The sequence below is a fragment of the Palaemon carinicauda genome, chromosome 28, assembly GCF_036898095.1.
Source record: "Palaemon carinicauda isolate YSFRI2023 chromosome 28, ASM3689809v2, whole genome shotgun sequence".
NCBI classification, from domain to species: Eukaryota; Metazoa; Arthropoda; class Malacostraca; order Decapoda; family Palaemonidae; genus Palaemon; species Palaemon carinicauda.
The window spans coordinates 44,055,756-44,116,703 of NC_090752.1; the positions used below are offsets into that span (position 1 = coordinate 44,055,756).

The 60,948-nt window shown below is 39.5% G+C and overlaps 2 protein-coding genes across 2 annotated transcripts in view; both read left to right on the forward strand.

Moving 5' to 3' along the window:
• The window catches only part of LOC137621539 (uncharacterized), a 162,059-nt gene extending 148,940 nt beyond the window's left edge, over positions 1–13,119 (forward strand). Inside the window, exons 3-9 of the mRNA XM_068351914.1 lie at positions 1–149; positions 1,419–1,577; positions 3,070–3,407; positions 4,541–4,649; positions 8,663–8,801; positions 9,473–9,630; positions 10,970–13,119. The exon at positions 1–149 is cut by the window's left edge and continues 43 nt beyond it. Of these exons, the coding sequence (XP_068208015.1) occupies positions 1–149; positions 1,419–1,577; positions 3,070–3,407; positions 4,541–4,649; positions 8,663–8,801; positions 9,473–9,630; positions 10,970–11,070 (1,153 nt within the window). The 3' untranslated portion in view covers positions 11,071–13,119. The remainder of the gene's footprint in view (positions 150–1,418; positions 1,578–3,069; positions 3,408–4,540; positions 4,650–8,662; positions 8,802–9,472; positions 9,631–10,969) is intronic.
• Positions 13,120–21,479: 8,360 nt separating this feature from the next.
• wal (electron transfer flavoprotein subunit alpha wal) lies at positions 21,480–60,253 on the forward strand. The gene is made up of 8 exons (XM_068351916.1): positions 21,480–21,679; positions 46,933–47,079; positions 48,030–48,171; positions 55,055–55,218; positions 55,382–55,540; positions 56,693–56,830; positions 58,146–58,286; positions 59,961–60,253. The coding sequence occupies exons 1-8, from the start codon at positions 21,641–21,643 to the stop codon at positions 60,024–60,026; spliced, it is 996 nt and encodes a 331-aa protein (XP_068208017.1). The 5' UTR covers positions 21,480–21,640; the 3' UTR covers positions 60,027–60,253.
• Positions 60,254–60,948: the final 695 nt, after the last annotated feature.

Genomic DNA, 60,948 nt, shown 5'->3' on the forward strand with positions numbered 1-60,948 from the left:
GGGCGAGTATATTGAGATGGGCACGGGCGCGCAGTACGTCTTGAGCTGCTCGTACCACGCAGGGTACGACGAGACCGTCACATCTGTCTCCTGGAATCTGTACGGCAGACAGGTGTACGAATGGAATGCCGTCGCCGATGAAATATCCGGTACGTGACGACATTAAGTGGTTGGTTGCTTGTTGTGCCCTCACCAGTGCCTTCTATCAAAGGCATCCTCTTCCATCAAACCTCTTCTCTCCATATCATCCTTCACTATATCTCGCCATCTAATTCTCTGCCTCCCTTTCGATATTCCTTACATAACAGGTTCCTTCCAATCCCTCCTAACTTCTCCCCACCATCCATCCTCAACATGTGCCCACGCCATCTCACCCGTGACATTCTTATCATATCTGTATTCTTTACTAGCCTACCATTCTTCTTATTTCATCATTCTCCAATCTTTCGAGTAGTGATATTCCCATAATCCACCTCGACATTCTTGTCTCTGTTCTCTCTCTGTTTGTCTTAGAGCCAACGTTTCCGATCCATACATTAGCACTATGCTATAGATCTTGACTTTTAGCTTGATTGGCATTTTCTTATCACATACCACTTCTCCTACCTCTCTTTGCTTCCCCCAAGCTGTTTTTATCCTATTGTCAACTTCAGCCTAACATCCTCCCTCCTGACTTATATTAGATTACAAGTATTTTAATGGTTCCACCTGTTTTATAACTGAACCTCTACCATCATGTATGGCTATCTTGCCCCTACCTTCATTACTGCTCCCCATAGCTTCCACCTTAGCAACATTGAATTTTACTCTCAAGCTACCCCTCTCCAACGTCTCTTGCCACTGTTGAATCCAGTATTCTGCCACTGGGTCCGCTTGTTGAATGTCAGCTAAGCGGATGTGGATATCGGGTTTCAATTCATTGAAGAATATTTTTTAATATGAATGTGATGATGTCGTGGTTACCACAGAGATGATGTTTATATTAATAAATGTAGCATGTTAATGTTAGAATATTTTTATCGTTACAAGTTGAGGCTCAGACAAAAAAAAAAAAATAGTCATTGCCGTATTCATCCATGAACAAATGAGTTTAATATCCATATAGGTTACACCAATACAGAGAGCGTATAAGCATTTCATTAAAACCCCTTCCTTTTATTATTATTATTATTATTATTATTATTATTATTATTATTATTATTATTATTATTATTATTATTATTATTATTATTATTATTATTATCAGCTATGATACAGCCCTATAGTTGGAAAAGTAGGATGCTATAAGCCAAAAGGTCTAACAGGAAAAAATATTATTATTAATTTTATCGTAATTAATGTTGTAGTTGCTATGAATAAAAACCATTATTAAGATTTAGGTCATGAATATTATAGTAATTAGAATAATGTTTCCGCAGTGTTTGGCATTCTCCTTGGCCGAGTTGACCCATCGCCCGACGATGAGCCCGGAAGCCTCCACTTCAGCAACCTGGACTACCTTCTGGCAGGAAACTACACCTGCCAAGTCACTTCTTCCCTCGGATCGGATCAGCAATTCTACTTTTTACACGTCGTGGGTAGGTGGAACTCACAGAGGATTTAGCTAGGATTCTTCTTTAAATATGTAACTAAATATAAGAATAAAAGCAATTGAGCTCCAACAACCATACGAAGAAGATAGTGCACAAACCGTTGGAAAATTCCTTTTTTTTGTGAAGAAAATATTGAAAATAAGAAAAGAGTACTACAACAAATGTGTATGAAAAGAGAAAAACTAGTGAAAATAAGGAACACACAAAACTAAAAGACACAGAGGCGCCGTTGCAAAGGCAAAGCCTCAACCTGAATCTGATCTGATCTGACTAAAGCATTTATATAGGAATCTCATTGATATGTTAATTAATTTCCTAAGTGGTACTGTATCCAAGCGAGATCTTTAACGATCCACACTGATATAATTCTCTAAATTCTTAATTTATCTCTACAATTAAAGTCTCATGGCTTTAAACATAGTCTATTTCTCTGTTGCCTTTCGAGAATCATCGATGACTCATGGTCGATTGCCACAGACTACTCGACTTAGTTCCTAGTTTAATTAACACTTGACATTTTACAAGCGAAGGTTCACATTTATGTATTTGCCTATCTATCACTTCAAATATTCATCTATCAATTTATTCATTATTTGATTTATTATTCGTTTGATTATTTACCTCAATTCACACGGGTTCATTCTTTAAATAAACAAGAAAAGATGAGTTCATCGCAAAAACGCATGTGGGGAGATATTGACCATTAAACTTTTCAGTCGTCATTAAAGTCCCGCTGAGTAATTCACGAAGAGATCGTGTGTAAATAGCTTTGCAGCACCTGCAGTAAGTGTGATATATGTCTCTCTACACCTGTTAGATTTCAGTGGGATCTCAAAAATAGATAAAACTTGTTCCTTTTATGCTGTCATAATTTGATATTAGATACAATTTGCGTCTATTTTAATATCTTTTTTTTTTTCAAAAATGCTCTTGGAGTTATGAATGACGCTTAGACAGAAAACTAGTATCGGTAATTTCCTTATCTTGTTTATGAAATGATAATTATAATATATTAAAATGAGGTGATTAACGAGCCCAATGAGTCAAGCTCGACTCTTACAGAGCTAGCCTATGAAATGGTAAATCCATTCTCCTGTTGGAGTAATGGAGATCCTGGATATCAAATGACGCATCATTATAAAGCGCTGAATAATGACAGCTGTTAACGTCACAGTTTTATGGGATTTTTGGCAAATTAACTAATAGAATTTTGAGTAATGTTTCTTTTTAGGTTGCTGCCATCAACTAGCCCTCACTTTTTTGGTAATATCCCTCTTTGTTGTCTAAGACATTAATTACTTGACTCTTACTTTTAAGGAATATTATTCCTGTATTCATTACTAACATCATCCACTTAATTCATTAAAACTTCCTCTTTCAAGTTATCGCAATTTCCAATAACCATCTCCATGCCAGTAATGCCTCTCAACCTGATCTTGATCCTCCGAGTAATGCTTCTCACTTATCTCCACCGCAGACGTGTCCCCACTTCCTTACGAGACCAGTGTCCAGATCCTGAAGGACGTGGAGGAGGCAGCGATGGCAGCGGCCGGCAACGGGGACAACAAGTACATCGCCTACGACATCGACTCGCTTCCGCCGACGGAGATGCCCCACGAAGTGTCGTTCGAAGACAGCCAATGCACCTTGGTCTGGAGCTTCAAAAGTCCGGCCATCTTCCCCAAGCCGAATGTGACCTGCGGTTACTATTCGTTTAACCACGATGAAGTGGTCGATTACCTCCCCGCCGGGCTCACCATGCACAAGTTCATGAACGGGTCGTGGCAAGCCTATTTTCAGGCCACCAAAGTCCAGGTGATTGTTCAAAAAGTTTCCTTTTTTAAAACTCAAAATACCTTGTTGATCGTGAATGTGGAATGGTTAAGTTTTCTATCTCTTAAAAACAGATAAGTATTTTTAACTCATGATTCCTTGCTGATCGTGAATATGGAATAGTTAAATTTTTATGACAAAGATGAGTAAGTATTTTTTTTTAAACTCAAGATCCTTGTTGGTCATGAATATGGAATAATTTTCTTTCTGTTAAAGATAAATAAGTATTTTAACTCAAGATTCCTTACAATCGTGAATATGAAAAAGTTAAGTTTTCTTTCTGTTAAAGACAAATGAGTATTTTCATTTACAAAAAAAAAAAATAACCTTAAGGTTAACAACATTCTTGCTAATCATGATTTTAAAAACCACCATTTTGTTTCCATCATTTAAAGCAAGTCTTTTTCATTCCTCAAAATTTTTGCAGTCATGGATAGACAAATACTTTTTCAAAACCTCAAGAACATTTAAATCATTTGATTAAAAATGCATTTATCATTAGACGGTCCAAATGATAAATATTAAGTGAAATTAAAAGAAATTACTTAAAGAAATCTGCTTGGTTCTCTTCGGGATTTTAGTTAGCATTTTAAACTTCTTCAGTTTTTAATAATGCCCACTAATTATGAGGCCCGGAAAGTTATTATTTGTTAAAAGTGTGCCAAAAGTATATATTTTAACTCCGCTTACCTTTTAAACTCAAGAATAACTAGCCGTCATAGAGAATATGGATCCATAGAATTGCGTGTATGAAGTCTCCGTAAATCCATGACACATTTCACTGCAAATCATATGAAAATTTATAATGGAAGAGTTCTCTATTACAAATTAACTTCAGTTGTTTTTTAGAAAAGAATTTTAGGTGATAACACTTAGAGTAAGTTGCAACCTTAAACAATTTTAAGAGTTTTGACTGATCAGACTACTACTACTACTACTACTACTACTACTACTACTACTACTACTACTACTACTACTACTGCTGCTACTACTACTACTACTATTGTAAATCAGGATGTACACACAAGTTAGCCATCATAAAGAATATGTCTAAAAATCATCTTATATAATGACTGCATTATAAATCCAGTAAGAAGGACATCTCCATCCCTTAGGTAACCAACATCCCAGTAGACCACCGCCTGGGCTGCAGCATCAAGATCCCTGGGACGTCTTACAGGGAGATCATTATGTCCGAGGACGACTTCAGCGTGGACCATCTCAGTAAGCAAAATCACCATTTTCTGTTGTAGAAGAAGCCCTTTTTTCGGAGACCCACAAATTGCATTAAAATTAATGCTTTTTCTTCCACACTGTTATCCATACATTAAGGGGTTGGTTGCTTGATGCGCCCTCTCCAAGGCCTTCGCCAAAAGGCATCCTCTTCCACCAAGCCTCTTTTCATGCATTAGAATAAAAAGGGTGTATTCTCTGTACTCGAACAAGTAGCCTGCTCTAGAGCGAGTATTTCGCATTAAAATTAGTAGAACAAGCTATAGCGTGTAATTCAAGAGACTTGGATGATGATGAATATTAGAATTAATATTTTAATGGATTTTTAACCCGGAGAGAGATGCCGATGGTGTCCATCTTAGTTGTGCCCTTGATGTTAAAGAGCAAATAACTTTTATGAGACTTGTTGGAATCCCATCAGAAGAATCATACTCAACAAGAAAGCCTTATGAACCATACGATCATTTCTAATGTCTTTAGATAATATTTTAATAGAACTATTAAGTCTGGATACAACTTTAGTCAGTTGCCGAAAACAAAATCAGTAATCATACTTTACTAAAGAAACTAAGGCAATAATTGTTCAATCTCTAAGTACCAGTGTTAAAGAACTCACATTGAATGTTTGTATTGACATTTTGTACATTATCCGATTAAACGGTTATTCGTGTAATATACTTGAGCAAAAAATCTTAGGAAAAGTTAACCTTGGCTGTGATTGGATGATTGGATAGTGCACCAAAAACCTTTGCTGGTTATGATAATCTTTAAAGGGCACCTATATCAGGTAATGACTTAAAGGTTGTACATAATAACTACTTTTTCATGATAACATTTTAAAGAAAAATGTCGATTACATTTGATACCTTTAATCAATTAATTGTTTGGGCTTTTACCCTAAGTGGTCTTAAGTCAAAATAAATTGACAGATCTAGATACTCTAAATTTAAATGTCGTAGAGTCATTCTATTATTAGAATTCAACTTCAAAAACTCCTAACTTAGACAAACTAGAGGAAACCTGTGAATGATGGAATGCTTTAAGATAAATTGATAAACATTATGCAAAACTGTAAGCATTTTGCTTAAAGATGAATTAAGATAGTGACGGTCCTAACGTCAAAAAAAAAAAGTAAACATCAATGCTAAAGCAAATCACAGAAAGAAAGACACTAGATTGCGTGAAATATTTAATCCCGTAAAAGTTCTCCCTTGATTAGTTGTCCGACTAATGAGAAAAATAATCTATAAATGTGTTTCACCTGTGCCTCAATTTCCTGTCTTATGCAAGCGATTATAAACAGAAAACAACTGTTAAAATCATTTTTTTTTTCGAGTTTTGCTATAGAGAACTTATAATGTCAGCAAAAGTTAATCCACGTGTTTATATCTGTTATTGATTAACGTTTTATTTATTTGATTTTCATTTTCATTTAATGTACTTCTCTCTGGGATTTTTTTGTATTGCGTTGCAATAGTTATTTTATTTTTTTAAACTTTACATAGTAGGCGTAGTTAATTGTTTTTAATTTCAAGCCTTACAATAGACTGGTTGATGACAATAATAATAATAATAATAATAATAATAATAATAATAATAATAATAATAATAATAATAATAATAATAATAATAATAATGATAATAATAATAATAATAATCACTGAAGTGTTTCATAAAATATTTTTGTACTTTTACGCTAATAATATTCAATAGATATGAGTACTTGAGTAATTTCTTTAGATAAGAAATAACTACAAGAAAAAAAAATGACGAGCAGGTGCCGGTGCTAAGAAAAGTAAATAAATCCACAAGAAAATGTGTTAACGATAATTTTAACACTTGTCACAAGAAAATGTCATCGATAGCTATTGCATGTCTGTATAATGAAGTTTAAAAGAATAGTAAAATGAGAAGTGCCGGTATCAGTAAACCTAGATTTCAGCAAAAAATCAGGGTTCATTTTCTGAAATGATTACCAAGATTTTCGGCCAAATAGTTTTTTTTTCTATTATTAGATATTTTCTTTACTGTAATCCTGAATTTCGACGAAAAATTACGGTTCACCTTCTGAAAAGATTACCAAAATTGTCGGCCAAATAGGTTCTCTCTCTCTCTCTCTCTCTCTCTCTCTCTCTCTCTCTCTCTCTCTCTCTCTCTCTCTCTCTCTCTCTCTCTCTCTCTCTCTCTCTCTCTCTCTCTCTGTTGTAAACATAAATTGGCACACAAAGTTAGGGTTCGTTTTCTGAAAAGATAACCAAGATTATAGGCCAAATGGTTCATTTTTCCATTGCCAAATTTTGTCTGCTGCTGGTCTGATATTGGTTCCGTTATACTATAGTAATTAGGTTAATTTCTTCAGGGAATGAAGGCAATGATATGTTTTCTTAGACTAATCAAGTGAAAGTAAAGATTGAAGGGACAGAGCTTTAAAGAGAAGATTAAGAAGGTTGAGATATTAGTAAAATTAGTTAAACAGAAGTAAACTACCGATCGTCTTCCACCGTCCCCGTACTGACGCCAATAATGGAGACTATAATTATAGCAGATGTTTCTCCATGAGAATCGTCATGCCAGATTGCAGATTAGTCATACAAAATTAAACCAGGACTTTTTTTAATGAGCACGCCTCACGAAACTGTCCACAAGTGCAGGGAGTGTGGCACTATTTTAACCATCCAACATATACTCTATGAATTTACTGTTTAAAAGTTTTTTTTTTTCTTTTTTTTTTTTTTGTCTGAAAACTTTATCTCTCATTTTACAAATTCTTGGTATTTTTCTTTTACTAAGATTTTAATGTTTTAAAGAAGGACATGTTTAAAAGAGTAAAATCTAAATTATCTATTTATCATAAGTTTTAACTTCTAACTTATTTTTCATCAATAAGATTAAATATATATATATATATATATATATATATATATATATATATATATATATATATATATATATACACTATATGTAATTTCCTGAATTTATTTGACCAGCTCTGCAGGAGTCTAGTTCGACTCATTGATCTAATAAATCTCCATCCCTTTAATAATGATAACGTGAAAAAAATGGCTAAAATGAACAATATATATTTTTTTTTATTTTCTCTTTGAATGAAATCTAAGAATGATTGCAACCTTGCGAAAAGGTATCATGCTCTAGTAATAGTTCAGTTCATCCGTGAGTGGGTTATAACTTCCTTGTTTGAATATTTATCCGGTTTAAGAAACCTCTTTGGGTTTAAAGTTAATAAGAAGCTTCGCACTTCTAAAAGCTGGTGTTGTCATTGTAGCATATAATCAGTGTTCTCTTTATTGGAAAAGCTGTATCGGTTGATTTTGAAAACTTGCCTCTAAGAATCTTGGGAAAAAATTACTTTCTGCGTACAAAGTTTAGCTTCAGATGTTAGAAAGTTTCAGTACAGTAATTTGATCTGGCTCATTGCGGCCAGGGGAGAGGCCGTAATTCTACCCGTAATTCTAGGCAGGCAGTTAATTCTAATAGCCAGGCCTTCTCCATCATGAGGCTCAATACTACGCAGTACTCTAGAAGTTTTATTCCAGCTGTTACCAAGTTGTGGAATGATCTTCCTAATCGGGTTGTTGAATCAGTAGAACTTCAAAAGTTCAAAGTTGGAGCAAATGCTTTTTTTGTTGACCAGGCTGACATGAGTCTTTTTATAGTTTATTTATGACATATTTGTTTTTGATGTTGTTAATAGTTTATATGTGACATGTCTGTTTTGACGTTGTTACTTTTTTTAGAATGATTTATTGTTAATTTGCTCTCTTCATTTGTTTATTTCCTTATTTCCTTTCCTCACTGGGCTATTTTTCCCTGTTGGAGCCCCTGGGCTTATAGCATCTTGCTTTTCCAACTAGGGTTGTAGCTTGGATAGTAATAATAATAATAATAACTGCCTGGAAGGGCCAGACAATTAAAAAGATGAAAATACTGTACTCAAATATGATTTCTCTAAAAGGGAATCTTGGTGATTTGCATTGTCTTTCTAGTTGATTCAGGCGGCTGCCCCAGTTTAGAGGACATGACGCTACAGAAGGGACTAATGATGGAGAACAGAGCCTCGACCATCAACTGCAGAGGAAACCTTTTACCTGATAACAGGGAAGCTCCTGCCATCGTTAAACTCAGGTTAGTTCAGTTCTCATTAGTTCCACATATTTTTTATGCACTTTGCGATTTAATCTAGAATTTACGTAATTTATTGGCACTGTTGAATACCAGAAAAGATCATTAGGACCAAGTGTTTAGTTAATGTCTAAAAAATTTTGATTTAGTTCACCTTGAAGGAATGCTAACAGTCACCGAATTGTCTTTCAACCTCAAAAATATGAGCTCATTAGGGATTATCGGAAATTAGTAAACTCTCCCATAGTGAAAAATATAATGAAATCCTTTCAGTGTTTCTTAAGTATTTGAAATGTATTCATGGCCATTGTGTTTACAATCAATGGTCTTTAAAATTTCACTAAAACTGAACACATAAAACTGTAAAATTTTATCGTGGGGTTAATCAGTGTAATCACCCAAACTGTACCTTGAGTAATTTACTGTAAGCTGTTCGATTGGTTCTTTGGAACTTCTACATTTGTTTCATTCTTTCGTTTCCTTTCAACTTTAATTTTGTCATGTTCTAGTCAAGGCCTTGGTGTTAGTTGGTTTTAGTATACATATTTCATTGGACAATAAACACTTCTTGCTAGCTCTATAAGAATTCGGAAATGGATCTTAGTATTCTTGTAAAACTAATAATGATTAATAATAACCTTTACCACTATCTAAGCAACTCGTCTCTCCAACAGCTGCCCTCGCAATCACAACGCCATATTCAAGGATGGGACGATCGAGTCGAATTGGTGGACCGAACTCTCCTGCTATGAATACGACCAACTCTGGCGGAGTTACAAGGAGGCGGGCACCGAAGGGGAACTCGTTAATGTCGACGAACTTCCCGAATGTGGTAAGAAGACGTCGATCGAGTAATACATAGTAATATGTTACTTTTTTCTCTACTATGACGTATTTCATGCAGAGTTGATCTACTGCTACAGTGATACGAAACTGATTATGTAGATGACATGGGGTTCAATTTGGCAACATCTTATAATTATTTTAGCCTCAATATCTGCATAGCATATAAAAAGCGTGAGAGAGAGAGAGAGAGAGAGAGAGAGAGAGAGAGAGAGAGAGAGAGAGAGAGAGAGAGAGAGAGAGTTGTAACGAATACAACAAGAAGACGTCATAGATTAGGGAGAAAGGGGGTATCTATCGAGTTATACACATTGATACGAAACTATTTATCTAGATAAAAAGGGTTTCAATTTGGCAATATCTGATAATCATTTTTATCTGCAGTATCTGCATATCATAATCAATGAATCATAAAAGACCTAAGAGAGAGGCGGTTGTAAGAATCCTTGAGGACAAACGTCTTTTTCAGAGTTTGTTTACAAAGGGATAGCTGTACCAAACCGAAAAAAAATGCAGGATGCAGGTGTCCCAAGATTAAATGTGGGATGCGGTGCCCTAGCAGGTGTTACAAATACAAGTCCACCTGAGAAGAAAATTGGCCTTAAAGCATATGTTAGAGAAGCTGTTTAGTCTTCTTTTTAAAGAGTTGCATTTTATATTCAACCCAGCAAAACAACTAATTTTAACTTCTTAAGATTGTAATTACCTCCTCTATGTTTACACATCACGAAGAATGTGGAAGCCGTTTAAAGAAACAGGAAACAGTTAATCCTGTGTCATTCAAATTAATAACAACAATTAAAATTAACCAACCGTGTGTATTTCATCATATCGAATTAATTATCCATCGTTCACATGCTTCATTAATAAAGATCTTGTGTCGGTCATTACGATGCCAATATTTATACTGATAACTTCGTCAATCATTTAATCTTTTACGAGCACACCAGAAGTGGGACTCTTTATCTCCACTAGGCATATTATTAGATAGTATTACAACACAAATAGTATTAAACAAGTGTTATTTTTTCACTTTTGCTGTTAGTGTCACTTGTAAAATATGATGTATAATAAATTTAATACCACCAGGTATTTTACGTTAAGAATCTTGTATATTATGTGTTTTTAAATGTAGTGATGATAATATTAAATATTATCGAGATCATTATGAATACACTGAAATAACTAAAATGAAATACAATGTTTATCCTGAAGGGGTGAAATATTGTAAAATGTTACATTTCTACTAATTGCAAAGAGATTTAAATAATATGATATATAGTTCACAGTTTACGATCAGCTTTTATTAAACACTGCTTTTTTTCCAGATCGAAGCCAAGGCGCCTCCAGTAGCAATAAAAGCAGCAATCTGCTGTTGATATTTCTAGCGCTGCTGCTCTTTGTGACTCGCCCGCTGCTAGGTCACTGACCAAAATTCTTCGATGTAGTTTTGTAGATAAAAGATTACCTTTCCTACTTTCAGTGTGAATGGACACTAAAACAGGGGAACGTGTTAAATGTTGATTTTGATGCCATACACTAATGCAACTAATTGAGTGAAATTGCTGTTTCCATTCGAAGTTTTGAGCCAAAGAAAATGGTTGGAACTGTTTCAGCTCGGCGTCAGAGTCTCTTAAGAATGCATCAGTTCTGTGCCCGAGACCCTTCTTAGTAATTTACAACAACAAATGTGGCCGTTTCTAGTCCACTGCAGGACAAAGGCCTCAGACATGTCAATTCATGTTTGGGGGTTTGGCCAGTTTTCAGCTCCACGCTGGCCTACTGCAGAATGGTGATGGGGAGAGACTTTAGTCTGATCGCTCACAGGAAACCAAACTAGTATGGGTGGCCCTGACTATTACAGCTAGTCATGGCGATATGCAAACCCTTTCACTACTCAAAAAGGGAATAATTTACAGTCTGCATTAAAATCTCCCATACTTTATCAGGATCCTGTCAAAAGACACAGTACCGCATCAGGTCACCGTCAGAATGTCCCCTTTATTAATAGATCAAGTCGGTGGCAAAAGTTCGGTCAGCTTGATAATTTCACAACCTGTATGAGGTCAGCGTTAAAAAAAATATAGCATTAACACCATCTCAGGTCAGTCGGTTTCACCATATCAGATCATCATAAGCATTTCGCCTCAACAGTTCAACTTCAGAGCCTCACTTGGCATTAATTATCTAGATGGATCGATGGATAGATTTATTTTGTAAGTAAATCTGGCGTGACAATAGCCAAAGTCGTCAATGGTTTCATTCCATAAGACAGTCTCACTGCATCACTTTGAAATTGAGCACTAATCATAAAGCATAAATATCATGTCTTTTTAGAATTTCTTTTCACAATCTAGGAATATTTTGTGCTGAAAATACTTCAGAATATTGAGATGTTATCTTATGAATGGAACCTTGAAAACGCCACTACGCAGATATTTTTATGTAATGGAAGGACAAAGCCAAAATGGGCGAACATGCTGAGAAAATAAGTAACTGGTTTTTTCTCTAGATTTCTTATCTGTAGTGTTAATTGAAAGTCCACTTCTCCCAAAATGTGCGTGCTGTTATTTTATTTCTTTGTTTCCTCTATAAATGTTAAGATAATTTCTCTTCCAGTGACTATTCCCTTCCCTCAACTATGTCTTTGGATCACTGTCATTTCGTTGCGATTAAGCCTGCGTCCTTTCCCTTATTCTACTTTTCGTTGATTTGTTCGTTTTAAAGATTAGGTAAGGTCATTGAGTGTCCCATCCCGAGGCTCATAGGTTAAACATGCCCCTAATTTAATTTGTTTAATTTAGATTGGATTGACCAAATCTGCCATACTAATTCTATATTCTTGATTGAAGAATCCTTCGCCTCTTCAGGTTTCTTGAATGCATCATAAATATAATGCAATAATATTGATCACCAAGAGATCACAAAGAAATTATTATTATTTTTTTTTAACATTTTGTCGCCATATAACTGGAGATTTATCCATGCGTGCTTGTATCTGTATTTCAAAAAAATAGTCTGTAAGAAGCTAAAAAAAAGTGCTATAATCCTTTCGTTTCATATCTGGTGTGGTCAGTCACAAGTACAATAAGTCATTAATTAATAAGTGGCCTCAGATTTTCTCTATAATTACCCTTCGACTCCATATCACGTTTTTTATCACCCTCTCACGAACATCAAACGCTGTTGCTCTTCTCTGATCTCCTGTTTTCTGTTTCTTATTTTTATAATAGCTGAATAATTAATATGTAAATACCTCTGAATTACCCATGCATTTCATTTTTTTTTCTTTGTTAGGTTTTAACCATGTTTGTTTGTGATTGAATGAATTTTCTGTAACTAAAAGAAAGCCATAAGATGATTTGTGTATCTTGTAGCATAGATAATAGATATGATGTAATTTTATCACAGACGCATTTAAAAGCATTATAATGACGCTTTTAACTGGTATTGAATTTTGTATATTAATTCTTGTAAGATGTTTCAATAAAGTAATGACTTCACAATCTTTCAGTCTTGTCAACCCTTTTGTGTAGATTTCATTGCGATGAACAATTTTGTTAAAAGATTTATCGCCTAGAAGACGTCTTTGCACAATTATTGAAATTGGTAACGTCTCTGCCTGGTGTTTCCCAGTCGCGGGTTCGAGTCCCGCTCAGACTCGTTAGTGCCATTAGTGTCTGCAATCTTACCCTCCTTGTGAGTTAAGGTTGGGAGGTTTGGGGGAGCCTATAGGTCTATCTGCTGAGTCATCAGCAGCCACTGCCTGGCCCTCCCTGGTCCTAGCTTGGGTGGAGAGGAGGCTTGATCACTGATCATATAATATATGGTCAGTCTCTAGGGCATTGTCCTGATTGCTAGGGCAATGTCACTGTCCCTTGCTCTGCCATTCATGAGCGACCTTTAAACCTTTAAACAGGAGTGTGATGGGAACTCTCAACCAACTGAACTAAAGATGGTGCGCTTTGATAACCTTTCAAGGGAAGGATTAACCAAGCAGTTGTATATATTTTAAGACTAAGTGAATTTAAGTAGCCCATGGCACAGTGACCAAATAAGATCAAAATGATTCCTACTATTTCAAATGAGAAATGACCAATGAATTTATTTTTGGGTCCAACATAAATTCAATCTTCCACATATACTGTGTCTGACTTGAAAATGTATAGGACTGATCTTCATTTATGTCTAGGATTTATTTTCAACGTATAAGAAATCTTTCTTTACTGTCGATTCTTGATTATATTTTTACGTTTAGCGTGGCAGTAGAAATGGCTTTGGAGTTTACGGTGATTACAGAGACCTTTGAAGTTGACATTCAATTCATCAATGGAATTCTAAAATGCAAAACCGAGGCCTGAAATAACAATCATCAGCTTAGCTAAACTGGATTAGACCCCATCCTGTCGATCGAATTATCACCATGTTTACATGTCTCCTGTATTTTTCATAAATACCCTCAGGACGACATCTTTTTTTTTCTTTCAATGCTCTAGAAAAATATAAAATCTGTAACTGTTCCTACCAAAAAGAAAATAAAAAAAAAACATTCTTGCTTGTTATGTGGGGTGGGGGGGGGGAAATAATGATAGGTATATGTTATTAGAAGAGAAAATGAAACGTATTTGGACAAGGAGCTGATGTCCATATCCAAAACTATGCAGGTGAACAGACTTAGCTTAAAACAAAATCAAGAACCTGGGCAGTGTTTAAATTGACCGATGTGAGACGAGAACCAATTTCCCCCGAAAGCTCTTCTGTCATCTACGAACTGATCTGTACTAGGTTATCCAAGTGAATGTAAAAGATAAACGTGGGATTGAGCAATGAAGTGCTCAGTTATGAACTGAGAAACCGCAATAAGTCACATTAAGCAACAGAGTAAGTTTTATGCAATAGCCAGAACTGGCTGGAAAACATCACTGTCTATTTGTGAGTTGCCTCATTCCTTGTAAAATTCTCAACGATCATTTATATTAGAAAACCCCTCTTGATGTTTTTTTTCCCACTGTGGTATAATTATATGTCTAGCCACCACATCATAGATATGCATAAAGACTTTAATTCAAATAAACAATGCCGAAGCTGGTCATATGCTAATATGTACCGGAAGAGCTAGCAATGCGTTCATGAGAATGACATTTAGTTCAGTGATGCGACTGAACGGAGTAATTTTATGATTTGTAATAATCAATAATAATTGTTTTATATATATATATATATATATATATATATATATATATATATATATATATATATATATATATATATATATATATATATGCAGTATATATATACAGTATATATATACAGTATATATATATATATATATATATATATATATATATATATATATATATATATATATATATACTGTATATATATATATATATATATATATATATATATATATATATATATATACTGTATATATATATATATATATATATATATATATATATATATATATATATATATATATATGTATATATATATATATATATACATATATATATATATATATATATGTGTGTGTGTGTGTGAGTATGTATGTATGCGTGTATACATATTATATTATACATATATCATCATCGTATATATTTATATGATAAGAATAATTTAAAGTTGTCTTCAAACGGCATTAACCTAAAAGCATAATTGAAACCATCTGTCTAAATATTATGAGTATTAATAATACAGATGATTTCAAGGAAAGCAAAAATTACTTCCGTAATGTGGAAAGACTGATAAAGACTTTAATACTAATTGCGATAAAACGAATTATAATTAATAGTAAACCATGTGCACTTCTGACCCTTGATTCTGCCCGTGTAGAAAGTCTTCTAAAACTGGATTTTAAGTAATGCAATTGATAATAACAGATTAAACTAATAACTCTTTGGACAGAAGTGTTATCTATATGGCACTATACAGTAGATTCGATTCTATAGGGTATTTATTATCATTATTATTATTATTATTATTATTATTATTATTATTATTATTATTAGCCAAGCTACAACCCTAGTTGGAAAAGCAAGATACTATAAGCCCAAGGGCTCCAATAGGGAAAAATATCCCAGTGAGAAAAGTAAATAAGGAAATAAATAAATGATGAGAACAAGTTAACAATAAATCATTCTAAAACAGTGAAAACGTTAAAAACAGATATGTCATATATAAACTATAAAAAGACTCATGTCAGCCTGGTCAACATAAAAACATTTGCTCCAACTTTGAACTTATGAAGTTCTACTGATTCAACTACCCGATTAGGAAGATCATTCCACAACTTGGTAACAGCTGGAATAAAACTTCTAGAATACTGTGTAGTATTGAGCCTCATGGTGGAGAAGGCCTGGCTATTAGAATTAACTGCCAGCCTAGTATTACGAACAGGATAGAATTGTCCAGGGAGATCTGAATGTAAAGGATGGTCAGAGTTATGAAAAATCTTATGCATCATTCATAATGAACTAATTGAACAACGGTGACAAAGATCAATATCTATATCAGGAATAAGAAATTTAATAGACCGATAATAGACTGATATGGAGATAATAGTAGAGTTTTATGTAAAGTAAGGCTTTGTTTTCATTTTGATGCATGGATGTAATAAATCATTGTTGTTTTTTATGCAATTTGCTAATAAAATCCACTTGATAGTAATTTCTGTAATCAATTGAAAATAAAATTCAATTCTAACCTGTGTTTGGATTTTTTTACAATACAGTATTGGAGCATCATATTTCAGATTACTAAGTTGCATTAAAGGAATACGTTTATGAAGAAATTTCCCACCTAATGTTGTGGTTGTAAGTCTCAACTCCACAAGGCCATTAGAACCAGACTTTAAGAACTGTAAATAATTGTTCTCAGTCATCTCCCTTATATGATAAAGAACAAGTATCTGGCTATATATATATATATATATATATATATATATATATATATATATATATATATATATATATATATATATATATTGTATATATATATACTGTATATATAAATATATATATATATATATATATATATATATATATATATATATATATATATATATATATATATATATATAATTATATATATACAGTACATATATATATATATATATATATATATATATATATATATATATATATATATATATATATATATATATATATATATCTTTCCGGCCGCGCTGAACAGCATTGTGAGATGTATAACACGGTCTCTCCCCGTCCCTCAAGTAGGGAAGAGGGAGTAGTCATACCCTTGTAAAAGGGTGTACCCTGAGAGGTACATTCGGAAACCACAACTGCCGTGTTGTAGTTTGAGAAATGGGAAGGGCTGAAACTGTGTGCACATATCTATCTATTGGTGGCTTTATAATAATTACAGAAGAAAGAGCTTTTTTATGGCATCTATAATACCTGGGTTATAATAATATTACTTTTGAGAAAAAATAATAGAAACCCAGTAACACTGAACGCAACGTTATTTGATTGTTTATGTAATTAATTTTTGTTGTGATACAAAATATGATCAAGACATAAACAAGAATAGGCCTACGCATTTCCATGAAATTAGTTTGGGTATCGAACTAACGTTTTGATATGCTTAATATTTTTTCCCACATATATGGCAGTTATTATCAAATAAGCCCAGTTTGGAACGCAAATACTATGTTATACCTTCACATAGATTTTATCACTTATTTCCTTAATGCATAGTCTTTGGATACATGTTTTTTTTTTTTCTTATACCTTTTTTCCTCCATATAATAATAATGATTCTAATCCTGTTCCACAAACCCCCTTCAACCGCCATAGTAATTTTAAAAACACTAAATAAATATCCAATATATGTATATTTTTTAATAATATATGCCTCTCCCTGCACTCACTTGTTAGTTCTTTTTTTTACTCAACCTTTATTTCCACTTCCTTCCTTCCATCTTGCTGTCCAACCTATTTTAATTCTTACTTCATAGTGCCATTGTTTTTTTTTTTCTGATATCCCTTCCCGGTACCAGTATCCGTATATATATATATATATATATATATATATATATATATATATATATATATATATATATATATATATATATATATATATATATAATCATATTATTAATTAATTCGATGTAGCCTACCTGTACTGCATTTTTTTATAGAAAGTATAGAATATAAATTCCCTAGTACTTTCACAATATCATAATGAACATGAAAATTGGAAGAACAAAATTAAAGTTATGGTAAGGTTGCCGTTTGAAAGATAATTTCTGTTCATATTTTTATTTTCAAATAAGTAAAATTTAACATTTCTGGAATGGCCAATGAAATATTCCTCACGTGATATTATTTTTTTTTTCTAATAAGATCGGACATTATAAACAGTTCAATACCATCACGGCGTCCTCTTTTCTATGTGTAGTCTTGCTCACACTGCTATTGTTATCATTTTGTAAATCTATTTTAGATTTGATTCTTTATTTCATATATCTTACATATTGTGCGGCTTGCCATATCTGAACATTGGAGCATATAGCATATTCATTACCAACTAGGATTGCAGCTTGTAATGAAAATTACACCAGTGTATGGTTACTCTTAGTAAAATTATAAAATGGTTATAGCCAAGTCCTAATATCATAAAAAAAAAAAAAAAAATCATTTTTAGTTGGGAAACACGAACGTTTTTTTTTTTTTTTCTCTCTTTTTTTTTTACCATTTATGATACATTTTATCGACCAGAATAAAACAAATTCTAAAATAGTCCATTTCTTTTAGCGAGTCATATTTGCACAGACTCGCAGCGGTGCCCTTTTTGCTCGGAAAAGTTTCCTGATCGCTGATTGGTTGGACAAGATGGTTCTAACCAATCGCCGACCAGGAAACTTTTCCGAGCTAAAAGGGCACCGCTGCGAGTCGGTGCAAATATGACTCGCTAAAAGAAATGGACTATAGATAGGGTAGTCCAAGTCCAATAGAATTTATTCTATTGGCCTTGGGGTAGTCTAGCCTGTTCTTACTATTATAGTTAAGACTGTCATGAGTAGGCCTAAAATCAACCACAGGCCAAGGAATGTTATATGGAAAACTCGTGGTATAAAGATTTAATTGTAGTATCTTCAATATGAACTGTACCCAAATGAATGTTTTAATTTATGATAAAAAACATTTTGTTGTTGTCGAAGTGGACAGAACGTGCTCTTTAATCTTTTTCTCTGTTGTTCCAATTTTGCTTGATCAACGTTCTACATTTTCTTAAGCAAAAACACAGACTGTAATATGATATTCATCTCTATTTTTTTTATACGAAATCACTTGAAAATCTCAGCCGCCGACTTTATAAAACGGATATTACTGAAAACTTTCTAGACGAATTGACTGTTATGGCCATGGAAACCTATTCGAATATTTTGAAATATGGTACAAATGAATAGATAATCTAAATTAGAAATTCTTCATTTACACCATCATATTGACGCAAAGGGCATCAGTTAGATTTCGCCAGTCGTCTCTATATTGAGCTTTTAAATCAATGCTTCTCCATTCATCATCTAGTTCACGCTTCATAGTCTTCAGCCATGTAGACCTGGGTCTTCCAACTCTTCTATATAAGTATTTTGTGGAATCCAGTTAAAAGTTTGGTGAACTACTCTCTCCTGGGGAGTGCGAAGATCATGGCCAAACCATCTCCATCTACCCCCTCACCATGATCTCATCCACATATGGCACCTGAGTAATCTCTCTTATAGTTTCATATCTAATTCTGTCCTGCCATTTAACTCCCAATATTCTTCGGGGGCTTTTGTTCTCAAATCTACAAAATCTGTTGTATAAAATGTCATTGTCACACCACGACTCATGTCCATACAGTAACACTGATCTCACTGAATTGATATATATATATATATATATATATATATATATATATATATATATATATATATATATATATATATATATATATAGCCTAATTTCATATGTAATTTCAGGCGATTTGATTTCCAAATTTTACTTAACCTTGCCATTGTCTGATTTTTTTTTTTCAATCTTTCATTAAACTCCAACGTCATTTACATAAAGTTAAATGCTTTTCTGTTAATTGGAACGACCATTGAATTATTTTTTTCCCAGCTAATAAAAAAAAATTAGGCGGGATGGTGGAATATTATGTCCATATAATTCATATAGTTATACCAAAACTTTATACTACAATGCTATTTTCTTTTACATCAGTGTTTCGGTCTATAGTAAACGTATGGTAGACTATCAATTTTATATAGCAACTCCTAAATCTCATATTACTCAATTACTTTTACTTTGATGGATGCTTTTCCGGTCCCATACAGCAGGGGAACCCCACTCTCTACAGGACCTCCACTGTCGTTTTACCTTGATCGTTAACAGCATTTAACGTTTCATATTCAATCATTCGAATGTTTCGTGGGAGCTTATTATATAGTCTCGGGCCGCATATTTAAAGGCCCTGGAGCCTACAGTAGACGTAATCTAGGTTCCAACAGTTTCAAGCCATCTATAACTATTCTCGTGTCGACACGATTTATTGGCTGCGCAATATGTAGCAGTTCTCTTAAGTATTTTGGACGCCCGGTTCTGATAACTTGGTGGGTTATTGTACTTATTTTAAATTCAATTCTCGCTTTAATAGGCAACCAGTATAAATCGATTAGTATAGGGGTGATCCTTTCTCTAGGTGGGACACCTTTTATAAGTCTTGCTCCTCTGTTTCTTATGTTTTGTAATTTCTTAAGTTGCACTTTTGGTAAACTGTAATAGACAGAGTTGCAGTAGTCGGTCCTGGTAATAACACAGTTTATCACAAGTTTCTTTACAGAATTTTCATCCAGGTACTTTTTTATAAACGCAATATTTCTTAGATGATAACCAGCAGTTTTTGTCACATTATTTATTACACAATTTAGTAGGGATAATGGTTGGTGAAATCTCTCTCTCTCTCTCTCTCTCTCTCTCTCTCTCTCTCTCTCTCTCTCTCTCTCTCTCTCTCTCTCATTTTTATATAATGATTGAGGATCAAACCTTCTCTTTAATTTAATTAATTAGAATTTGGAAATCAAATCGCCTAAAATTTTACATGAAAATCAGACTATCTATCAGTTTAGTGAGATCTTTGTTACTCTATGGACATGAGTTATGGTATGACAATGAAACAATCTCCAATAGATTTAGTAGATTTGAGAATAAAGCCCTCAAAAGGATATTGGGAGTTAAATGGCAGGACAGGATTAGAAATGAAACTAGAAGAGAGATTACTCGAGTACCATATGTGGATGAGATCATGATGAGGGGTAGATGGGGATGGTTTGGGCATGCTCTTCGCACTCCCCAAGAGAGATTAGTTCACCAAATGCTTAACTGGGTTCCACGGGGCACTAGAAGAATAGGAAGACCCAGGCCTACATGGCTTAGGATTATAAAGCGAGAAGTAGGAGATGATGAATGGAGAAGTATTGAATTAAAAGCTCAATACAAAGACGACTGTCAAAATCTATCCGAGGCCTTTTGCGTCAATAGGCGTAGGTGATGATGACGATTGAGGAACAGGGATTAATGAAGCTGTAAAAAATATTGCAAATGACGACAAGTAGGCCTATAGATGTTAATGTCCCTTTCTGGCAAAGTATTTTTTAGCTTAGCATTTTTTTCTAAAAAAAAATAAAAAATCCTTTACATAAATAATAGGAGATAGTTTTAAAGTGGATTTCATGATCTATTTATTATATTCTAAATTATTTCTAAGCATTTTATCTCTTATTATGCCGCATTATGCAAGGAAATTGCAAATGACGTCGCGGAAGAAGTAGAGTTGTTGTTGTGCTGTCGCCAAGAGACCCTGATGTAAGAGCTCAGCTGAGAGAGTTACCTAAAACCGGGTCACACTCTCTATCCTTATCTAACCAACTGAGTGTAGGGTACGGAATTGCTACTTCGTATATTCTAGTTTCGTCGCCTGTAGCTCACACAATGTTTGCAGTCGCCAAAAATTCTGTTCGCTTTTGCCAGGTAAGTGTATTTGAGACGTAATTGGTTAAAGTTGTCGCTTGTAGGAATTTTCTAGGCCTACAATAGTGGTACGAGTTACCGGTGACTTGTCATAGGTAAGCTGTACGCTAAGGCCAACATACTAGGTTATTACTTTAGCGTTCATTGGCCTACCTTAATTCTACCAAGGAACTTTTGTAGATCTAGACTACGGTACCTTAGGCCTAGTTTCACAAAAGTTGTTGAAAAGTAACCTAGCTTAAATGTAATGTAAATAGCCCAAGCCTGTTCTTTATTCTGTGAGTATGATTTTAATTCCTGGCTAGATAAATGAACCATGCAATTTTTCCATTGTGATTTATCCATATCTGACCATGAATAATGGAGAAAACCACACGTTTATGGGTTTGCTACCTCCTCCCTCCTATATGATAATTTTGGGGGTCCAAGTAGGAAACCAAGGGTAAAATTATAGTTATGGATGGAACAACATTTTGAACAGAAAAACCAAAGTTTTTTTCTGTAGTTAATAATGTTCTTTCATTGAATTTGACCTTCATTTCAACAGCAAATAAACCAAAACCTGTTAGACCATCTACGAATGAGGATATTTTAAAAAAATATAATAGTTTTTGTTCCGCCGTGCGCTTACTTCGCTCCTGGAAAAAGGAAAACATCAAGCTCCTATGTACTGGCAAGCGGTGCATGCTGAGCGGCGCACGTTAACCCCATTGATTATTATTTCTTAGATGATTAAGTTTTTGGTATTTGTTTACAAGAGCACGCTCTCCATTTACTTCAAAATTATGCTCTTCTTTTTGGACAGTAATTAGTAGGTTCTATAAATGCTGGGAAAGCAAAAAATAGGAAGATAGATTGTGGGAGGGGTTGGTGGCGGAGGTACTAAAGCGACCTGGAACCGACGTCGTCAGCATGGTCAATCAAAGCGAAGTTTTGACGTCAGCGGACATTTGATATACATTCAAAATATATACAGTACTAGATTAAAAATGGAGTAATTACTCAAAAGTGTCACTATTTGTGAAATGTATATTTTATATTTGCTAAATATTTGATATAAATCATATTAGTGTTTTTTTTAAAGAAACTCTCTTGAGAATGGCTAGTTTTCCCAGACAACCTTTTGGTACACTAACGCCATCTATTGACCACTGACTAAGGATGCCTGCCAATTTCCCGCTAATAAGAACAGTCATACGCTGCAAAAATAGTCATTCTCGTAAAAAGTTTCTTTAAAAAAACAAAAAATATTTATTGTCAAGTATTACCAAATAGAGTATACTATTCACAAATAGTGATACTTTTGAGTAATTGATCCATTTTTAATTTGAATATATACCAAATGTACACTGTCGTCACGAACTTCTCTTTGATTGACTATGTTGATGATGTCGGTTCCAGGTCGCTTAGTACCTCCTCCACCAACCCCTCCCCCTCCCCCCTCCCGCAACATATCTTGCTATTTTTTGCTCTCCCAGCATTTAAAGAACCTCCTAATTACTGTACAAGAAGAGGAGAGCTGCAGGAATGTATAATTTTGGAGTAAATGGAGAGCGTGCTCTTGTAAACAAATACCAAGTTTTTATTAGTAGTGAATATGTGTCACTTTGAAAGAAAACACACATCTTTCTATAGGAAACACCTGTTTTTTAGTAAAAAAGCTTTTTCCGTCAGTTACTGTAAGAAAACCAAACTAGGGTTCTGTGTGGGAAAGACCATAATCTACTGTTTTCCAGCTACAGCAATGGTCAAGTAAGTTTAATAAACAAGATAGACAGTTGGAAAAATATATGGATTTAGAAAGTGGTGTGAAATTAATGCATCATAATTACTTATTTTTCAATATTAAACTTACCCGATAATCATGTAGCTGTCAACTCCGTTGCCCGACAGAATTCTACGGGAGGGATACGCCAGCTATCACAATACTAGAAGGGGGTGTACTCACCAGCGCCACCTGTGGCCAGGTACTACAGTACTTCTTGTTGACACCTCCTCAATTTTTCCTCTGTCGTGCTTCCGGCAAGACGTTCTGGGATACGCTTATGATCTTGGAGTATTTTCACGGCTTTTGGTGAAGTATTTCTCTCAGATTTCGGCTGTCGCTTTACTGGAAAACTTCTATATTAGCTTAGATAGCTATTATTTAGTTCTGATTAATGGTTAACGATCTTTTTGCTTGATTTGGAATCCCCACTTGGCTAACTCTTTGATTCAAGATGTCTGACATTTCACAAGCCCCACCCCATAGACGATGTAGGTCTTGTAATAGGCGTATTCCGAAGGCCTCGGTAGATCCTCACACCGCTTGTTCTGACTGTAGGGAAAGACCCTGTCAGTTGGAAGATCGATGTGAGGAATGCGCCGGACTTTCGGAACTTGATTTTGTCCGATTTCTTAAGTATTCAACCAAGTTAGAGAGAGAGAGAGTTAGGAGGAGTTCTTCTCGCTCTTCACTTTTTTCCTCACCTCATGATCCCCTACCTTTTCCTCCCCCTGTAGTGGCTACCCCCGAACCTACTATTTGCCCTCAACCTGATATGTCTGTTGTTTTGCGTGCCATTCAGGCTTTAGGTGACAAAGTGGAGTCGGTGGTTAGTGATCATAAGTCTCTTATGGCCGAAGTCAAGGAACTTAAGGTCAAGAGTGCAGTGGGTGGTAATAGTGCCAGTGCTGTGACGAGTGCTAGTGTCAGTGCAGTGCCAAGTGCTAGTGTCAGTGTCAGTGTGGTGCGTGAGGGTACTTCTGTGCGTGCCAGTCGTCCTCCCAGTCCGGGACCTCTTGCAAGCTCCCAAGCCCAGGGGAGAAGCAATGTCGAAGGGCAAAAGGGTTCGGCAGGCCTTGATCGGCGCACAGAAGTATCCTCGGTGGTTGCGGGCGTGTCTTCCAGAGACCGTCACTCCCACCCGCAGACGATTGAGCCCGTCTTTTACTCGTCTGCTGAAGAATTGTCAGGGAGGAAACGTTGGACTCAGGTCTCAAGACCTCTCAAACGCAGAGTCCAGACCTCAAGAGCTCTACAACCTGGCTGCAGTCATTGGATCAGCTCTGACTCGCCGCAGTCATCAGTTGAATGCACTCCTCCTAAGAGGAGTAAGGTGCTGCCGCAACAGATCTCTTCTGTTAAGGCTTTGCCTCAGCAGACCTTAGTGTCTGCCGACCCCAAGTTGACTCTACTGCAGTCCATGCAGTTACAACTTGCGGTCTTGATGCGTGAGTGTCAGGCTGAGAAGGTTACACCTCCTCCTGCGATCGCTCCGCCTAACCGCAGTCCTGCCTGCCAGGCGTACGATGTTGAGGCTCCTCAGGATACCTTACCACGTACTGAGTTGACAGTTTCCAGTGGTGTGCAGCTTCCTCCGCCTTCCTTAAGGCAACCTCAGCAATGGGAACAGGAAGCTTATACCTTACTTCCTCCGCTTCCACTTGCAGTTCCACCAGTGAGGCAACACTCTCTTGAGGTACAACAACCTCTCCCATCCATGAGACAGACTCCTCAGCTCTCGCTTCAGCGACCTCAACCCTCCTCAAGGCGAGAGCCTCAACACCTTAGCCTTGCGCCTCAGGAACCTCAACTCGCGAGACAATTACTGCGTTCTGCGCAGCCACTACCTCAACGCTCGCAGCTCACACCTCAGGAACCTCAACTCGTTCCTCAGGAACCTGCTACTGCGCATCCACCAACCTTACAGCAAGCGCAACTCTTGAGTCAAGACACTCATGCCAGGAGTCAGCCTCCTCCACCCATGCGCCTACCTTCTGCTACTTCTTTTGACCAGCCTTTGCAGCCTGAGCCTCAGGTGTTCCCTCAACAGAGACTTGAGGAGGAAACCACAAGCGTTTTTGCTCCAGCTCGTGCAGATTCTGCTGTTCAGCATACCTTACCTCTCACTTCGCTACACTCTGGTGATGAGGTTTCTGATGATGAGGCTGCACACCTGGATCCCTCATCAGACGTGGATGAATCCAAGTCTTCTCCGCCTCCTATTGACTTTCGTAAGGTCTTGGCTCTTTTCAGAGAGGTATACCCAGACCATTTTGTCTCTGCTACCCCCCGCTCTCCGCCATCTGAGTTTTCGCTGGGCATGCAGCCAGCCAAGTCAACGTATACTAAGCTCGTCTTTGCAAGGTCCTCTAAGAGAGCGTTAAGGATTTTAGGGGAGTGGTTGCAGTCTAAGCAGCAACTAGGAAAGACTTCCTTTATGTTTCCTCCGACTAAGCTCACTTCTAAAGCGGGCGTTTGGTATGCCACAGGAGAGGAACCAGGCTTGGGAGTACCTGCCTCTGCCCAGGCTGACTTCTCAAGTTTGGTAGACTCTCCTCGTAGAACAGCAATGAGGCGCTCTAAGGTTTGCTGGACCTTCTCAGATCTTGATCACTTCCTAAAGGGTGTATTTAGAGCCTTTGAGATGTTCAATTTCCTAGACTGGTGCCTGGGGGCCCTTAGCAAGAAGACCTCCCCTGCGGACAAGGACTCAGCCATGCTCTTAATGTCCTGCATGGATAAGGCTATTAGGGATGGATCTGGCGAGCTTGCTTCAATGTTTGTGTCAGGAGTGCTTAAGAAAAGGGAGCAGCTTTGTACCTTCCTTTCCTCCAGCATCACACCTTGTCAAAGGTCTCAACTCCTTTTCGCTCCGCTCTCTAAGTTCCTGTTTCCCGAAGAGCTTGTTAAGGACTTGTCTGCGGCCCTGATACAAAAGGACACCCATGATCTTGTGGCCTCATCAGCTCGTAAGACTAAGGTTGCTACCTCAGTCCCCAGGACTTATCGCACCCCAGTGGCTGATACTCCTGCTACGAGGTTTATTCCGCCCTTTCGTGGTAGAGCCCCCAGCCGAGGAAGCTCCCGTCCAGACTCTTCCAGGAGCAAGTCTAGGAAAGGTTCCAAGGCTTCTAAAGGCAAAAACTGACTCTCCTCATCTCCAGACAGCAGTAGGAGCCAGACTCAAGATCTTCTGGCAAGCCTGGGAAAAGAGAGGTGCAGACTCCCAGTCTGTCAGTTGGCTGAGGGAGGGTTACAGGATACCATTCTGCCGCAAACCCCCTCTGACCACATCTCCCATCAATCTCTCTCCCAACTACAAAGAAAAGGACAAGAGGCTAGCGTTGCACCAGGAGGTGTCGCTCCTTTTACAGAAGAAGGCAGTGGTTATAGTCCGGGACCATCAATCCCCGGGCTTCTACAACCGTCTCTTTCTGGTGGCCAAGAAGACAGGAGGTTGGAGACCGGTGCTGGACGTCAGCGCGCTCAATGCTTATGTCACCAAGCAGACGTTCACGATGGAGACGACGAAGTCGGTCCTAGCAGCGGTCAGGCAGGAGGACTGGATGGTCTCGTTGGACCTGAAAGATGCTTACTTTCACGTTCCTATTCATCCAGACTCCCAACCTTTCCTGAGATTCGTTTTTGGAAAGGTTGTCTACCAATTCCAAGCCCTGTGTTTTGGCCTAAGCACAGCTCCTATGGTGTTTACGCATCTGATGAGGAATATAGCAAAATTCCTCCACTTATCGGACATCAGAGCCTCCCTTTATTTAGACGACTGGCTGTTGAGAGCCTCCACGAGTCGTCGCTGTCTGGAGAGTCTCAACTGGACTTTGGACTTGATCAAAGAACTGGGTCTGTTAGTCAATCTAGAAAAGTCTCAGCTCATTCCCTCCCAATCCATTGTGTACCTGGGAATGGAGATTCGGAGTCAGGATTTTCGGGCTTTTCCATCGGCCCCAAGGATAAGCCAAGCCCTAGATTGCATCCTGAGCATGCTGAAGAGGAGCAGTTGCTCGGTGAGACAGTGGATGAGTCTCACAGGGACCCTGTCATCGTTGGCCCTGTTCGTCGAGCTAGGGAGACTCCACCTCCGCCCTCTTCAATTCCATCTTGCAGCTCATTGGGACAAGGGTTTGACTCTCGAAGCAGTCTCTATCCCAGTCACCAAAGAGATGAAGACCACTCTCTTGTGGTGGAAGACCAATCTCCTTCTCAGGGAGGGCCTATCGTTGGCGATTCAGACCCCCAATCTTCATCTCTTCTCGGATGCATCGGACTCGGGCTGGGGCGCGACCTTGAACGGACAGGAGTGCTCGGGAACGTGGAACGAGGAACAGGAAACGCTCCACATCAACTGCAAGGAGCTACTAGCAGTTCATTTAGCCCTATTGAACTTCAAGTCCCTCCTGCTAGGCAAGGTGGTGGAGGTGAACTCCGACAACACCACAGCCTTGGCTTACATCTCCAAGCAAGGAGGGACCCATTCGAGGAGCCTATACGAGATCGCAAGGGACCTCCTCATTTGGTCAAGAAGTCTAAACCTCACCCTAGTTACGAGGTTCATTCAGGGCAACATGAACGTCTCAGCAGATCGCCTAAGCAGAAGGGATCAGGTCATCCCCACGGAATGGACCCTCCACAAGAGAGTGTGCAACAGACTTTGGACCTTGTGGGGTCAGCCGACCATAGATCTGTTTGCCACCTCCATGACCAAGAGACTTCCTTTGTACTGTTCCCCAGTTCCAGACCCAGCAGCAGTTCATGTGGATGCTTTTCTGCTGAACTGGTCCCATCTCGACCTTTACGCATTTCCACCGTTCAAGATCATAAACAAAGTCCTTCAGAAGTTCATCTCGCACGAAGGGACACGGCTGACGCTGGTTGCTCCCCTTTGGCCTGCAAGAGAATGGTTCACAGAGGTACTACAATGGCTGGTCGACGTCCCCAGGACTCTCCCTCTAAGAGTGGACCTTCTACGTCAACCTCACGTAGACAGGTTGCACCCAAACCTCCACGCTCTTCGGCTGACTGCCTTCAGACTGTCGAAAGATTCGCTAGAGCTAGAGGCTTTTCGAAGGAGGCAGCCAGTGCGATTGCCAGAGCAAGGAGGGTATCCACTCGTAGAGTCTACCAATCCAAGTGGGAAGTCTTCCGGAGCTGGTGTAGAGCCAATGCAGTTTCCTCTACCAATACCTCTGTGACCCAAATAGCTGACTTCCTATTACATCTTAGGAATGAGAGATCCCTTTCAGCTCCTACGATTAAAGGGTACAGGAGTATGTTGGCTTCAGTTCTCCGCCACAGAGGTTTGGACCTTTCTTCCAACAAGGACCTTCAAGACATCCTTAAGTCTTTTGAGACTTCTAAAGAGCGTCGTCTACCCACTCCAGGCTGGAACCTAGACGTAGTCTTAAGGTTCCTTATGTCACCTAGGTTCGAACCTCTCCAGTCAGCTTCCTTCAAGGACCTTACCCTCAAGACTCTTTTTCTCGTCTGCCTTGCAACAGCTAAAAGAGTCAGTGAGGTTCATGCCTTCAGCAAGAACATTGGGTTCACATCCGAATCTGCAACATGTTCTTTACAGCTCGGATTCTTAGCTAAGAATGAACTTCCTTCACGTCCTTGGCCTAGATCGTTTGAAATACCTAGCCTCTCCAACATGGTAGGTAACGAGCTAGAAAGAGTTCTTTGCCCTGTCAGAGCTCTGAAATATTATCTTAATAGGTCAAAACCTATTCGAGGACAGTCAGAAGCCTTATGGTGTGCCATCAAGAAACCTTCGAGGCCCATATCCAAAAACGGGGTTTCGTATTATATAAGGCTTCTGATTAGAGAAGCCCATTCTCACTTAAAGGAGGAAGACCTTGCTTTGCTGAAGGTAAGGACCCACGAAGTGAGAGCCGTAGCTACTTCGATGGCCTTTAATAAAAACCGTTCTCTGCAGAGCATAATGGAAGCAACCTATTGGAGGAGCAAGTCAGTGTTTGCATCATTTTATCTTAAAGATGTCCAGTCTCTTTACGAGAACTGCTACACCCTGGGACCATTCGTAGCAGCGAGTGCAGTAGTAGGTGAGGGCTCAGCCACTACATTCCCTTAATCCCATAACCTTTTTTAACCTTTCTCTTGAATGCTTTTATTGTTGTTTTTATGGTTGTTACGGTAGGCTAAGAAGCCTTCCGCATCCTTTTGATTTGGCGGGTGGTCAATTCATTCTTGAGAAGCGCCTGGGTTAGAGGTTGTGTAGAGGTCTTTTAGTAGGGGTTGCAGCCCTATATACTTTAGCACCTTTGAGTTGATTCAGCCTCCTAAGAGGAACGCTGCGCTCAGTAAGGAAGACGAACTTAAAAAAGAGGCAGAGTAACGGTTCAAGTCGACTTCCTTACCAGGTACTTATTATTTCATTGTTATTTTGAGATAACTGTTATATGAAATACGGGATACTTAGCTATCCTTTAATCTTGTACACTGGTTTTCACCCACCCCCCTGGGTGTGAATCAGCTACATGATTATCGGGTAAGTTTAATATTGAAAAATGTTATTTTTATTAGTAAAATAAATTTTTGAATATACTTACCCGATAATCATGATTTAATTGACCCTCCCTTCCTCCCCATAGAGAACCAGTGGACCGAGGAAAAATTGAGGAGGTGTCAACAAGAAGTACTGTAGTACCTGGCCACAGGTGGCGCTGGTGAGTACACCCCCTTCTAGTATTGTGATAGCTGGCGTATCCCTCCCGTAGAATTCTGTCGGGCAACGGAGTTGACAGCTACATGATTATCGGGTAAGTATATTCAAAAATTTATTTTACTAATAAAAATAACATGATTCACATCTCATCCCTCAAATGGTCTTTTGGAGCCTTTGTATAATGATGGACCGGACCTTCCGCCTGAATAGAATACCGACTTCCCCAATTAACCTAACCTACTTACCTAATAGGGGACCTTCCCCCGTAACCCCCCTAGACTGGCATATTCTTAGTGATAGTGTTGAAAATAAGGGAGTTATTAGGCATGGCCATCATCATACATACACCCTGGTCCACTATGGCTTGCAGTTAAACATTATCTCACTTTTCCTCTCTTCTGGCAAGCTGTTCATGGATGAGTTGCTCATGCCAATCATGTGGGTTATTATTTCCAGGATATATTTTACGTTCACATGAGCAACGATAGCTACGTACTGTGCAGAAAGTGTTTTCAACATAATTGATTACTAAAATTGATGAAATAACAAATTTTCAATATTAAACTTACCCGATAATCATGTAGCTGTCAACTCCGTTGCCCGACAGAATTCTATGGAGGGATACGCCAGCTATCACAATACTAGAAGGGGGTGTATTTACCAGCGCCACCTGTGGCCAGGTACTCAAGTACTTCTTGTTGACACCTCCTCAATTATTCCTCTGTCGTGCTTCCGGCAAGACGTTCTGGGATACGCTTATGTTCTTGGAGTATTTTCACGACTTTGGTGAAGTATTTCTCTTTGATTTCGGCTGTCGCTTTACTGGAAACTTCTATATTAGCTTAGTTAGCTTTTGGAATTAATTTGATTAATTATGGTGACGAGAGAGTATGAACTCTCGTTCACCTTTCAATGGCCGACCCTTCCCTTAGACGGAAGTGTTGGTGTCTAAGAGAGTATAGACTCTCTTTCTTAATTTTGCTTAACAAAAGTTATAGATTTATTTTATATCTCTCCGCCTCTTATAGGCCTCTTCGATTAACTTCCTTTTATTATAAACTCATTAAAATTAATTTTTATATTTGTTTATATTCGACCTTCCTAATAGTAGGCGGTCTTTTACCGAAGTTAATAACTTTGAGCCCGTCATTTCGGTTTTACCTGTTAACATATTATGCTATTTCCGCCACAGAGTTTGAAAGATTTTCTTTGACAGTCTCGTACTGTTTTCAAAGTTGAACTAACGTTTTGTTTTGTCTCTACAGTTGTTGACGTTCAGAACGTTCAACTTGCACTCTATCGTTACGATAGAGAAAGAATGTTCACGGTTTCACGTTGCAGTAAGAGTAACCGTGTCTAGCGTTTTGTTCATTCTTTCTTAACTTAATGGTTTTGATCCTAATAAAGGAACTTTTCAGTTTTTTCCTTTAACAATAATATGTTTTAACGATATATATGATTGGGCTCTTCTCTCAGGTTCTAAGTCAAGAGAGAGAGAGAGAGAGAGAGATAGAGACGGAGGGAGAGAGAGGATAAACGTTTCATTCAAGCCTGCCAGGCGTACGAGTAACGTCGTTATCGTTTTTTGCTCTTCTCCCTAGTCTCTTTAGGGGAAGAAACTAAACGTTTCTAGAGTGATCTAGTGTTTAGTCTCTTTCCAACCACTGAATTATCTTTCATTAGATTTTTCTGTTACATTGTAATTCTGTTTTCGCAATTACTAACTTTGAGAAAGGATAGAATTGCGTATTTCAGGTACAAACCACTTAAAGTTTCGAGTTCAGTGAAATAAGTGCAAACAGAAATCAAAGTGATAAGTGATTAGTGTGTGAGGGTACTTTTGTGCGCGCCAGTCGTCCTCCCAGTCCGGGACCTCTTGCAAGCTCCCAAGCCCAGGGGAGAAGCAATGTCGAAGGGCATAAGGGTTCAGCAGGCCTTGATCGGCGCACAGAAGTATTCTCGGTGGTTGTGGGCGTGTCTTACCGAGACCGTCACTCCCACCCGCAGACGATTGAGCCCTTATTTTGCTCGTCTGCAGAAGAGATTAGGGGAGAAAATAAAGGCAGAGTAACGCTGGTCTCAGGTCTCAAGACCTCTTAAACGTTAAGTCCAGACCTATGCCAGACGTACGAAGTTAAAGTTCACAACCCGAATGCAGTCATTGGGTTAGCTCTGACTCTCCTCAGTCATCAGTTGATTACACTCCGCCTAAGAGGAGTAAGGTTCTGCCACAACAGATCTCTGCTGTTAAGGCTTTACCTCAGCAGAACTTAGTGTCTGCCGACCCCAAGTTAACTCTACTGCAGTCCATACAGTCACAACTTTCGGTCTTGATGCGTGAGTGTCGGGCTGAGAGTGTTGCGCCTCCTCCTCCGCCTACACTCCCCCCCCGCCTATGATCGCTCCGCCTGATCACAGTACCACCTGCCAGGCGTACGATGTTGTGAACTCTACTACAGTCCATGCAAGCACAGCTTTCGGACTTGATGCGTGAGTGTCGGGCTGAGAGTGTTGCTCCTCCGCCTCCGCCTACACTCCCTCCACCTACACTCGCTCCGCCTGATCACAGTACCATCTGCCAGGCGTACGATGTTGTGGACTCTACTACAGTCCATGCAAGCACAGCTTTCGGACTTGATGCGTGAGTGTCGGGCTGAGAGTGTTGCTCCTCCACCTCCGCCTACACTCCCTCCACCTACACTCGCTCCGCCTGATCGCAGTACCACCTGCCAGCAGTTCCACCTGCCAGGCGTACGATGTTGAACCACGTGCTGAGTTTGCTGTTCCCTGTGGTGTTCAGCCTCCGCCTTCCTTAAGGCAACCTTTACTTTGGGATCAGGAGGATTATACCTCTCTTCCTCCGCCTCCACTTGCTGCTCCACCAGTGATGCAACACTCGGTTGAGGTACAACAACCTCTCCCGTCCATGAGTCAGTCTCCTCAGCTCTCGCTGCAGCGAGCTCAACCCTCCACAAGGCAAGCACCACAACACCTTAGCCTTGCGCCTCAGGAGCCTCATCTTGCGAGACATTTACCTTGTTCTGCGCAGCCTCTTCCTCATCGCGCTCCGCTCACACCACAGGAACTGGAACTTGCTACTCCGCTTCCACCAACCGCTCAGCAAGCGCAACCCTTGGGTTCAACCACTCATGCTAGGAGTCAGCCTCCTCCACCCATGCGCCTTCCTTCTGCTTGTCTTTTATTCAGCCTTTGCAGACTGAGCCTCAGGTGTTCCCTCATCGGAGTCTTGAAGAGGAAACCACAACTATTGTTGTTCCAGCTCGTTCTGACTCTGCTGTTCAGCATACCTTACCTTTTTCATACCATGGTTTAAACCCCATGCAAGCATGCATAAAGCACTCTAGCACTGGTCATGGAATTTCTGAGAAATGTTAAACGCCATGCACACGCTCTGCTTTCCTTACAGCAGGCTCTGCTTACAGCAGGCTCTGCTTACTACATGCTCAGCATACAGCATGCTCTGCATTCAGCATGCTCTGCATACAACATGCTCTGCATACAGCATGCTCTGCATTCAGCATGCTCTGCATACAACATGCTCTACATACAGCATGCTCTGCATACAGCATACTCTGCATACATCATGCTCTGCATACCTTACCGCATGCTTCTCAACACATCTTGGGTTGTTGCCAACTCACTAGACTGTCAAGCAGTTTCATAACGTTGCCTTCTAGTCTGCTGCTTTTGCACCAGTGAACCCTCACTCAGAGAACTTAGCTTTTCTAGGATAAGGTCCCTGTAGATGAGAAAGTTCTTTTCTCCCTCCTTCTGATATTCCCTTGAGGACTCTGTCATTTGGAGGGAGCCTTTAGCTGCATAACCTCTTATGGACTTTTATTTAAGCATAACATGCTTACAGGGAAGGTAATGGTTCCACTTCAGCCGCTAATCCCGTCTGTTACCACACCTGCTCCCATAGACCTTGAGCTGTGTTGCATGACATGCAGTCCAAGCTTAGTCCTTGTTAGAGAATTTTTTTGTTTACGGAGTCAATGTGTCACGGGGAAGACGTTCAACAACCAACAGAAGGGACTTGTTGTGACGCAGTGCGGCAACCTCAGCAACCCGTTAAGGAGTTGTCTGTACGACCCAGACAGTCTAGACAGATTCGGGTTGTCACTGTACTTCCTCGCTTGCCCATGATTGACAGTTTACAGACTGTGCAGCAGTATCATGATCTTGTGTCCGGCTCCGTCAGACGACTGGCTTTTAAGAGCTCCCACAAGTCGTCGCTGTCTGGAGATTTTCAAATGGACTATGGATCTGACCAAGGAACTGGGCCTCCTGGTCAATTTTGAGGAGTCTCAGCTCGTTCCATCCCAGACCATTGTCTCCTTGGGTATGGATCTTCAGAGTCGAGCTTTTCGGACTTGTCCGTCGGCCCCAAGGATCTTCCAAGCCCTAGAATGCATCCAGAGCATGCTGAGAAGGAACCGATGCTTAGTCAGGCAGTGGATGAGTCTAACAGGGACACTTTCATCGCTGGCCCTGTTCATCGAGTTAGGGAGACTCCACCTCCGCCCCCTTCAGTATCATCTAGCTGCTCACTGGATAAAGGACATGACGCTAGAGACGGGTTCAGTTCCTGTTTCCGAAGAGATGAGGTCTACTCTAACGTGGTGGAAGAACAGCATTCTTCTCAAGGAAGGTCTACCATTGGCTGTTCAGACCCCCGACCACCGTCTCTTCTCGGACGCATCGGACACGGGCTGGGGTGCGACACTGGACGGACAGGAATGCTCGGGAACATGGAATCAGGAGCAAAGGACACTTCACATCTATTGCAAGGAGTTGTTGGCAGTTCTTCTGGCCTTGATAAACTTCAAGTCCCTCCAGCTTAACAAGGTGGTGGAGGTGAACTCCGACTACACCACAGCCTTGGCTTACATCTCCAAGCAGGGAGGGACTCATTCGAGGAAGTTGTTCGAGATCGCAAGGGACCTCCTCATTTGGTCAAAAGATCGAAAGCTCACGCTGGTAACGAGGCTCATTCAGGGCGATATGAATGTCATGGCAGATCGCCTCAGCCGGAAGGGTCAGGTCTTCCCCACAGAGTGGACCCTTCACAAGAATGTTTGCAGCAGACTTTGGGCCCTGTGGGGTCAGCCAACCATAGATCTTTTCGCTACCTCAATGACCAAGAGGCTCCTCTTGTTTTGTTCTCCGATTCCAGACCCAGCAGCAGTTCGCGTGGATGCCTTTCTGCTGGATTGGTCCCATCTCGACCTGTATGCATTCCCGCCGTTCAAGATTGTCAACAGGGTACTTCAGAAGTTCGCCTCTCACAAAGGGACACGGCTGACGTTGGTTGCTCCCCTCTGGCCCGCGAGAGAATGGTTCACCGAGGTACTGCAATGGCTGGTCGACGTTCCCAGGACTCTTCCTCCTAGAGTGGACCTTCTGCGTCAACCTCACGTAAAGAAGGTACACCAAACCTCCACGCTCTTCGTCTGACTGCCTTCAGACTATCGAAAGACTCTCAAGAGCTAGAGGCTTTTCGAAGGAGGCAGCCAGAGCGATTGCCAGAGCAAGGACGACATCCACTCTCAGAGTCTATCAGTCTTAATGGGAAGTCTTCCGAAGCTGGTGCAAGGCCAATGCAGTTTCCTCAACCAGTACCACTGTAACCCAGATTGCTGACTTCCTGTTACATCTAAGGAACGTAAGATTCCTATCAGCTCCTACGATCAAGGGTTACAGAAGTATGTTGGCAGCGGTTTTCCGCCACAGAGGCTTGGATCTTTCCTCCAACAAAGATCTACAGGACCTCCTTAGGTCTTTTGAGACCTCAAAGGAACGTCGGTTGTCCACTCCAGGCTGGAATCTAGACGTGGTCCTAAGGTTCCTAATGTCATCAGGATTTGAACCGCTCCAATCAGCCTCTTTTAAGGACCTCACATTAAAAACTCTTTTCCTCGTGTGCTTAGCAACAGGTAAAAGAGTAAGTGAGATCCACGCCTTCAGCAGGAACATAGGTTTCACATCTGAAACGGCTACATATTCCTTGCAGCTCGGTTTTTTGGCTAAAAACGAGCTTCCTTCCCGTCCTTGGCCTAAGTCGTTCGAGATCCCAAGCCTGTCCAACATGGTGGGGAACGAACTGGAGAGAGTACTTTGCCCAGTTAGAGCTCTTAAGTACTATCTAAGAAGGTCAAAACCATTACGAGGACAATCAGAAGCCTTATGGTGTGCTATCAAGAAGCCTTCTCTACCAATGTCTAAGAACTCAGTTTCTTACTACATCAGGCTTCTGATTAGAGAAGCAAATTCTCATCTGAAGGAAGAAGACCTTGCTTTGCTGAAGGTAAGGACACATGAAGTGAGAGCTGTGGCTACTTCAGTGGCCTTCAAACAGAACCGTTCTCTGCAGAGTGTTATGGATGCAACCTATTGGAGAAGCAAGTCAGTGTTCGCATCATGCTATCTCAAAGATGTCCAGTCTCTTTACGAGTACTGCTACACCCTGGGTCCATTCGTAGCAACGAATGCAGTAGTAGGCGAGGGCTCAGCCACTACATTCCCATAATCCCATAACTTTTTAACCTTTCTCTTGAATACTTTTTATGGGTTGTACGGTCGGCTAAGAAGCCTTCCACATCCTTGTTGATTTGGCGGGTGGTCAATTCTTTCTTGAGAAGCGCCAAGGTTAAAGGTTGTGATGAGGTCCTTTAGTATGGGTTGCAGCCCTGTATACTTTAGCACCTTTGAGTTGATTCAGCCTCCCAAGAGGAACGCTGCGCTCAGTAAGGAAGACGATCTTATTAAAGGCAGAGTAACGGTTCAAGTCGACTTCCTTACCAGGTACTTATTATTTCATTGTTATTGTGGATAACTGATTATATGAAATACGGGATACTTAGCTATCCTTTAGTCTTGTACACTGGTTTTTCACCCACCCCCCTGGGTGTGAATCAGCTACATGATTATCGGGTAAGTTTAATATTGAAAAATGTTATTTTTATTAATAAAATAAATTTTTGAATATACTTACCCGATAATCATGATTTAATTGACCCTCCCTTCCTCCCCATAGAGAACCAGTGGACAGAGGAATAATTGAGGAGGTGTCAACAAGAAGTACTTGAGTACCTGGCCACAGGTGGCGCTGGTAAATACACCCCCTTCTAGTATTGTGATAGCTGGCGTATCCCTCCATAGAATTCTGTCGGGCAACGGAGTTGACAGCTACATGATTATCGGGTAAGTATATTCAAAAATTTATTTTATTAATAAAAATAACATATTTCTAAATAGATTGAAATACCCTGTGAAAGATGTCTTCTTGTGACGGTAGTCATGGTGGAACTGAAGCGTTTGGGGTAAAAATAACTCTTGTAAAACAACATCTGGGAAGCTCCAAATTGGTTCAGAAAGCCAGCTAGTTATTACAAATAAAGAAAGCTGCTAAAATTTGATGTAAACAATACATGTGTAGTACCCCACAATCAGTCTTAAAAGTAAACAGGGGACTTTGAAAATGAAATTGTGTTGACATTTTAGTTGATTGATCGCACAAAATTTTGTGGCCCGGCCCCCATTAGTCATACAGAGAAAAGTGCACTCTTCCATTTCTTTTAACCAAATTTATATACAGTGTTACTACATTATTGCTATTTGTTGGAAGCTCATATTTTGCAAGTTTTAAAGATTTTTGATAGGTATGTGTTACAACGGAAAAGCCACATTTCAAAAGGGAAACAAACACGAGATACAACTTAACCTAACTAAGACCCTCTCCTAACTAACAGGGCATCTCAGGGGCCTAAACCTACCCTTTGACCCATCCTAGGACTCCCAGTTTTATTACAATAAAGAACAATATTGGGTAGGACTTAATGACATAATCAAATAGGTCTCTTCAAACCCCTCTCTTTGAACTCCATAACCTTGTGTCAGCAACTACTAATAACATAGGTACTTATTTTCATAAAATATTTCCGTTTTACTATACTCTTTCTATTTTATATTTGACAAAGATTTTTTCTTATAATCTCCTATCGTACAGAAACCTGGAACAGTTCATAAAATTCCTGACAGGTGGAACAACTGTCCCAATTTTAGTTTCCCATTTTCAGTATTATTAGTACTGGTGAGCATTTTCAACCTGCAATCAGAGACATTTATAATAGGTGACTTTCTTGACCAATCCTCTACCGCCTCAAATACTACTCTAGCTCTGCCCCTTTAAATGCTAGATAAGGCCCCCAACCAATACTAGCTCAGCCTGTACTATTACAATACTATCTCTGTCACTACTAATAGTAGCTTCACCCCTTCTAATACTGGACTAGCTCTTCCCCTTGTAATACTATCTCTTCCCCTTGAAATACTGGACTAGCTCTTCCCCTTGTAATACTAGCTCCACCCCTTGTAATACTAGCTCCGTCCCTTGTAAGACTGGACTAGCTCTTCCCCTTGTAATACTTGACTAGCTCTTTCCCTTGTAATACTGGACTAGCTCTTCCCTTTGTAATACTAACTCCACCCCTTGTAATACTAGCCCTGCCCCTTTTAATAGTAGCTCTGCCTCTACTGCTACTAGCTCTGGAAACATATAATTTGATACTCATTCAAGCAAGATGTACTTAATGATATCATCCCGAACTAGTGGTGTCTGAGTACAGATCTGGCAGTAATTTTAGTCTTCTGGAAGCGTTTTAAACGTTATAGATAATGTGAGTAAAGATCTTGTAGTAATTTCAGTCTATATTTCCTATTTCGAGGGAGTAAAATTAGTTACTGGTATATTTGTAGGTGTTTTGAACATGCAAGTTCCTAGGAAATAAGTCTGAAAAACCAAGTCTCAGAAGGGTAACCTGTCAAGAAGTAAATACGGGGCTGAGATTTTGCCCAAGGGTAAACAAATGATATAGAGGTCTAAGGGGAGGTTGCAGGAGGTATAACCTCCCCCAGTAGATGAGAGTATGAATCCTAGGTTAGGTTAGCTCAACCCCTTGTGTTTGTTTCCCTTTTAAGAAGAGATTTTGCAGTCATTACTTCTAGAAATTTAAAATTACTATACAGTTCAGTAATTGGAAAAATAATGTTGTACTGTATATTGATTTCTGCCAATTGTTTTCATCTGAATTGTTCAAAGCCCCGATAAATGCACCAGGAAACCTTATATTCTTCATTATGAATACTGTACTTATTACAGTACTGTAATTTAACCTGACTGTGTCCTTAACCTTACCGTAAGGTAGACTAGATCCTTGTACTGTCGTTCCCACCAGCTCCCCTTCTGAAATGGTTTTTCTGACATTTTTCAGTTTCACTCATCAATCATTGTAACTTGAAAGGCATTAGTTTCCAACAGTTACCACATCCAAATCATTCAAAACACTTTCAGTATATTTTCCAAAAGTGAAATATCCCTATAATTGGCAAGATCCTAACAACAACATATTTACTAAGTGTAATATACAAAAAGAAATGTTTCAAAATGTTGTAGCTAATGTCTCCTTAGAAGTGAATGTAGTTGGTTATTAGCCAAAACATAGTCACATGACAGTAGAAATGTCTCTGATTGGACACTTGGAAGAAGGAAAATTGAGACCAGTTCCAATAGGTCAAAATTGGATATTAATGTCCGAAGCCAAAGAATTGTAAATTATTCATCATAATAAGTAGATATGTTGTTACTAGTTTCTGCCTATAGGATCTTCTTCTTTGTTTAGATCTTTTCTGCCTATAGGATATGGGGTTCAAATTAGTGTGTTTGAAAGGGTATGTTCGATTACGTCAGCTCCAGCCTCCCAACTAATAATAAAACTAGTAGAATTGTGCTTATGATTCAAATGTTGCTAGTGGCAGGTCACTAAAGTAGCCTGTTGAGCTTAGAGTATAACAGCAAACAGTATTTATTTCTTGGCAAGACCAAGCCATAATATGCCTGTGATTAAATGAAAATATGATACTTTGATTTATCAACAACAGGTAAATAGGTACAGTATTAGTAATACGTAGTCTGATACTATTGTTTTGGCACATTTTCCTTTAGAATATGATGAACAAGCTAATCATCAAAGCTTATGAGCTGTACTGTGAAGAGAGTTCTAGGCGATGGGAGATAGGCGTGTGTACGAGTATATCTCCATGAAGGGTCTCATCAGATAATTGAAGATAGGGTTGGTTAGGGTATTGTATGTCTCTTTTTCAATATTAAACTTAGCTGGTGATTATATAAGCTGCAGCTCTGCTGCCCGACAGAAAAACTCTACGTTCAAAATACGCCAGCGATCGCTATGCAGGTAGGGGGTGTACATCAACAGCGCCATCTGTCAAGCAGGTACTCAGTACTCAATGTAAACACAGAACCAATTTTCTCTCTGTCGTGCCACCGGCAAGACCTACTAAATTCGCTATTGCTTACTGGATTGGTTTTCACATATTTTGGTGAAGTACACATTTCTAGTTTTGAGCTTTCGCTATGCAGATGTTTTATCTTCATCTCAAAACTTGAACTCGTTTTGGATAGATTTAATTATGGTGACAAGGAGAGTATGGACTCTCTTTCACTTTTAAATGGCCGACCCTTCCCTTAGACAGAAGTGTGTTTAGGTTTTTAGTAATTTTGCTTAACACGTTATAGATCTATATATTTTATATCTCTCCGCCTTTATTAGGCCTCTTCGATTAACTTTCCATTTATTATAAACATATAAAAATAAATTTTTGTTTTGTTTATATGCGACCTTTCCTGATAGTAGGCGGTCCTTACTTGGAACCGAAGTTAATCAACGTTGAGCCCGTTATATCGTATTTAGCCTTTAAAGAATTTAAAACTTTTTAAAATTTAATGTTTTATGAAAGAATTTCTTTGATAGTCTTCGTACTGTTTTCAAAGATGAACTAACGTTTAGTTTTTTAGACTACGCAGTTGTTGACGTTCAGGACGTTCAACATGCGCTCTATCGTTACGATAGAGAGAGAGTGTATCACGGTTTCACTTTGCAGTAAGAGTAAATCGATTCTGACGTTTTGTTCATTCTTTTTTAGCTTAAATGTTTTAAATTCTAAATTAAAGGAACTTTTTATTTGGAAAACCTTTCAGTTTTTTCCTTTAGTCAAATAACATGTTTTTTTTACGATATATAATTGGGCTCTTCTCTTAGGTGCGAAATCAAGAGAGAAAGAGAGAGAGAGAGATAGAGACGGAGGGAGAGAGAGGAGAGAAAACGTTCCGTTCAAGCGGGTAACGTTTTTCTCGAGTTGCTCTCGTCCCTAGTCGCTGTACGGGGAGGAAGGATAAAACGTTTTTAGTTTTTTATTCTCGTCCCCAGGCTATGTGCGGTGAGAGATTGAAAACGTAGTTATATGAACTAGTGTTTAGTCTCTTTCCCAGCCACTGAATTTTTTATCTTAAAATATGTTTTCTGTTTTTTGCTGGTATTAATGAGCTTGCATTATACGACTGATTTCGCAATTACTACCTTTTAATGAAGGGTAGAATTGCGTGTTTCAGCTAGAAATCAGTAAAAGTTTCGATTTCAGTGAAATAAGTGCAAAACAGAAAATCGATAAAGTGATATGCGCAAAGTGTTACAGTGTTGCGTCCGAGGGTTCGTCTGTTCGTGCCTGTCGTTCACCTAGTCCGGGACCTCTTGCAAGCTCCCAAGCCCAGGGGAGAAGTAATGTCGAACGACTTATGGGTTCGAGAGGCCTTGATCAACGAACAGACGTTTTCCCTCTGTGGTTTCGGGCGTATCTACCCAAGATCGCCCCACCCACTCTAAGACGAGAGAGCCCATTTTCCTCGTCTGCGGAAGAGGTTTCTCGTAAGAAACCATGGACCAAGGTCTCGCGGCTTATTAAGCGCAAGTCGGTCCTTTCCGCGCAAGTCCAACGGCCCAGTTGTAGCCACTGGGTCAGTTCGGACTCGCTGCAGTCTTCCGACGACTGCTCACCTCCTAAGAGAGGCAAAGCGGTACCGCATCAGGCAGTCACACCGTCTGTTGCCGCACCTGCTCCTGTAGACCCTAGTGGTCTTTGCTGCAGACCATGCAGTCTCAGTTAACGTCATTGATGCAGGACTTTCGTGCGGAGAAGGTTGACACTGCACCAACCTCTAGCCTACAACCAACCACGGTTGTGCGTCCTGTGGACGCTGAGGCGACCTTCTCCCGCACTCCAAGAGAGTCCCGCCACCCATGCGTTCCAGTGTACCCTGCCAGCCGCATGTTGACGTTCAGCGACGCACGGAATCTTCCGTTGACGTTCGCGAGGTACAACAACAGTCTAAGTTGTTTTGTTTTGACGCGGTGCGTCAACTTCCGCATTCTAGAGTTGTTTTGACTGCTCAGTCTAGACAGTCAAAGCAGTCTCGAGTGGACACTGTACGTCCTCACACACCTGTTGTGGTTGACAGTTCAGTTGTTGACAGTTCACAGACTGTCAAGCAGTTACATGACGTTGCCTTCTGGTCTGCTACTTATGCACCAGTGAGAGACTCACTGAGGTAACCTAGCTTTTATCGGACAAGGTTCCTGTGGATGAGGAAGTTGCTGTTCTCCCTCCTACTGATATTCCCTTGAGGACTCTGTCAGATGGAGAGGAGCCTTAAGCTGCTTAGCCTCCTATGGACTTTAATTAAATCATGATGATTTTTTTAAGGATCTTCGTCCGGATCTTGTAACTGCTGCTCCTCGTTCGCCTAAACGTCAGAACTTACACTAGGCCTAGCTACTTCGAAGCCGTTGTTTTTAAGCTAGTGCTCTCTCGCTCTCCTAGAGAGCGTTAAGTTGGCTAGGCGACTGGTTTTTGCACCAGGAGGAGTTTTTAGGGATACAGCCTTTGATTTCCCTTCTTTTAAACTGGCTTATAGAGCGAGAGTCTGATATGGCACGAGAGAAGTTCTCGGCTTGGGAGTTCATGCCTCTGCCCAGATAGACTTCTCAATTCTGGTAGACTCGCCCTGGCGCCTAGCCAGGAGACGCTCCAAGTTGTTTACAGGTCAACTTCTCAGCTTTTGTCAAGCCTTTGAAGTTTTGCTGTACTATTATGTCACACATAACAAGGCTTTCAGGGATGGTAAACGGTTCCGCCTCAGTCGCTAACCCCGTCTGTTGCCACACCTGCTCCCGTAGACCCTAAATGGGCTTTGCTGCAAGCCATGCAGTCCAAGCTTGCGTCCTTGATAGAGGACTTAAATGCGGAGAAGAACCTTCTGGCCAACAACCTTCCAACCGGTCGGTTGTGCGCCCTGTTGACGCTGAGGTAACCTACTCGCGTCTGCCAGTTGAGGTGATTCCTCCTTCTGGCCAACAACCTTCCAACCGGTCGGTTGTGCGCCCTGTTGACGCTGAGGTAACCTACTCGCGTCTGCCAGTTGAGGTGGTTCCTCCTTCTGGCCAACAACCTTCCAACCGGTCGGTTGTGCGCCCTGTTGACGCTGAGGTAACCTACTCGCGTCTGCCAGTTGAGGTGGTTCCTCCACCGATGCGACCCAGTGTGGGTTGCCAGTCGCACGTTGACGTTAAGCGACGCTCGGAGGTGGTTGTTGACGTTCAGGACGTTCAACAACCAGCAGAGGTGACTTGTTGTGACGCAGTGCGTCAACCTCAGCAACCCGGTAGGGTGTTGACTGCACAACCCAGACAGTCTAGACAGTTTCGGGTTGACGCTGTACTTTCTCGCGCACCCATGGTTGTTGACAGTTCACAGACTGTGCAGCAGTTCCATGATATTGCGTCCGGCTCCGTCACGCATCCACCAGTGCGACCGGATTCAGCGAGTCAGACGTTGCTCACTCCGTTGCCGTTTCCTCATCAGTTTCGGATGAGGAACCCTCTGATGAGGACGTTGCTGAACAACAAGACGATCAGCCCCCAGCCCTGCTATCCATCCAGAAGATGCTGAAGAAGGAACGCTGCTCAGTCAGGCTGTGGATGAGTCTGGTAGGGACACTGTCATCCGTGGATCAATTTGTGTCACTAGGAAGACTACACCTCCGTCCTCTTCTATACCATCTAGCTTTTCACTGGAAAAAGGACAAGACGCTAGAAGCGGTCTCGATCCCGGTTTCCGGAAAGATAAAGTCTTGTCTGACTTGGTGAAAGGACTATATCAACCTTAGAGAGGGTCTTCCCCTAACTGTTCAGACTCCCAACCACGTTCTCTTCTCGGACGCATCGGACGTAGGCTGGGGTGCGACATTAGACGGTCGGGAATGCTCGGGATTATGGAACTCGAGTCAAAGGACAATGCATTTCAACTGCAAGGAGCTTCTGGCAGTACGTCTGACCTGGAAAAGCTTCAGGTCTCTCCTTCAAGGCAAAGTGGTGGAGGTGAACTCGGACAACACCACGGCTTTGGCGTACATCTCCAAGCAAGGAGGGACCTACTCTCTGACGTTGTACGAGATCGCAAGGGACCTCCTCACCTGGTCAAAAGGTCTAGACATATCACTAGTAACGAGGTTCATCCAAGGCAACTTGAATGTCATGGCAGATTGTCTCAGTCGGAAGGGACAAATAATTCCAACAGAATGGACCCTCCACAAGGATGTATGCAAGAGACTTAGGGCCACCTGGGGCCAGCCAACCATAGATCTCTTCGCAACCTCGATGACCAAGAGGCTCCCAATATTTTGCTCACCAATCCCGGACCCAGCAGCAGTTCATATAGATGCCTTTCTACTAGATTGGTCACATCTAGATCTATATGCATTCCCTCCGTTCAAGATTGTCAACAAGGTACTGCAGAAGTTCGCCTCTCACGAAGGGACAAGGTTGACGCTAGTTGCTTCCCTCTGGCCCGCGAGAGAATGGTTCACCGAGGTACTTCGATGGCTAGTAGACGTTCCCAGAACACTTTCCCTAAGGGTGGACCTTCTACGTCAGCCACGCGTAAAGAAGGTACACCAAGGCCTCCACGCTCTTCGTCTGACTGCCTTCAGACTATCGAAAGACTCTCGAGAGCTAGAGACTTTTCGAAGGAGGCAGCCAGAGCGATTGCTAGAGCAAGGAGAACATCCACCCTTAGAGTCTACCAATCAAAGTGGGAAATCTTCCGAAACTGGTGTAAGTCAGTATCCGTATCCTCGACCAGTACCCCTGTAACTCAAATAGCTGACTTCCTCATATATCTGAGGAAAGAACGATCTCTTTCAGCTCCCACTATCAAGGGTTACAGAAGCATGTTGGCATCAGTCTTCCGTCACAGAGGCTTAGATCTTTCCAACATAAAGATCTACAGGACCTCCTTAAGTCTTTTGAGACCACGAAGGAGCGTCGTTTGGTTACACCTGGTTGGAATTTAGACGTGGTACTAAGATTCCTTATGTCAGACAGGTTCGAAACGCTACAATCAGCCTCCCTGAAAGATCTCACCTTAAAGACTCTTTTCCTGGTATGCTTAGCCACAGCTAAAAGAGTCAGTGAGATTCATGCCTTCAGCAAGAACATCGGATTCTCATCCGAAACGGCTACATGTTCTACAACTTGGTTTTCTAGCCAAAAACGAGCTGCCTTCTCGGCCTTGGCCAATATCGTTCGATATTCCAAACTTATCGTATGGTTGGAAATGAACTAGAAAGAGTCTTATGTCCTGTAAGAGCTCTTAAGTTCTATTTAAAACGAACTAAACCTTTACGAGGCCCGTCTGAAGCTTTATGGTGTTCAGTTAAGAAACCATCTTTGCCTATGTCAAAGAATGCTTTATCCTATTTTATCAGACTGTTAATACGAGAAGCTCATTCCCATCTGAATGAGGGAGACCAAGCTTTGCTGAAGGTAAGGACACACGAAGTAGAGCTGTCGCAACTTCCGTGGCCTTTAAACAAAATAGATCTCTGCAAAGTATAATCGACGTAACCTATTGGAAAAGCAAGTCAGTGTTCGCGTCTTTTTATCTTAAGAATGTCCAGTCTCTTTACGAGAACTGCTACACTCTGGGACCATTCGTAGCAACGAGTGCAGTAGTGGGTGAGGGCTCAACCACTACAATTCCCTAATTCCATAACCTTTTTAATCTTTCTCTTGAAATGTTTTATTATTGTTTTTGGGTTGTCCGGAAGGCTAAGAAGCCTTTCGCATCCTACTTGATTTGGCGGGTGGTCAAAGTCATTTCTTGAGAAGCGCCTAGATTAGAGGTTTTGATGAGGTCCTGTTGTATGGGTTGCAACCCTTGATACTTCAGATCCTAGGGGTCGCTCAGCATCCTAAGAGGATCGCGAGGCTCCATAAGGAAGACGTACTTAAAAAGGCAGAGTAATTGTTCAAGTCGACTTCCTTACCAGGTACCTATTTATTTTGTTTTTGTTATTTTGATAACTTCTAAAATGAAATAAAAAACTCTTAGCTCATAAAATGTAAACATATATTACTGGTCTCTACCCACCATCCTGGGTGTGAATCAGCTATATATTCACCGGCTAAGTTAAATATTTAAAAATGATATTTTGATTATAAAATAAATTTTTGAATATACTTACCCGGTGAATATAAATTAAATGACCCTCCCTTCCTCCCCAATAGAGACGCAGTGGGACGAGGAGAAAATTGAGTCTTTGTTTACATAAGAGCTGGGTATCTGGTCGACAGATGGCGCTGTTGGGCACACCCGCAACCTGTGTAGCGATCGCTGGCGAGTTTTTCCGTAGAGTTTGTCTGTCGAGCAACAGAGTTGCAGCTATATATTCACCGGGTAAGTATATTCAAAAATTTATTTTATAATCAAAATATCATTTTTTTTTTTTTTTTTTTTTTTTTTTTTTTTTTTTTTTTTTTTTTAAATACAGTTGTATAATGTAATCATGTATTCCAGGCTGCTGCCCGACGCTTTCAGTCCACTTTGGTTATAGCTGAGCATGACAATAATGCTCTTACGCCTATTACCCTCAGTGCAATTACAGCTGCAAAGAAGCTAGGTGGCGAAGTGTCGTGCTTGGTTGCTGGAAGCAATTGTGCAAATGTAAGTACATATACCATACTAAATTTAGATTGTTGAATTCTTTTGGTTATAGGAGAAAATTTTCTTTAATAGACTAGAAACTGGGTAGAAAAGTATTACATTTTCTTATAGGAATTTTGGAAGTGTGAGTAATGTTTTCCAAATTGAATACTGTACAGTATCATACTTTGCACAAAAATTATAAACCATTTTTTTTTTTTTACTGTTGCTATAGTAATTGATCTTCTAGTGACAGTACTTCTTGGCTGTAGGTGATAAAAGTTATTGCAGACCTATTTGTAATGTACTACAGTACTGTACTGGGTAATTTTTTTATGTACAGTAATAGTAAAAAGTCGAGTATGAATCTTCCTCAGAATGATAACTTTTGAGCTTTCTTTAATTCAGTATGTCTTACTTAACATTCGCTGTTCTTTAATCTTTAAAAGCTCTGCTTGGTTAACAAGTTTAAAACTTAGAGGATTAATTGTGAGTTTGTATTAGTAGCCTTTCCGTACCTCGACAACTTTAACGACAATGCATGTCCATAGGAGGTTGCCATGTTGGAAAACTTGGTTACTTTGTCAAGTGTATAGAGAAAGTGTCTTTTTGAATATTTTATTATTTACTTCTTATTACAATGCAGATTTCTATGACATCAAATTACTTACCAAAGTGAGAATCGGCTCAATGAATGTTGGATAAGACTTATTAAAATAAGCGGAATTAGGAAAATAGAATTTACTGTTTCAATACTTACCCAATATTCATTTGATCCTACCCTCTCCATACTAGTTGGGGCAAAGCAACTGAGTTCTTGAACATCACCATCCTCCAATGGACATTCCTTGTAGTTGCATATGGGATCATACAGATCTATATTACAAATCTTCTAATTTTTTAGTTTGGAAACAAAGGTTTTGAAGTTTATAGCAAAGTTAAATCTGTTTTGTTTTCTTTTTAAACTACAGGTGGTAAGTGAAGTTTCAAAAGTTGCTGGGATTAGCAAAGTTCTTGTTGCTGAATCAGATGCTTTCACTGGTTTTCTCCCAGAACGATTGGCTCCTTTGGTGCTTGCCACCCAGAAACAGTTCAACTACACGCATATCGTGGGTAAGTTCACTTTTATAGTATGGATACATCCTAGTGCTTTAGTTTTTACTTTTTATTGTGTAGTTACCAGTTCGAAAATGGTATTACGATATGTTATTCCAATTAATTTTACTTGTACTATATTTCATTTAGTTTTAGCACGCTCAGGTGTGGGGAATAATTTCTTTCATTATCGTTGTTAAAACAGGGTAGAGTGGGCTGTGGCACTCAAGCAGTACCAATCAAACTCAGCTAAGTCTCTCTTCGTTCAAAGAGGAACAATGGGAAGAAAAATCCCCTTTTTAAATATTTAACTTAGCCGGTGAATATATAATAGCTGCAACTCTGCGGCTCGACAGAAATAGCCGGTGAATATATAATAGCTGCAACTCTGCGGCTCGACAGAAAACACACTCAAAAAAACTCGCGAGCGATCGCTATGAAGGTTGCGGGTGTGCCCACCAGCGCCAACTGTCGGCCAGATACCACTCTTGTATGTAAACAAAACCTTCAATTCTTCTCTGTCGACGTTGACGACAAGACGTATCAATACTCGCTGTAGAACCTGGAGTTTTCTCAACATATTTGTTGAAGTACTTCATTTTGGTTTGAGCTTTCGCAGTGCAGGTGTTTTATCTTCATCTTAAATCTTGAACTCGTTTTTGGATGGATTTAATTTTTGATGACAAAGAGAGTATGGACTTTCTTTGACTTTTAAATGGCCGACCCTTCCCTTAGACGGAAGTGTGTCTAGGCTTTTAGCAATTATCTTATCATGTTATGAATTAATTATAGATTTTCCTCTATATATTTTATATCTCAACCGCCTTTATTAGGCCTCTTCGATTAGCTTTCCATTTATAATAAACATCAAAATAAATTTTAATGATTTGTTTATATGCGACCTTTCCTGAGAGTAGGCGGTCCTAACTTGGAAACCGAAGTTAAACAAACTTGAGCCCTTTCAATCGTAAATAGCTTTTAAAGAGCTAATGATTTAAAACTTATTAAATGAATATTTTTTAATAGATATTTTATGAAAGATTTTCTTTGAATAGTCTTCGTACTGTTTCAAAGATGAACTAACGTTTAGTTTATTTATGCTACGAAGTTTGCGCTCTATCGTTACGATAGAGAGAGAGAGTATCACGGTTTCACTTTGCAGAAAGAGTAAATCGATTCTGACGTTCTGTTCATTCTTCTTTCAAAGCTTAAATGTTTTAAATTCTATTTTAAAGGAACTTTTTAATTGAAAAACCTTTCAGTTTTTTCCTTTGGTCAAATAACCTGTTTTTTTGACGAAACGTAAGTGGGCTCTTCTCTTAGGTGCGAAATCAAGAGAGAGAGAGAGAGAGATAGAGACGGAGGGAGAGAGAGGAGAGAAAACGTTCCGATCTTTATCTCGTCCCAAGCGGGTAACGTTGTTCTCGAGTTACTCTCGTCCCTAGTCTCTGTATGGGGAGAAAGGATAAAACGTTTTTAGTTTTTTATTCTCGTCCCAAGGCAATGTACGGTGAGAGATTGAAAACGTAGTTTTGAATGAACTAGTGTTTAGTCTCTTCCCCAGCCACTGAATTTTTTATCTTAAAATATGTTTACTGTTTTTTGCTGGTATTAATGTGCTTGCATTATACGACTGATTTCGCAATTACAACCTTTTGATGTGGGTAGAATTGCGTGCTTCAGGTAGAAATCAGTTTTATTCATACCTAATGTGAATTGTTAAAAGATTCGATTTCAGTGAAATAAGTACAAAACAGAAAATCGTAGTGATAAAGTGATATTGCGCAAAGTGTTATCAGTGTTGCGACCGAGGGCTCGTCTGTTCGTGCCTGTCGTTCGCCTAGTCCGGGACCTCTTGCAAGCTCCCAAGCCCAGGGGAGAAGTAATGTCGTACGACTTATGGGTTCGAGAGGCCTTGATCAGCGAACAGACGTTCCCTCTATGGTATCGGGTGTATCTTACCAAGATCACCCCTACCATAAGGCGAGAGAGACGATTTTCTCCTCGTCATCCGAAGGCTTTTCGCATAAAAGAAACCGTGAAACAAGGTTTCGAGGCCCTTTAAGCGAAAGTCAGTCCTTTCAGGACAGGTCCAGCGTCCTGGTTTTAACCATTAGGACAGCTCTGACCCTATGCAGTCAGCGGAAGACTGCTCGCCGCCTAACAAAAGCGTAACACAGACTCCGAGAGTCTTTTTGTAGGCAAGGTTTTGCGGTCACAGACGTTACCCTCGTCTCTTACCGCAACCATTCCGTTGATCCTAAATGGGTTGTACGGCAAGACATGCAGAATAAGCTTGCCTCCCTTATGGAAGACTATTCTGCCGATAAGTCCGTTGAGCCTAGCCGTTTATCTCATCGAGATCCTGGCTTTCAGCCACCCTAACGTTCCTTTGTGCGTCCTGTTGACGTTGGCGTAGCTAAGCCACGTCAGTCAGGTTGTTTAGAACCACACTCGATGCGGTCTTGTGTGGATTTTCAGCCACATTTGGACGTTAGGCCACTTGCTGATGCTCCTGTTGACGTTCAGAACGTTCGCTAACAATCGGAGTTGACTTGTTTTGACGCTGAGCGTCAACCTCCGCATTCTAGAGTTGTTTTGACTGCTCAGTCTAGGCGGTCAAAGCAGTCTCGAGTGGACGCTGTGCGTCCTCACGCACCTGTTGTTGTTGACATTTCACAGACTGTCAAGCAGTTACATGACGTTGCGTCCTGGTCTCTCGCACCTGTTGTTGTTGCCAGTTCACAGACTGTCAAGCAGTTACATGACGTTGCGTCCTGGTCCGCTACTAATGCACCAGTGCGTGTGGACTCCACCACGGTAGGTCTCTCCCTTGCTTGAGACTCAGCTATTATCGGACAAGGTTCCTTCAGATGAGGAAGTTGCTGTTCCCCTCCTACTGATATTCCCTTGAGGACTCTGTCAGACGGAGAGGAGCCTAAAGCTGCTTAGCCCTCTATGGACTTTAAATAAATCATGCTGATTTTTAAGGATCTTTGTCCGGATCTTTTTGTAACTGCTGCTCCTCGTTCGCCTAAACGTCAGAGCTTACACTAGGCCTAGCTACTTCGAAGCCGTTGTTTTATAAGCTAGTGCTCTCTCGCTCTTCTAAGAGAGCTTTACGTTTGCTAGGCTACTGGTTTATCACCAGGAGGAGTTTGGGGGAGACAGCCTTTGCTTTCCTTTCTTTTAAACTGGCTTATAGAGCGAGAGCCTGATATGACGCTAGAGAAGTTCTCGGCTTGGGAGTTCCTGCCTCTGCCCAGATAGACTTCTCAAACCTCATAGACTCTCCCTGGCGCCTGGCCATGAGACGCTCCAAGATTTTACAGGTCAACTTCACAGCTGTTTTCGAGCCTTTGAAGTTTTGCTGTACATTTATGTCATGCATAAACAAGGCTTTCAGGGATGGCTCCAATGATCTGACAGCCACGTTCTCTGCAGGAACAAGTCCCTCAGGGATGGCTCCATGATTTGGCAGCCATGTTCACTGCAGGAGTACGTAAGAGGCAAGTGCGCTCAATGTGTTCATTGTCAAGACAAACTTCACGATGAAGTCTACCAGGCTGTCTTGACAGCATTTATGGAAGGCGACTGGATGGTCTCTCTCGACCTTCAGGAGGCATACTTCCACATTCCTATACACCCAACCGTTTCTGAGGTTTGTTTACAGGAATGTGGGGTACCAGTTTCGAGCCCTGTGCTTTGGCCTCAGTCCTGCGCCTCTCGTGTTTACGAGGCTCATGAGGAATGTGGCAAAATCCCTCCATCTATCGGGGATCCGAGCCTCCCTGTACTTGGACGACTGGCTTCTCAGAGCATCGTCCAGCCTTCGCTGTCTGCAGGACCTACATTGGACGTTGAGTCTGGCCAGGGAGTTGGGACTTGTGGTCAACCTAAAAGTCCCAACTGATCCCATCCCAGATTATTCTATATTTGGGGATGGAGATTCGCAGTCAAGCCCTGCTCGAAGTCCAACTAATGCTGAAAAGAAAACGTTTATTCAGTCAGGAGTTGGAACAGTCTCATAGGGACTCTCTCATCCCTGGAGCAGTTTGTCTCACTAGGGAGACTACCCCTTCTGCCTCTCCGGTTCCATCTAGCCTCTCACTGGAACTAGGACAAGACATTAGAGACGGTATCATTCCCAGTCTCCGAACCAATAAAGGCATGCCTGAAATGGTGGGACAGCTATATCAGTCTGAGAGAGGGACTATCCCTAGCAGTCAAGAACCCAAACCACGTGTTGTCCTCAGACGCGTCGGGTTTGGGTTGGGGTGCGACCCTGGACGGTCGGGAATGCTCGGGTCTGTGGACCTCAAGTCAGAAGAGCATGCACATCAACGGCAAGGAGCTATTAGCAGTCCACTTGGCCTTGATGATATTAGAAAGCGTCTTCAAAACTAAGTGGTAGAGATCAACTCAGACAACACCACAACTTTGGCGTACATCTCCAATCAAGGAGGCACACACTCCTTCACGCTGCTCGAGATCGCAATGGACCTTCTCTTATGGTCAAGAATTCGAGGAATCTCCCTGTTGACGAGATTCATCCAGGGGGACTTGAACGTCTTGGCAGACTGTCTCAGTCGGAGGGGTCAGGTGATACCCACGGAATGGACCCTCCACAAGGACGTGGGCAAGAGTCTTTGGGCTACTTGGGGTCAACCCACCATAGACCTCTTTGCCTCCTCGTTGACCAAAAGGTTACCAATCTTTTGCTCTCCAGTCCTAGATACAGAAGCAATCTACATAGACGCGTTTCTACTGGATTGGTCTTTTATGGACTTATATGCATTCCCACCATTCAAGATAGTCAACAAGGTACTGCAGAAGTTCGCCTCTCACGGAGGGACAAGGTTGACGTTGGTTGCTACCCTCTGGCCCGCGAGAGAGTGGTTCACCGAGGTACTTCAATGGCTGGTAGACTTTCCAAGAAGTCTTCCTCTAAGGGTAGATCTGTTACGTCAGCCCCACGTAAAGAATGTCCATCAAAGCCTCCCCGCTCTTCGTCTGACTTCCTTCAGACTATTGAAAGACTCTCAAGAGCTAGAGGCTTTTCGAAAAAGGCAGTCAGTGCGATTGCAAGAGCTAGGAGAGCTTCTACCATTAGAGTATACCAGTCGAAGTGGGAAGTCTTTCGAGACTGGTGCAAGTCAGCATCTGTGTCCTCGTCCAGTACCTCTGTAGCCCAAATCGCAGATTTTCTTTTACATCTGAGAAAGGTTCGCTCCCTTTCAGCTCCCACGATTAAGGGCTACAGGAGCATGTTGGCTTCGGTCTTTCGACATAGAGGCTTAGATCTTTCCAACAATAAAGATCTCCAAGATCTCCTTAAGTCTTTCGAGACCTCTAAGGAACGTCGTTTGGCAACTCCTGGATGGAACTTAGACGTGGTCCTAAGGTTCCTCATGTCAGACAGGTTTGAGCCATTACATTCAGCCTCCCTGAAGGATCTCACCCTCAAGACACTTTTCCTAGTGTGCTTGGTTTCGGCTAAAAGGGTCAGTGAACTTCATGCCTTCAGTAAGAACATCGGCTTTTCTACAGAAAAGAGCCACTTGTTCACTTCAACTTGGTTTCCTGGCCAAAAATGAACTGCCTTCTCGTCCTTGGCCTAAATCTTTTGATATTCCTTGCTTATCAGAGATCGTAGGCAACGAACTGGAAAGAGTATTATGTCCTGTTAGAGCTCTTAAGTTCGAGTTAGCTTGTACTAAGTCATTACGAGGGAAATCTGAGGCATTATGGTGCTCAGTTAAGAAACCTTCATTGCCTATTTCAAAGAATTTTTTGTCATATTTTATCAGATTTTTTTAATACGAGAAGCTCATTCTCACTTGAATGAGAAAGACCGATGTTTGCTTAAGGTTAAGACGCACGAAGTTAGAGATATAGCAACCTCCGTGGCCTTCAAGCAAAATAAATCTCTGCAAAGTATTATGGACGCGACTTTTTGGAGAAACAAGTCAGTGTTCGCGTCATTTTACTTAAAAGATGTCCAGACTCTTTACGAGGACTGCTACACACTGGGTCCATTCGTTGCAGCGAGTGCAGTAGTGGGTGAGGGTTCTATCACTACACTTCCCTAATTCCAATATCCTTTTAATCTGTCTCTTGAAATGTTTTTAATATTGTTTTATGGGTTGTTCGGAAGGCTAAGAAGCCTTTCGCATCCTGATTGATTTGGCGGGTGGTCAAAGTCATTTCTTGAGAGCGCCCAGATTAGGGGTTTGATGAGGTCCTGTTGTATGGGTTGCAGCCCTTGATACTTCAGCTCCTGGGAGTCTGTCAGCATCCTAAGAGGATCGCTGGGCTCCGTGAGGAAGACAGACTTACAAGGCAGAGTAATCGTCTAAGTCAACTTCCTTACCAGGTACCTATATATTTTGGTTTTGTTATATTGATAACTGTCAAAATGAAAAAACTCTTAGCTTATACGCTGTAAACATAATTAACTCTGGTCTCTACCCACCGCCTTGGGTGTGAATCAGCTATTATATACTGTATTCACCGGCTAAGTTAAATATTTAAAAATTATATTTTAATTATAAAATAAATTTTTGAATATACTTACCCGGTGAATATATAAATTAAATGACCCTCCCTTCCTCCCCAATAGAGTCACAGCGGGAAGAGAAGAATTGAAGGTTTTGTTTACATACAAGAGTGGTATCTGGCCGACAGTTGGCGCTGGTGGGCACACCCGCAACCTTCATAGCGATCGCTCGCGAGTTTTTTTGAGAGTGTTTTCTGTTGAGCCGCAGAGTTGCAGCTATTATATATTCACTGGGTAAGTATATTCAAAAATTTATTTTATAATTAAAATATCATTTTTTGCTTTTCTTTTCTGAAGTTGTCAACCTCCAAAAGTTTTCAGTTTTTTTTTTCTTTCTTTCAGCGGGTGCTTCTGCAACAGGAAAGTCTGTGTTACCAAGAGTTGCTGCCAAGTTAGATGTTGCTCCAATCAGTGATGTTATTGAGATTAAAGATGCAGAAACTTTTGTTCGCTCAGTTTATGCTGGTAATGCTATCCTTACCTTGAAGAGTAAGGATTCCGTGAAGGTATGAGGACTAAAATTTTTTTTTATTTTGTTCATCCTGTGTTCAAGCCCAATTTCTGATTTGTGCATTGGAAAATTAGTAGATATTGTGTGTCTCTTAGTGCATTGGAGAATTAATAAATACTGCATCTCCCTTACCTATTGCTCTCTCTTTACTCTTACAGGTAATAACAGTCCGAGGTACCAGCTTTGAGGCAGCTGAAGCAGGTGATGGTAATGCTTCAAATGAAAGTGTACCTGCTGGTGACTTGCCCCTCGACATCTCTAATTTTATCAGTCAGGAATTGTCAAAGTCAGATCGTCCCGAGTTGACCGCTGCAAAGGTCAGTATTGAGAAAAAATATCTTTTGGTTTCTCTAATCATTCATTCTTGCATTGATAGTCACTTATTGTTTTCTGTTCCAGTGTCAAAACAAGATTGTGGGTGTTGCTGCTTTGCAGTTTGAATTTGTTGATTTACCTTTGCTAGGAAATTAGAAAGATATGGTTCTTTTTCATTATTTTCATGTGAGGCTTCTAAAAAATATAAGCTTAAATTGCATAATATATGTTTGGTTGTTGGTAGATGCATATTATCAATCCATCTGAACTGTTACAAAGACACTCGAACCTTTTTAGGTATGAGCCATACATACAGCTTTATTAACAGGAAGGAAGGATATACAGTACCACACTTTTCAAATCTGTTCAGATGCTTTGATGTGAAGTGATTTTTCTCTTCTATCCTGATCTCTACATTGGTTTGGATTTTTATCCCATCCGTGCATCCTTATCTTTTGAGAAATATCCTGCTGCACTTTGCTTATCTGCCCTATATGATAAAGAACAAGTGTCTGGGTATATATCTAAATATATTTCTTTCCTGTCATGCTGAGTGGTATGGGAAAGGCCGTAGTCGTACCCTGGTGAGATATGGTATCCTGAGAAGTACACTCAGAAACCACAATCCCCCACAAATTACCCAACCAATGGGTTGTAGTTGGGAAAGGGGGAGGAGGTGGGACGGGTTGAATCTGTGTGTGTGCATATCTATTTAAATATTTAGCTGTCCTTTCTGGTGGGTCGAGTACACTAATAATCTATAAAGGGAAGCAATGAAAATATACAACAGTTTATGTAAGATAATGTACCGGGGATTTTTATAGCATCATTGGATGTTTGTAATTAGAAACTAATTAAATATTAATTTATGTCACTTCAAGGGGTACCTTAATGGCATTTTTTATTTATTTATTTTTTTTTTTTTTTTAGTAAACCTTCGTTATTTATATGAAAAGAATATTCGTGTTTAATTGACAAAGGATGCTGGAAGCTAGCGTTGTAATCACTTCCCTTTATAATGTATTTATAATGTATTGGCTAATCAGTGACACCTTTTGGGGCAAGCATTAATTCTTTTGGATTATATTGCATATTGTTTCTGTTATCAATTCTTATTTGGTTTCTGATACTAACAATGAAATTCTCACATGCAGACTGTTTTGAGCGGAGGTCGTGGAATGAAGAGTGGAGATAACTTCCAGCTCTTGTATACACTGGCAGATAAACTCAATGCAGCTGTTGGAGCATCTCGTGCTGCAGTAGATGCTGGATTTGTTCCAAATGACATGCAGGTAAAGCCATAAGAAAATTTGTTGACTAACAGTATGTAAGCTTTTGAAAATGATTTCATAATTGTAATTATTGCTTTTGTTTTGCCATTCTGTATACATTAATTCCCTTATTATTATTATTATTATTATTATTATTATTATTATTATTATTATTACTATTATTATTATTATTACTATTATTATTATTATTGTTGTTAATATTAATAGCCAAGCTACAACCCTGGCTGGGAAAACAGAATGTTAAAGGCAAAGGGCTCCTACAGGGAAAGGAGCCCTTTGAGAAAAGGAAATGTCAAATAAATTATACATACATTATATATATATACTGTATATATATATATATATATCTATATATATATATATATATATACAGTATATATATATATATATATACTGTATACATTATGTATATATATATATATATATATGTATATATATATATATATATATGTATATATATATATATATATGTGTGTGTGTGTGTGTACTGTATATATAATGAATAAGAAATGTTAAATATTTTAAGATTAGTAACAATGTTAAAATAGCTCAGTCATATACAGTATTAATGATAATGGAAAGTTATTCCAGCCTTACATCCGAATGATATGCTTTTCAAGACTGGGTTCCTATGATGAAAAGATCATAAGTCCAGCACGATTTGACGTCTCAACCTCTTGCTCCCAATTGTTTTCTGTTAACTGGTCTTGATAACACTGGTGAGCTAGCCTACACATGTATCACAAATTCTTACAGCATTTTTATATGATAGAACTATTAAAAAATAATTTAAAACATTTTTTATTTGTTGAACACATAGTTTTTTTATGATTAAAAGTTCTTTGTTTAGGAAACTTGCTATTAAATTATATGCCATTTGAGATTATATATATTGTTGTGTAATTTTATTTTATTATATAATGAAAGATTTATATAGATATGTATTTTAGAATTACTTTGTATATATATATATATATATATATATAATATATATATATATATATATATATATATATATATATATATATATATATGTTATTCATATTTGATGACCTTCTGACAGCTGAGGAAAATTTCCAGATTGTTGCCTATTGCAGGATTACCTAGGTTTTTTCTTTCCATTTAATTCATAATTTTCCCTTTATTTCCCTTAGATCGCCAGAGGTCGTAGGATCCCAGCCTCCTTTCATTAGGAGTTTAGTAAAGCTTTAGGATGTGAATTTGAGACTGACTGTGCATAGAATTTTTGCTGATTGTTATTATAAGGTTCATTGGTTTTCATATTCCATTAATATTCTTTGTTCAAATATTTCAGGTGGGACAAACTGGAAAGATTGTTGCTCCAGAGCTCTATATCGCTGTTGGTATTAGTGGAGCAATTCAACATTTAGCTGGAATGAAGGATTCCAAGACTATTGTTGCCATTAACAAGGACCCTGAAGCACCTATTTTCCAGGTAGGTATAATAAATAATAACACTTATATAATTCAGAAATCCATAACATGAAAAAATTAGGTAGTGTGTATGTGTTTGTTGGAAAAATATTTATTGTTATTTTGTAATTTCTAAACAACTGGGGAAGTGATATAAATGTCAGACTACAAATATTGCCAAAAACAAGGTCATTGTTGGTACATTGTTCCTAGAACTATGTAGTCCTGGCAACTTTTAGCCAATTAAGACAATGTATTGTTAAGAAAAATGAAAGAAATGGTAAAATGGAATGAGTAAAAGTCAGTTTATATGAACCTTTAAATGTGTAGAAGGATAATTTACTTGATCAAGCAAGGAAATTATATGATACTGTACCTATTACCTTTTTTTTTCTAATAAGTTACACTGCACATACTGTAGATCATGAGGTTTTCACCTTCCTGCCAAATCATATTTAAAGTAACTTTCTGCATCATGTTATTCGTGTTGGAAGGAATGGAATGATGATGAATCCTGCCTTAAACTTTTGAGACCTTGTAGACATTTCTGTTGAAAATGGATTATTAAAACACATTGACATGGTCACAGTTTTTATATGTAACTTGTATATTCCTAATATTGTTCTAAGATACTGTAAAATTTGTAGAATTTAACTAAAAAGGCCAAAACACAGTAACTCTTCCATTTGATTTGAAATCTGCATGTCATACCAGTGATATTAGATCAAATTTATATAATTATGTAGCCTAATGACTTCACATTTTAAATAAACTCGATTCATGAAGTAGATATGAAAAATTTCTTGATACTATAAAATTTCTTACCCATGTATATCGATAACATAAGTAGAGTTTCAATCAATTACTGATTCCATGCTCCCTTTGACCATCCGATGGCTCACTGGATGCATCATCTGTTCATGTAGCTAAATAGAAAATTTATTCAGCTTTCTAATGCAGTTTTCAGTATCTATCTTTATTTCTTTGTTAATCACCCCACAAAATGTCAACATAAGTAGGTTGACACATGACATCATTATATACTGTAAAAAACTTGCATAAGCCTGACAGATTTGGCAAGGCTGGGATCACCAGGGGGTTTAACATAGCATGAATTCAGACTAACAAACTTTGCTACTGCGATAGAATTTTGGTGGATGTAGAATTATTCTGTATCTTAATGAACATAGAATTATTATAAATTTAAACATTTGTTACTTTAAACTGCTGAATTCCAAATGGTGATCAATTTATATTTATTCAGTAAGGTACTTAATGTGGAATGTTATTAGATTCAGAGATCCAGTATTGTGTGTTTTTAAATGTAGAACAGTGATGAATTTAGACATTCAGTTTGTTATTGCTGGTAGAATGGTAAGGGATTTAGACTACTTTGGTATCTTGGTGAATATAGAATGGTAATATATTTATACATTGATATTTTATAGTGCTAAATGTAGATTGATAATATTTTTTCTTTGGATAACCCAGTATTCTGCTAATAACATTTAAAATTCAGATGTACAATGATTCATTGTAGAACATTCCTATAGTGTAATTGTATAGAATTCTATTAGCCAGCTTCAAAATCGCCTCGTATTTTGCAGACCTCAAGTTGAGAAAACCTGTCCTAGATGAAGAAAGTGTATTGTTTTTCAAGTAAATGAATATTGAGAATTTATTTTTCTTCTCTCAGGTTGCAGATTTTGGACTTGTGGCAGATCTCTTCAAGGCTATACCAGAGATGAATGAAAAACTCTAAGTTCCAGGGTTATCCTTACCTCAATGCCATGCAATGCAAGTTTATATATGTATTTGATCTAGAAATTTTCCGTGTTTATGAAATAGATTCTTTTCAAAGTTACCTGTGAAATATGAATACATATATATATACAGAATATATAGATATTAATGGCTATAGCTAATATTTAGAATATATTTTGTAATTTAATCTCTGTAGTGTAGTCATGTTATAAAACTGGGATTGTATTTAGATTTTCTTTATCCATTTTGTATTAGTTTAAAGGTTTGTATTTTTACAGCTCTATTTTCTCATCATTTCCATCCTCTTTTGTGTTTGTGAAAAGTGCAAAAAGATTGTGTGCTATTAATTGACATAGGCCACTGCTTTCTCATCACCTTCTCGTGAACTTTGTAATGTTTTGCATGCTCTTCCATTTTCATTTACAACCTCACTAGGTTTTTTAATGTTAACTCGTCAGGTTTTGCGCTACTGGATTTTTCTACTCCTTAACTAACAAATTAAAAGAGCTGTTGGATAAGCCTATAGATCAATCATTGAACATATACAGTACCTCGGTGGTAAGACTAGCAAGGAATCTCAATGGGAATGTTCAGTGTTGAGCTGTGGATAATGCCTGTTCTTAAAATACAAGTTAATGTCTTTTAAGTTTTCAATATTAAACTTAGCCGGTGATTATATAAGCTGCAGCTCTGCTGCCCGACAGAAAAACTCTACGTTCAAAATACGCCAGCGATCGCTATGCAGGTAGGGGGTGTACATCAACAGCGCCATCTGTCGAGCAGGTACTTAGTACTCCATGTAAACACAGAACCAATTTTCTCTCTGTCGTGCCACCGGCAAGACCTACTAAATTCGCTGTTGCTTACTGGATTGGTTTTCACAGATTTTGGTGAAGTACACATTTCTAGTTATTAGCTTT

What these genes read in the sequence shown, in the direction of transcription:
- wal (XM_068351916.1), top strand. Translation starts at nt 21,641, where the DNA reads ATGTTTGCAGTCGCCAAAAATTCTGTTCGCTTTTGCCAG. An exon ending in ATTCTGTTCGCTTTTGCCAG is followed by an intron (nt 21,680 to 46,932) that starts GTAAGTGTATTT and finishes CATGTATTCCAG; the next exon opens with GCTGCTGCCCGACGCTTTCA. An exon ending in CTGGAAGCAATTGTGCAAAT is followed by an intron (nt 47,080 to 48,029) that starts GTAAGTACATAT and finishes TTTAAACTACAG; the next exon opens with GTGGTAAGTGAAGTTTCAAA.